General features: G+C 38.4%; 2 protein-coding genes across 2 annotated transcripts; both read left to right on the forward strand.

The window, feature by feature from the left end:
• Window positions 1-2,676: 2,676 nt before the first annotated feature.
• On the forward strand, window positions 2,677-14,875 carry ndufb9 (NADH:ubiquinone oxidoreductase subunit B9). The gene is made up of 4 exons (XM_048153607.1): window positions 2,677-2,834; window positions 4,080-4,272; window positions 8,113-8,226; window positions 14,662-14,875. The coding sequence occupies exons 1-4, from the start codon at window positions 2,746-2,748 to the stop codon at window positions 14,791-14,793; spliced, it is 528 nt and encodes a 175-aa protein (XP_048009564.1). The 5' UTR covers window positions 2,677-2,745; the 3' UTR covers window positions 14,794-14,875.
• A 3,809-nt stretch (window positions 14,876-18,684) lies between these two features.
• Window positions 18,685-27,358, forward strand: LOC125243594 (the record flags this gene model as incomplete). Its single annotated transcript, XM_048153365.1, has 8 exons — window positions 18,685-22,144; window positions 24,216-24,323; window positions 25,381-25,521; window positions 25,616-25,776; window positions 25,902-26,038; window positions 26,156-26,249; window positions 26,407-26,506; window positions 27,201-27,358. Coding segments are annotated over exons 2-8 (873 nt in total), but the record flags the coding sequence as incomplete, so codon positions are not given.
• Window positions 27,359-67,393: the final 40,035 nt, after the last annotated feature.

The raw sequence follows: 67,393 nt of genomic DNA on the forward strand, positions 1-67,393 counted from the left end.
TTATGGGGACCAAAAAAAAAGAAAAAAAAGAAAAGAAAAAAAGAATAAGAACAAACAAGGTCTAAAATAACTGGTATTACCATCCTTTTTGGGACATTTGGTTCATCACACAGTGTTTACCAGAAACACACACACACACACACACACACACTTTAAAAATTGTGGTTATCATCTAAGATAAACTGTTTATAATGTAAAAGGAATGCATTACATTTGGTTATCCATATCAGAAATTGCAAATATGTTCTATAGAATCAATATCTATGGAAATCTATAGGTGTACCAAATGATTTATTAATTAACCATTAAGTTCAGTTGGATTAAATTAATAGACAAATGTATTAAACTGAATGAGAAGAGATGCAAATGAAAAGTTTGATAGTGATAGTTTCATGAAAGGCAGTTAATGAAACATTTACAGGTTGTTTTTTTTATTATTATTATTGCTTTGGTGCAGTTTTCACAAGCAACTGGTAAATTTTCAAAACTCTTAGTACTAAAATCACAACAGATCATTAAAAGTGCACTTTTTTCAAACATTTCAGCATATTTTTCAAGTGTGTTAGTACAATACACAAAATCATCACAAAGTATCCTTTTCACTATGCAAATAAAGCTTAATTTGTGTGAAATGAATGAAAACTTACAATCTGTTTAGGACAGTTACAAAGTGTTCAGATCACTGTGTTAACTGTTTTGAGAACAGTGATCTGAGTTTGGAGAAACGCGTCAAATCGATTGAGAGAAACTGAATTTCAGCATCGGGGGTGATGTGAAACATGTATCTTGCATTGTTTGTTACTGAATGAACTGATTGATAAAAGTACTAAACTGAAAGAAGATCATACTGCTGTGTTTCAGTGATTAAACCAAATGTTCTCATTACATTTCTCAATGATCTTGTGTTCGAAACTGTGATTATGTAGAACGAAAATATGAAACTATGAAAGCATGAGATCAGGCTTTGAAAGAATGACTAGCTGTGTTACGAGTGTGATCAGTCTGGAGTTTTGAAAATACACACCTTACTTGTGAAAATAGTACCAAAGCAAATTAAAAAAACTGTATAAAGATGAAACACTTATTTTGTGTAGTGAAAAGGATACTTTGCGATTTTGTGTATTGTACTAACACAATTGAAAATATGCTGACATATTTGAAAAAAGTGCACTTTTGATGATCTGTTGTGATATTAGTAATATGAGTTTTGAAAATAATTGCTTGTGAAAACTGCACCAAAGCAATAAAAAAATTTAAAAAAAAAAAACTGTAAAAAGTATATATATATATATATATATATATATATATATATTATTATTATTATTATTTTATTTTATTTTATTTTTTTTTTTAGAAAAGACTCATATAAAGAATTATTCCTCGTCTGGGATCATGTAGAGCTCTTTGAAGCTGCACTGAAACTGACATTTGGACCTTCAACCCGTTGAACCCCAGCGAAGTCCACTATATGGAGAAAAATCCTGGAATGATTTTCATCAAAAACCTTCATTTCTTTTCCACTGAAGAAAGAAAGACATGAACATCTTGGATGACATGGAGGAGAGTAAATTATCAGGAAAATTTAATTTTTCAGTGTATATTTTCTATCAAGCAAAATAAAATCTAATCGACTGATTTTAAGAGAAAAACATGATTTAATTTCACCGAATCAACGATTTACACAAACAAAAATATTTTTTATGGGTTAAATCAAGACCGTTGGTGAAGACAGTCGGATGGACATTTTCACTCAGGGTTCACACAAGGTTGCACATTTATTCAGGTAAAAGCTGGACATCTGCTGAATTAATGTTCAATGTTTGTACAACACTATCATCTGAAACATTATTTGATGCGTATTGTATGCTATTTCACACACTATTCCTAAAACAGTAGTGTATACTGCAGTAAGTTAGTATGTCATTTCGAACACAGCCTCTGTCCCTATGAAGGTGACTTTAGTGGAGGAAGCGAGGCTTTTCGAAACTGCGAATCAGTTGAACCGATTACATTTCAAAATGATTCAGTGTTTCGAAACTCAGCACGCTGATGACATCTGCTGGTCAGAGACATGAATGACACCTGCTGCTGAAGCAGAGAACAGGGACAGGGTCCAAATGTGTAATGTCTCCTACATTACCAGTAAATAGATAAGTTATCTGTATAATATGCAGCCTTTTATTCATTTTTAGCACTTATTTTGTGTATCAAGTTTGAAACAACACAGTTTTAAATTATGCTCAACATTTATTTAGTTAAATTATGAAACTGGCTCAGTGTCAGTTACACTGAAAAATACTTTTGCCTAAATGTAAAATGTATATATCAGAATTGCATATAAAATTACCATCCATTTGCAGTACACACATTTAACATAAATAACATACATAAATAAAACTGTTTCACAGACAGGGCTTAGACTAAACCAGGATTATGCCTTAGTTCAATTAGAATATTTAAGTAGCTTTTATAAAAACACATTAATGGTGTGCATCTTGAGACAAAACAATCACTGACATATTTTAAGATGTTTCAAGTTACTTTCAGTTAAAACAGCTCAAACATGTATTTTAGTCTAGGACTAGCTTAACCCTTGCCTGTGAAACCAGAGATAAACGTTTTAAATTGACAATATAACGGGTTAAAGCAAAGATCCAGTCACTCGAAGCGCTGAATCGAAACAAAAGATTCGGATCTTTTGTCAGGTTGATTCGAGCGCGCGAGGCTCGAGCGGCTCAGAGGAAGATGGCGGCCGCTTATCTGACCCACCAGCAGAAGGTCCTGCGACTCTACAAGAAATCCCTGAGACACATCGAGTCCTGGTGTATTTTCAGGTGAGGTTCACTCTATCAGCTCTGTAGCTGCAGCTGAATGTGTTTGATATCAGAGTTTACAGGCCGATCTGAACACAAACACGACAGACGATCTCAGTCACCCTGAGACTCCAGTGCTCGGGTAAATATATGAACTACTGACACACGAACTACACATTTGCATCTATAGTAACTGCCTTTAAAAGACAGTGAAATACTGAGATGCGTTTATTTGATGGCGATCGCTTTGATCAGATATATTTAATCCAGTTCAGTTTCTCGTGTTCAGAACAGGCGCTCGTTTGCTTATTTCGTCGTTCAGCCTTCATGTTTTCTTGAGATGGACTTCCTCGCTGTTTAGGACATCAAATGGAGATTCCTCACGGTGCTGAACCCGGGTTGTCCTCTTTTAAAGCCTGCTTTAACCGGGTTGTCCTCTTTTAAAGCCTGCTTTAACCGGGTGTCGCGCTGAAGCGGGTGCAGTGCGCGGGGTGTCCTGTGGCGGCGCTGATGAGTCAGTGTGCGGTGATGCCGCTCGTGAATGATTCTTCTTCGTTCATCCAGATAGTTTCAAACTCTAATGTTTGCTGTTGCCACACACATGATTAAACAAAACAAGCTTTCTTTATAAGGTGTGTAGTGTGTGACTTGACCTGTGCGCTGCGGATTGTCAGAGTGATACTGGATCATTTCACTGGTTTGATTCAGCTGAAATAAAATGATGTTTAAATTGATTCAGATGAAATGTTTAAATGTTCTTCTCAATAGTTGTTCAAACATGGCCAGATACACAATCTGTGATCATACACCGAGTTAAACACTGACATGTAACCTAGTATTTGTGAACTTGAGCATGACTGCTTTCTTCATGTCTTTTGAATCATCAGTATTTGACACAGTTTCACATCTTCAGGCGGAAGAACATATTTAATTTAGTCATGTTCACAGAAATATTATTATTATTAGATTATCCATTTGTCCAGTGTTCCTTTATTAGACATTTGTTTTAATAGTTTTCATTCTGTATAAACAAATGAAATTTATATTAATCAGTGTTGTGAATGAATGACTTTACTTTGCTTTAGTTCATCACCACTAACAGCAGACGGAGATGCTTTTGTTTCAGTCACATTTTACATTTTGTTTTCAAAGACCGGTCCGAGAGCTGAAATCTCATCGTGTGACTGTCGATTTCTTGTCATCACGATCAGCCGATCCCGATCATTCAAGTGAGATATTTCATCTGAAGTTTCTCTTCTCTTTCAGGGATAAATATCGCTTCTATGCGTGTTTGCTGCGAGCGCGCTTCGATGAGAACAAGCATGAGAAGGACATGGTGAAGGCCACCATGATGCTGAAGGCGGGTGAGGAGGAGTTCTGGGCCAATCAGCACCCGCAGCCCTACCTGTTCCCAGACTCACCTGGAGGAACGTCCTATGAGAGATACGAGTGCTACAAAGTAGGTGAAGCGGTCAGATGTGTTTCTGCACAGGAATATGTGTTGGTCTAATCACCAATGTGAGAGAAATGTTTTGAAAGTGTACGCAAATAATTGCTTTTAGGAGGATCTGAAAGACAAAGAGTGAAGCAGAGAAATCTTGTTAAAGGGCCCCTAAGATGCTCATTCACATGGTTATATTTTGTTGATGGTAGATTTACATGATTTAATATTACAGTTATTTTTCTCTTTGTCTGAACACTGTCTTTAGCCCTATTCACACGGGATTATTGTTATCTGGGGACCTCATGTGATTGAGAAATTACCGCATTCACGCGGGATAAGCCAATCCTGTGATTTTACTCGAATTTACTGACTTATCACCCGGATATGATGTCATTCACATTTTACCAGGTTAATATGTAATGGCTGAAGCACATTAACCTCGAGTTACGAATGTGAACCCCTGGCTGGACTGTACACTATTGCTTGGAAAAGTCTCGTCGTCACAGGTCCAGCTGTATGACAGCGCTGCCGACAGCATCTTCATATCATGTTCCTCACGTGTCGTCATTCTTTCTGTTTTCGCTCTTCTGGTGGGTTTCAGCTTTCTCTTTCTACAGCTTGTATAGTTGTATGAGGTATAGCGATATGACCCAGCACCCAAAATACTACCAAAACACTCCAACGTGAACTCGGTATTCATGAAATATGAATCAAAAGACACACAGGAAACAAGAACCCGTGAAAAAAAAATGACATACGACGCACCAAATCACAGATGCCGATTCGCACGGGACTAATATAAGCGCAGGACCTCTGTGTTTGGCCATATATGGCAGGTCATTTACGGAGGGATTTTTACTTTACTAATTACAGACATGGCCGAGTCGCACGAGAGTAAGATCTCAGACAACCTCCTCGATTATTACAAATGACCAGAGATCCCTGTAATACTAATCCTGTGGGAGTAGGGCTTTTGCCCTGGTCCACACATTCATGGGTATTTTTATCAACAGAGTTTTTAGAGCATGCCAAACCAGCAGGTGGTGATGTAACCCTATGTTGTCCAATCAAAGCCCTGTTAGCACAGTTATTAGCAGCAGTATTTTGGCCATCGTTGCTCAGACTCGCTTCATGTAAACAAATGAGATAGCCGTGCACAATCTGACATCAAACAAAGAAGATAACAGCGCGCCAAAATCTCTGGTTTAACGGGCGACACTGCAACTGGAGTGTCTGAAAATATTCCCCTGGCAGGAGTTTTCAAACGGGTTCGGCTTCCGTCGAGGTAAGATCTCCGCGGGTGAAAACATCAACACACTGGATTTACAGTAGAAAATGAAGTTGTGCTTCTGATGAAATGAGGCACTGACACGGTTTTTCATTTTTTATACTGTAAAGCTGCTTGATTTTAAAGGAGTACTTCACCCCTGGAAAGATGAATGTGTATTTAAAATTGGTCATTTATGTAGTAGAAATGTGAAATTATTTTTGAATTTGGAGCTTTCTAGACTGAGAAAAGGCAGAAAATGTATTTTTGACTAATGTGGATGAAAGACAACAACTCCCAGAATGCACTTCTTTCGCTGCCCTTGCGAGGCCACGCCCAAACCACGCCTATCGGTCACAATCGTGAGTTAGTTCATACATTTACAGCGAAATTGTGCTAAATTGACACACGGCCTAAGGCTGAAACAAATTCCTGCAAAATCATTTACAAGTAAACAGTGCCATGGATATTCCGTATCATAGCAACAAAGCGTCTCAACGGAAAAAAAACGCTGCGCTGCAGAAGCGCTCTCACGGCTCACAGCGCGCTCACAGACGGACGTTTTAAGCAGGGCGCCTCTGGTGGACACACGGCCTAAGCGTATTCGCCTAGAGGTAAGACTCGCTGATACTAGACTCTTATTTCTGATAACACAGTAGCCTGTCCTATATGTAGTGTTGTAGGTAGCAGTGAAACTGCAAACTTAGCAAAGTAACGTTAGATAGACAATTACATATAAGTTGCAAGTTGACTGTTATCAAAGTAAAGCCACTGTTCTGTAAAACTGAGTTAGTCTATTTATCTGTTTATGCTAACTTACCACAAAAGCCTGTTGCTGTATTGGTTGAGATGATTGCAGAGACCGATGAATTTGCGAGATGAACCTCAAACGCGCATATGTTATGGGCGTGGCGAAAAAATGCCGAACTACCTGCTATTACTGGCTGTAGTTTTAAGCCTCTAGCCAAAAAAGCCTCCGATGACGCAAAATGACGATTTTTGCGTCATCGGAGGCTTTTTTTACAGAATAAAAATGCATAAATCTCTCATCTCGGGCTGATATGAAGGGGTAAAGCACGGTAATTCGAAAATACTAGTGGTATTCTACTAATACAAAGCTTAATGCTAAATCCTGAAGTAACCCTTTAAGCTGTCTATGAATAAAATGGCATAAAAGTGACATGACTTCACTGGACTGCTCATTTACAGAGCTTGTGCTAACACACCCATGGTATGATCGGATGCTTTTCTTATGCTTTCTTCTACAGTATAACAAATACTTACTGTTTTCTGATTTTTGTTTATTTTGTTGCTGAGAGGAGCGTGCAGCACATTTATTGACGCATTCATCTGACCGGCGCTCTCAGCAGTGTGGGTGGAGTCAGATGTTCAATAACTGTATATCGCTGCTCACATATTTACAAACACAGAACGAAAAATAACTTTGCGGTGAGTATATCAGGCCTTTACTCGCACTGGTGGTGTTCTGCTGCCATACACATTCTTTCTCTTTCAGACCACAAAAGGAGAAACTAAATTCAAATTCTGCATATGAAAACAATTAACTGAAATGTATTATTTAGCAAAATAATCCTGCCATTGGTCTGCTGTACACAAGTACACATTCATAAGAATAAACTTCACAACTCAAATTTCCATGTGAATTTATAAAAAATAAATAAATAATCATATTTAAGTCTTTCCCCACTAGTGTTTTTAAAGTTGCCAGAGAGCTCTGAACATTTTCACAAAACTCTGGAATATTTTGTTGTATGAATATCTGAACTTTCAATATATCAAAAGAAAGAACAGAGCCTCTGCTTTCAAACCGATAAAAAAGCAACATTTTGAACAAAACAAGGCTGAGAAAATCACATTTTGTCAAAGACTTCAGAGCGATGATGAAACACAGATGGAGATCATTGCTGTTGTTGTTTCTTTTTTTTTGTTGTTATCTGACTTCTCAAAGCTTCAGTCGTTTCCTCTGGGACCCGGTTTCAAAAAATAGCGGTTTCACCGTTCGAAAACGCCGGATCCGTGTGGACGGGGCCTCAGTCACATTAGACAGATTCTGTTCTCGAAACCTTGCGGCGTAAATGCATAAATATAAGAGGAATATTTCAAAGTCGTCCTGCTGCAGATGATGTCACTGATGACCTTGATCCACATCACATGATCCAAACATTCCATTGCCACGGCAACCCCGTTCGATATGTCACACATGTTTGCGATTTAATATCATGACATAATGTGGATGTCATTCGGTCACGCGTGCGACACACCTCCTGCTGCCGGTGTTGACTCACATGTCAGTCACAATCGTACAGCTCCAGTTCCATCTAAATCACTCAACACACAGCTGATACGAGACGCTTCCTGTTTCCCTTTTTCAGCACAAACCCATTGCCATGGCAACACTGTTTTTGGCATCTTCAGCGTTGTGGCATAATGTTGACCAAATCTGGTGCTGATGAATGTCCTCAAAGAACAGTTTCAGTGCTCTGGCCCTAAAAAGACCAGAGGGTTAGGGTTAGGGTTAGTACTTGCTGTTATTAATTTCCTGTTCGCTTCAATTTCTGCCTCTCCAGGTCCCTGAATGGTGTCTGGATCATTGGCATCCCTCGGAGAAAGCCATGTACCCCGACTACTTTGCTAATAGGGAACAGTGGAAGAAGCTGCGGGCCCAGAGCTGGGATAGAGAGGTACTTCCTGTGGCCTTTCACACATCAGACCGGGTGCTGTCAGGGTTTGTCCCGCAGAGTTCAGCTGAAGACACTGATCAGCTGATCAGGAGTGTTTGATCAGGGCTGGAGACCGAAGCCTCCCTGAGATGGAACGATATAAGAAAAAGTATTGTAGCGTTTGCTTTTTATATTTTTAGTAATAAGAATGAAAACATTACTTTCTCATTTACCGTCAGCATCCAGCAAATACACGTTTGTATAATTTAAACACATCTTTGAATATTTTAAGAAACCATTTCATTTCACAAACCTGGCAGAGGTTGTGGAGTCCAGCTCTAGCCTGTATGATGACGTTACGCTGTGTGACGGTCGGTCCGTGTGACCCGGATGTGGACAGGAGAGTTCAGCTTCACTGGAGACTTTAAACCCTTGATTTCAGACGGTTTCTCACAGTCATATTCACGTGTCACATTAGTGTTGCCTTGTCTTTATATGAATATGACTTCCCAGAGTGCACAAACGTACAGATCACTGAGAGCCCTGCTGGTGACAGAGTTATACTTAAAATATGAATATGAAGGAACTAAAGTCTGCTTATTTTACAGATTTATTTAATACATTTTTTAAATGATTTCCAATTTATTCGCCATCAAAAAAATCAATCAATTAAGCATCATGTAAATGCGTTAATCCGTTTTCTTTCATCATCGTAATGTCATAAAGAGCTTCACACATAAACCGATAGGATTTCACCCGGCATGTAAACGCCCTGACCTGCGTTCTGTGGCTTATCGAAGTGTGTGATACACGACAGATATCAGAGAAATGATCAAAATACAGTCAAAATACTGCATGAGAGAGATATACGAGTCTAAGTTTCCTGCTGACATTTTGGAGAACTCTGGGGTTTTAATGCTGTATTTAACGTCACATCTCATTAAATAAGATGCACAAATTCTCATTTTTTTTTAATATGTGACTACCAGGAAATAACCTGATTTCTTAAAGGTCACATATTATACACTTTTCTGGAGTTTTATTTTAGGTTTCGGTGTCCTTAAGAATATATATTTGCAGTATAAGTACCAAAAACCATCTAAATATATTTTTCCAGCTCCTTTCTCAGGAGCTCTGCTAAAAACAGGTTGATTTTGGCCCTGTCTAATTAATATTCATGAGCCTCTCTTCTGATTGGTCTGTTGTTAGGGTTAGGGTTAGGGTTAGTGACGCACGGCCAGGCCAACCACAGGTGACTGGGGTCATGTATGCTGTGGTCTGCTGTGGCTTTGTGATACTCAGAAGTAAGGTAAATATAAACACCTGTAACGATGGCCTTACATGTTTGAACCAAGAGTCGGTACAACTCTACAATCCTTGAGAAGAAACCTTTTAGCAAAGCCTTCCTTGCATTGCCTCTCGTTCATAAAGCAGTCAGGAGTGAAATTATTTGCGCAGACAAAAACACTTTTAGTTGTATTTTGAGGCGCTTTACCTTCAAAAATAAAAGGAATCCACTGGTGTCCTCAGTGGCTCAGATGCTGGAGAAGATGACACTCACACATCCACAAACACAGACAGTGTTTAACTATATAGTCACTGGAGCGCCAGAGAAAATGGTGGACGGTCTACAACTCACTGAGGGCGGAAACTAGGCCTGTCAGTCAGCGGCCGTGGGCGGGGCATGAGCAGTGTGACGTCACATTCAGAGAATCAGAATGGCTCGTCTGTGAGACTGCTGTGGTTTAGTGCGGATTAAAGAATGAGTGTGTGGATTTTTATCATTGTAAGGTGGTTGTGTTCACACACCGTCAGCACACATTTATATCCAAACACCTTGTGAAAGTGGATTTTGCATAATAGCATAATAATTGTAAAACACAGTTTACTTGCGTTGTGTTATTGGTCTGCATGTAGAGATCGATAATCTATGTTGCCTAATTTTTTTCTGATATGTAAGCATTTTTCCTTAATCAGATATTGTCTTTTTATTAAAGGGCTCCATCTGGTGGAGGGTTTCAAGAATTGCAAGAATCTAACTTTTCACAGACATTTGTGAATGATTATTTTTAGTAAACGCACTAAACAGAACACATGTAAGGATATTGTAATATACAACCTTTTTACATTATTATAACTTATTTTTATTATACAGTTCAAAGTAAAACGAACTAAATTATCCTTGCACTTTGACACACTAAAACAAGATTAAATGAGGTCAATAGTTAATCGCATGTATTTATGATTAATATGTGTGTGTTCTCCATGTGAAAACATTAGAGTGTCAGTTTATTTCACCATTTTTAGTGCTGAACATACTATGTTTTCTTGTCATATGAAAATGAAATTAAATAAGTAGGATTAAAACATTAACTAAATATTGGTTCTGTGTATTTGCTGCCAGACGTAAACAGAAATAAGATTATTGTGATTATTGGATAGCAGGTGCTAAAAATAACTTTTAGTTTTGTTCATACGTTCACAGACTTAAATATCTATTCTTGTTTATCAATTCATTAAAATGAGAATCGATCAAAACTGATATAATAATCCACTGCGTGACAAGGATCACGTGTGTTTTGTGTTTGTTCTCACTCCTTCAGTTCCTCTAATGCTCACAAAGCTGTATTTTTATAACCGTTAAAGCTCTTTTCATGCAGTCATGATATATTGTCATGTTTATCCAAATAAAACTGATAAAAAATGTAAACTTCAGTTTGGTATTTATATAGTGTAGGCTTATGTTGAACTTTATTCTTGTACAAACAGACTCTGAGCAGTACATAAAGAACTGAATGAAAACGTCTCTGAAACATCAGTGTATTTGACATCAATCAACTTAATGTAATGACAGATCTACTACATGGGTATGGATGAATGCGTTAACCCTCTGGAGTCTGAGGCTGATTTGGGGCCTGGAGAAGTTTTGACATGCCCTGACATTTGTGCTTTTTTCAGTTGTTCATAAACATATTAATGACACAAGTGTCATTACACTGTATTCAGCACAAACTAGGCTACCATAATATGTGAGGAACATGTGTGTACATGTTTGTGTTTTTGAAGGAATAATGTTTATGCGTGGTTACTGAAAAAACAAAAAACTAAGTCACTATATAAGGCCAATAAAAGTATATAAATCTGTGTTCACAAGACTTTGGGTATTGAAGGTTGTAGACTAGAGTTTTTGCTTCAAAATATGTAAAAATATGCTGATACTCTTTCATTTATAACAATATACTGATTTAGTTTTTGTAAGACACTTTTTGCCAGAAACACGGTATGCGAGGAGGCGTGAATCTCCATGATAATGGCTCATTCTCACCTGTGAAGACAAAAGAATTGAATAGTAATGAGCTGAAAAGACTTGCATATTAATGAGGCATTTCAGTCAGGTAGGCTGTGAAAAAAACTTCTGTGATGTCTCAAGCTCATCATGGTATATGAAACATAAGAAAATTTTATTACAATATAAAATAATGGTTTTATATTATACTTTAAAATATAATGTATTTCTGTGATGCAAAGAGTCTGAATATAGGCTTTTAGTTTAAAAGCATGCACATTTGGAGAAATATAGGATTCTCATATGTTTATGTCAATTTTCTATACAGAGGAGTTATTTTTTATTTAATATTCATTGTTATCTCTATGAGCACTGGTGTTTGCAATTCATCCTTGAAGTCGGAGGGCGCTCTCTGTGCATTTTTAGTCCACAAATTCACCTAAGAAGAAGACGATATTCCATGAATGGTGTTTACCAATTCATACTACAGCCGGAGGCGCTAAAGAAACAAAAACTCACTTAAAACTTATCAATAGAAGAAAACAAACAGGAATTTACTGAATGTCTTCCAGAGATCGCTAACCATGGCTTTTTCATCCAGATAAACAATTTTCAAGGCAATAAATACACGATTGAGATGATGAATGCATGTGTTGTCTCTGAATTTGCCTGTGAATAGCGCTGGCTCCGTGGGCGTGGCCGCATTAGTGGGTAATGAGCTGAATCACGGACTTCTGACATGGCTCTCTTTTCATACAGATTACATAAACACAGAATGTTTGTTTTCGATTTGACTTGCACGATTTAAAAACCTGACATTTCAATGTTTTGTTAGACATAAGTATGAATTTTTTGTGATTAGTATTCACTAAGTTACACTTCATTTTCTGAGAACTATCAGATTGGACTTCGTTCAGAGGGAGATGAGAGATCACGCATCATGTTAGTTTTCTTTATTTTACAAAAAGCACAACATTTTGTTTTTACTCTGAGTGTATACAAATAAAAGGAGATATTCTATAGTTTCAATTGATGTATTGCTTATGGCTCTATGACAAAAAATGACAGAGTATTTTAAGTCTGTTTTGCTGCAATGTGAAAAAAAACCTGCAAAACGCGCCGGCGCGTTTTTAGACCTCAGAGTGTTAAATCTATCTATCTATAATATATATATATATATTAAATAGAGAGAAAGAGAGAGAGAGATTGATTGATTAATTAATTAAAGACTTCCTTAAGATGGCAACTTTTTTGTAACAAATACAGAAATTGTTTGTTTGAATAAAAATTTTAATGTATTACTATTTGTTAAAATGTGTATTTGCTGAATGCTGACGGTAAATGAGAAGGTAGTGTTCGTTACTAATAATATAGAAACAAATGCTATATTACTTTATCGTATAGAGTTTACTTTAACAGCTCTATCTAGTGTTGTATTTGACAAAACGGTTAAACAGAGACAGTAAACTAATGAAGACGGAGAATGGGAGCGCTGGCGTTCTTCTAGCGCTGGGCGATACAGCTAAAACAATTAACACTATATAATCTTACATATTGATCAGTATTAATAATTATTGAAAAAAATTTAGTGGGAAAAAAATTTTTTGAATTCAACCAAATAGTGTAATTTACTAGAGGTCTATTTTAAAATTTTAAATATATTTGAATTTTTATTATTATTTATTTTTTAAATCTGTTTGGATGTATGATTCAATGATCCACTCAGATTCTCTCGTTTCATTGCTGGATGAATCAGTGTATTTGAAAGAATCTGATGAACGTTGATTGAACATCAAATACATTTTTTAACACTCACTTGTCGCCACCTGGTGGTGAAACAATGTAATCGATAAATGCGTCGTTTTCAGCGCCAAGTTTCTTTCAAAAGCTGATTTGCTCTATTTTTATCGATAACATAGACATTAGTATTTATATCTGAGCTATAAACTTTTATCTCAGTACTTTCTGTGATCATTTGAATAGTTGTAGCACAGAAATAAAGACACTGTGTGGTTGAAAACACAGTTTGTGCAGCTGTTAATACCGACATGACGACTGCTCTCTCTCAAGACGAACTCTGAAGTAGATCAACTGTAAGACGTAAGGAAACCATGAAAGCGCCACATCCTTTTTTAATTCACCATCTCCTCGTCGCCGGCAGGTACCGCACTCGTTTTCATGTGTTTGTGTTCTGATTTCACGTGGCGATTGCACAACTGAACTCCACAGCAGCTTGTTTGTGTCACTCGCAGCGTGTCTGTTTGTGATCCAGTGCGGCGCGAGCTTGAGAGTTGTTCATGCAACCAAACTTCATGTCTGTTTACATTTTAATCCATTTAAAGGATTAGTTCACTTTCAAATTAAATTTTCCTGATAATTTACTCACCTCCATGTCATCCAAGATGTTCATGTCTTTCTTTCTTCAGTGGAAAAGAAATGAAGGTTTTTGAGGAAATCATTCCAGGATTTTTCTCCATATAGTGGACTTCACTGGGGTTCAACGGGTTGAAGGTCCAAATGTCAGTTTCAGTGCAGCTTCAAAGAGCTTTAAAACGATCCCAGACGAGGAATAAGAGTCTTATCTAGAGAAACCATCACTCATTTTCTAAAAAAATTAAAAAATTATGTATGTTTTAACCATAAATGGTCATCTTGAACTAGCTCTCTTCTTCTTCTTCTCTATTAGAATTCCATCAGTGTAGACGCTGCTAAGTGTATTACTGCCCTCCACAGGTCAAAGTTTGAACTAATTGTTATATATTTGCACTAGCATATTGAATATGATAATTTAGTTCAAACTTGGACCTGTGGACCATCGATAAATATCGATACCGTTTTATCGCCCAGGCCTACCTTCTTCAGACACATCAGCCAAACAAACACTTATCGGCCAATGCTGATATATCGGTTGAATATTTTAATCAAATATTTAGAATATACCATCTTTATTTTGTTTCCACATTAATTTGAAGATTCAATGTGAAATTATATAATTTTATTTTAAAAATGTATCTGCTTATTGACATTTATATTTCAGTCATATCTGATTAAGCACAGGTCAAAGGAACAGAACATCTTCCTCAGAAACTGCTGTATTCACAGATTGTGGTTCATTCAGGCGGATTGGTTTGGTACTCCAGTAAATGATCAGATCCCCATTTCTTCCTCAGGTCCAGCAGCTGCAGGCTGAAACTCCTGCTGACGGCCCTAAATCTGAGGTTCTGCCTCCGGCCCGCAAGGAAGGAGACCTGCCGCCCCTGTGGTGGCAGTTCGTCACTCGTCCCAGAGAGCGTCCCATGTGAGGACGGGTGCAGAATACCCTCTGTCAAGCTATGTCTCTATGAGCTCAGTCCTTATAATTCAAATAAAGTATTGTGTGAATCAGTTCCCTTGTATTCATATCAGCTTTTTTCAGCTTTTATATATATATACACAGTGCCCTCCACAATTATTGGCACCCTTAGTAATTATGAGCAAAAGCAGCTGTGAAAATAAATCTGCATTGTTTATCCTTTTGATCTTTAATTCATAAAATTAGCAAAAATCTAACCTTTCATTAAAGGAAAATAATTGAAAGTGGGGGGAAAATCACATTATGAAATAAATGTTTTTTCTCCAAAACACGTTGGCCACAATTATTGGCACCCTTTTATTCAAAACTTTTTGCAACCTCCTTTTGCCAAGATAACAGCTCTGAGTCTTCTTCTATAACGCCTGATGAGTTTGGAGAACACCTGACCAGAGATCAGAGGCCATTCCTTCATGCAGAATCTCTCCAGATCCTTCAGATTTTCCAGATTGGTGCTCTCTTCAGTTCACTCCACATTTTCTTTAGGGTTCAGGTCAGGGGACTGGGATGGCCATGGCAGAAGCTTCATTTTGTGCTCAGAGACACATTTTTGTGTTGGTTTTGATGTTTGTTTTGGATCATTGTCCTGATGGAAGATCCAACCACGGCCCATTATTGGATTTCTAGCAGAAGTGTTCAGGTTTTGATTTTTTTATCTGTTGGTATTTGCTAGAATCCATGATGCCATGTATCTTAACAAGATGTCCAGGACCTCCAGCAGAAAAACAAGGCCCACAACATTAAAGATCCAGCAGTATATTTAACCGTGGGCATGAGGTTCTTTTTATCGATGTGTGCACCAAACCCATCTGGTGGGTTTGCTGCCAAAAAGCTCTTTTTTTAGTTTCATCTGACCATATGAAGCCGGTCCCGTTTGAAGTTCCAGTCGTGTCTGACAACTGAATATGCTGGAGATTGTTTCTGGATGAGAGCAGAGGATTTTTCTTGAAACCTTCCTGAACATCTTGTGGGGATGTAGGTGCTGTTTGATAATGTTTTAGGCTTTCTGAGACTCAAGACTCAACTAATCTCTGCAATTCTCCAGCTGTGACCCTTGGAGAGTCTTTGTCCACTCAAACTTTCCTCCTCACCGCGCATTAGGATGATTTAGACACTCGTCCTCTTCCAGGCAGATTTAATACATCTTTAGTTAATTGGAACTTCTTAATTATTGCCCTGATGGTGGAAATGGGGATTTTCAATTCTATTTTCTTACAGCCACTTTCTATATTGTAAAGCTCAACAATCTTTTGCTGCACATCAGAACTATATTCTTTGGTTTTACTCATTGTGATGTCGATTAAGGGAATTTGGCCTTTGTGTTTCCTCATGTTTATTCTCCTGTGGAACAGGAAGTCATGGCTGGACAATTTCATGTTCATGATCACCCTGGTGTGCTAAAAAATGTAAATATGAATGGGAATATACTTCAGAGATATTTTACTCGTAAGAATTACTAGGGGTGCCAATAATTGTGGCCAACATGTATTGGAGAAAAATATATATATATGTTCAGTCATGAAACTCTAGAGGGTGCAGGCTGATGGTCCTTCACATGCAATCTATCACATCTTTACCACATGGCACAAGCTGATTGGCCTCGGCTGATCCTGCAGCCAATGAGATGCTCAGCATTGTAATGGTCTGTTTCAGTGTTTACCATAGGCTAGTCCTGCAGCAGTTCCTCCGACATTCAACCTCCACTAACCGTTCTTCCGTTTATCAATTCATAAATACAAATATATTAGGGCTGTCAAAATAAACCTGTTAATTTTGCCATTACAGTTTTTCTCTATTGCTAACACACTATAACCAGTTCATTTGGGACAGTTTCACAAAGCATTCAGTCAGTTCTCAAAACAAAAGCACATTTCTCAAAATGCTTAATTTGTTTTACCTGTTCTCTCACACATTCCACTTTTCTCAATGATTTCTGACAAACTCTACACAAAAATACAGTCATGTGACATGGGTTTAACCATGATCTCATTCAAAACAACACAATCTTATTAAACTGAAGCATCACAATGTGAACTCAAGCGCACGTTTACCCAATCAGTAAATATGACACCTTGCTACTTACTCAAAGCACTAGATGGTTTAGCTCCCCAGTACCTGAGCGAGCTCTTAATGCATTATAGTCCTTCACGTTTATTGCGATCTGAGAAATCAGGCCAGCTGATAATACCTAGAATATCCAAAATCAACCGCAGGCGGCAGATCCTTCTCCTATTAGGCTTCAATTGCTGAGCCTGGGAGGGAATGTTGAGGACCTGGTCAAGTGCTTTCTTGCACTTGCACTCGTGCCTTCGCTTTGAAGTATGATAAACTTTATAACTTGGATTGGATTCAAAATACAACAAATCTCATAAATTACACTTGAAATGTTAAAATTGTAATTGTTATTGATTTACCTGTGAAAATGAAAAAAAAAAGAAGCAAAAAAATACATTTACAAGGCAGATATAAACAAAATCTTACAAATGTTGGGACAATTTTTAAATTTGAATAAAATAAAAACGAATAGACTTTCAAATCACATGAGCCAATATTTTATTCACAATAGAACATAACAAATGTTTAAACTGAGACATTTTACAATTTTATGCACAAAATGAGTGTCCTCCAGTTATAGAATTGTCTAGTGTGTTCTAGGCCCAAGTTCCCTAAACAAATCTCCAAAGGAACTTTTTCTAATTTTGTATGTTGGAAAGGTTTATCTCCCACTGTAGATTGAAGGTGCATCTCATGTTGGGCCTGTTAAAGCTCTTTCCACTTTTCACTGTATTCATCAGAAATCTCTTCTAATGTCTTTTTAATGTGTTATCTGCTCATGTGATTGTCAGTGGATGTCTTGAGAAGTGATCAGATGAAGTTGAAATCTTGTAATTATGGCCATTCTAGCACCTGAAGTGCTGAGTGTGTCTGTGAGGGAGAACTGTGAAAGGATGCGCGCCAGAAAAATACAACCCAATGTCTCTAGTAATTCGCCTATGTAATTAATTTTGTGTTGATATATTTTTTACATTTTGTGTGCGATCACAAAAAAACAAGTATCCTGGGGATGTTGGAGGGGCACAAGATAAATCTGGGGGGATAAATCCCCTCTGGGGATTGGTGACACTATTTTCTTTTAGAGCTCCTGTACAGCTGAAATGAACCGTTTGCACCACTGAATCATTTTCCTCTCATCAAGCTGTTTTGAAACAATCTGTATTGCATAAAGCACAGGTGACTTGATTTGACTAACTTATGTTTTCAGTTTAAATGTTAGTTTTATTATTCATACCACAATAGTAAATAAGTCTCTTTATTGAAATTTTATTATCTATATAAAGATAAAAGTGTCTATTCCTTTTAAATGGACAGCAATATGAAAAAACATCCTTGAAAAATGTTTTATTGGGGTCCACAAAAGTCTAACATTTGATAATCTATAAGCATTTCACAGATTCTATGTACCATAATCATATAAAACAACACTGTCAATACATGATACAAATAAGATAAATGCACTCATTTCCATTCAAAGTGATGGAAATGATCAACAGAAAAACATCAGGCTTGAAAGATTTCTTATCCTGTGGCTCCCTCTAGTGGACACAGCTTTTATCTCTTATTGCAATGCCTAACAGTTTAGGAATTTGCAGTTAGCATCATAAACTCATTCGAGATCCAATCCAAGACACTGTCCACACTGGGGAGAAAACAACGTTTTTCTTACTCACTATTTTAGTTTTGTTTCCAGTCCAAATATCTATAAATTCTTAAATCAAGATGCATTTACTAAATATGTAAAATGACACGAGATATTATGTCTTGTTTTCTGTGGTGGGAAAATCAAAATTAAGTGAGTTTTTGCTTAAAACAAGCAAACTTGGGGTAAGAAAAATAATCTTAATTCAAGCGGAAACAAGATTTTTTTTTTTTTTTACCACATTGGCAGATAATTCTGCTTGTTTTAAGAAAAAAACTCACTTTTGATGATCCCCCTTCCCCCCTAGAAATCTTTACTTGTCTAGTCATTGCGTCTAGCGCCTATAGGTGGCCGTTTAAAGTTTGGGCGACAAAGTCCAAGATGGAATCAAACTTCCACCCCTCCGAAGCTCTGGCCCAAGCCGCAGGAGCCGCACCCTTCCCAAGGCAGCAAAAGAAGCCATAAAAAACAATGACATTAATTTAATTGTTAATCTAAGTAAGAATGAAATCAAGAGTATTATTAAGAAAAGGTTGAAAGAAAGGTAGCAAAAACAATGGGATAAGGAGAAGAAAGGTCGATGGTTTTACAGAATTCAAAGGAAAGTGGGAGAGATGAGATGTGCAGGGAAAAACAGGAGAGAGGAGATAATTATATATCAAGGACATACAAGACTAAACAGTACACTTTATAAAATGGGTAAACATGATACAGGAAGGTGTGAATTTTGTGGGCAAGAAGAAAGAGGAACATGTTATGATATACTGTCAGAAATACGAGTCTGAAAGAAGGATTTTAATGCAAAATTTTGCAAAAAATAAAAATGCAATTTATACTAGGAGATATTTTACACAAAAAAAAAAAAAATCGGGAAATTAATGTTATTGTTTTATTTTTCAGTATCTTTAAATGACAAATTTGTGGGGGAGATTATAAAAAGGGAGGGATTAATGGTGCGTTCACACCGGACGCGAATGAAGCGGTAAGCGCGAGTGATTTACATGTTAAGTCAATGCAAAGACGCGAATTGACATCCTGCGGCGCGAATGAAGCGATTCGCGCAAATCGCGCAAGTTGAAAAATCTGAACTTTGGCGAATTTCCGCGCCGCGTTAACCAATCAGGAGCTTGCTCTAGTAGTGACGTGACGTAGCGAGCTGAGGCAGAAATTCAGATTGAGGGTCAACAACAAAAATGGTTTGTGATATAGCATGCAGATAGTAGAAAGATAAACAAATACTGTATGAATCAATGACATACCCAAACTCATATATACACAATATAAACAATACCTGGCTTTTTAAGGTGTAGTACAGAACATATTTGCGCATTAGTGTAAATGAAGATCATAGTGTTTTCACTCACCACAAACTTCCAGTATTTACAAAAGTGATTACACCATTGTAAGGTTGGAGTGCGAGGTTGGGTTTAGGGGTTCTGCTTTGAAATGGTTCCATTCATACCTTAAGGATAGAACATTCTCTGTTAATTTTGCAAATGTTTCCTCTTCTGTGGTTCCTTTAAAATACGGTCTCCCTCAGGGCTCCATTTTAAGTCCTATATTGTTTTCTTTGTATATGCGCCCCTTGGGATCCATCTGTCGTCGTTATGACATCCCGTACCATATGTACGCAGATGACACACAGATTTATTTTCCCCTTAAAGTTGGAGATGAACAGTCTTTGCAATCTTACTCTGTCTGAATGAAATTAAAATTTGGCTCTCTAATAATTTTCTTCAGCTTAATGAAAGAAAATCTGAAATCATAATATTTGGGCCATCAAATTTTAAAGAGCGTGTAGTCAGTATTCTTGCTCCTTTGGAGATGACTGTGAAGGACAATGTGAGAAATCTTGGGGTTATTATTGATTCATCGATTAGCTTTGATAAACAGATTAACTCAGGTGTAAGAAGTAGTTTTTATCATCTTAAAATTATCGCTAAGCTTAAACCTTTTCTTAGTTTTAATGATTTGGAGACTGTTGTTCATGCTTTTATTTCTTCGCGACTGCACTATTGTAACTCCCTCTGTAGGGATCAGCCACCAACAACTGTCACGTCTGCAGCTAGACTTTCACTCCGGTGCTGCGTTCTCTTCATTGGCTACCAGTCAAGTTTAGGATTGAGTTTAAGATTTTACTGGTTGTTTTTAAAGCTTTACATAATTTGTCTCCAAATTATATTTCCAATCTTATAGAGCCCTACATCTCAGCTAGGTCTTTAAGATCGTCAAATCAACTGTTATTAGTTACTCCTCAGTCCAAAAAGAAGTCAAAAGGTGATCGTGCTTTCTCAGTAGCAGGCCCTAAACTGTGGAACAATCTCCCTCTTTATATTCGACAAGCTCCATCAGTGGAGGTCTTTAGGTCCCAGCTGAAGACTTATCTGTTTAGCTTGGCTTTTTAAGTAGTTTCTGTTTAATTTTTGTACTTGTAAATTTGTATGTCTTCTGTGTTTTTATTTCACACTGTGAAGCACTTTGGGCAACGAAGTTGTGTATAAATGTGCTATACAAATAAATTGAAGTTGAAATTGTAATCCTCAAAGTTCACCTGTGTGGCAAAAATGACAAAGTTAATGACAATTCAAGCAATTGTGATGTTCAGTCAAAAACACTTCTGTAACTCTTTCACTCACTTTTCTCAACCCTTGTCGAGCCATCTGGGCTGGGTTTCCCGAAACCTTCTTAACTCTATGTCGTTCTTAAATTATACCTTAAGCTGTACATTAACGTTAATATGTGTTTCCCGAAACGCTCTTAGTTAAGTATACCTTGTAAGTCATACTTTCGTAAGGTTGGTCTGGACCACTCTTAGCTATACCTTATCACTATTGACAGTCAATACGAATATAATTCTGAAGCTGTAATACACCCAGTGTTCGATTAGGATAAATGGCAAGAATAAAATGCAGAGATTCACTGCTAAATTCAAATGTGCTTTAGCGCTGATCCAGAGACAGACATGCGCTTGTCATGTATCACAACTATTCTGTGTTTTTAACCTCATCGCACTTTATTTTAGGTTTCAGACATTTAAATACACATTTGAATTAAGAAGACTACTGCATAAAAAAGACATTTATAATTTGTTAAATTCAAATTACACTGATGTCTACGGAAGCTGCAACAATAACCCTTTCAATTATAATTTGACGAAGTGTTTTATTCATATCAGATACACATTGTTTATGAAACAATAAAGTTTACTCTATTCTTCTCCCTGTTCACCGGCCACATACTAAGGCTATATGTATTTCGGGGAAGATTTCGTATATCCGACAGCTCTATCTGCCGTGCAAACTCATCACGCAACAAAAACATTCACTTCCACATATTTTACAATCGGAATATATCATAAAATTCATGATATACACAGTAAAATCGGCAGTGTTAATTAGGCAGTGTTACTCTACATTTACTCTTAAGGAGTTAACTTAACAACAAATAGTGAAAGATACCCTCTAGTGTTGGTGAAAATTATCAGAGTTAATTCTGCCTCGTTAACTTTACTCTGTTAAGCTCCGCCCCTCAAGCTAACGTCAAGGATTTGAACAGAAGTTTCTGGTCGTCGTCGCAACCGCCATTTTCTTTCACCTCGCACCAAAAGGTAAGCTCTTTTAAGTAACGTATTAAAACATCACTTTTGAATAAATGTGCTAATATTACAGCATACATGTAGGTTGTAATTTGATGAACTTTGTCCAATTCGGTAGGGTCAAACTCCGAATAGAACTTGCAACTTCGCAGTATGGTGGAGAATTAACTTTTTGTCACAGTGTAATGATGAATCTTAAATTATGTCAATGATCGTATTTAATTTGTATTTCTGTTGTAGTTAGCTTTGTTATATCCTGCTAATTAAGTTGGCTTTGAAAAAGCCAACTTACTGATCTACTATTTAAGCTTATTATTATTATTCTTCTTCTTAGACTAAAATTTCTAATTGCTACTCCTCCTAGTCTGTTCAAGCTACAACCACCAAACTCGGCCCAGACCTTCAGACTGTTCTGACTTACGGTTTTCCTAAAAATGCTGATTAAAACTTGGAAAAATCCCATTGACTTTCATTGAACTGCCTTGGCTGATCTGAACATTCCGTCCAACTGTCAAAATTCAAATTAAAACACACAGACTCAATTAAACTGCCATTCCTATTTCCAAGCCATTTAAACTCATTCAAACTCATTCAATCTATCTATCTGACTATTTCTATCTATCTGACTATTTCTATCTATCTATTAAACTAAATCTATCTATCTTCTATCTATCTATCTATTAAACTAAATCTATCTATCTATTAAACTAAATCTATCTATCTATCTTCTATCTATGTATCTATCTATCAAACTAAATCTATCTGACTATTTCTATCTATCTATCTATCAAACTAAATCTATCTATCTATCTATCTATCTATTAAACTAAATCTATCTTCTATCTATCTATCTATCTATCTATCTATCTATCTATCTATCTATCTATCTATCTATCTATTAAACTAAATCTATCTACTATCTATCTATCTATCTATCTATCTGACTATTTCTATCTATCTATTAAACTAAATCTATCTATCTTCTATCTATCTATCTATTAAACTAAATCTATCTATCTTCTATCTATCTATCTATTAAACTAAATCTATCTATCTATCTTCTATCTATCTATCTATTAAACTAAATCTATCTATCTTCTATCTATCTATCTGACTATTTCTATCTATCTGACTATTTCTATCTATCTATCTATTAAACTAAATCTATCTATCTTCTATCTATCTATCTATTAAACTAAATCTATCTATCTTCTATCTATCTATCTGACTATTTCTATCTATCTGACTATTTCTATCTATCTATTAAACTAAATCTATCTATCTGACTATTTCTATCTATCTATCTATTAAACTAAATATATCTATCTATCTGACTATTTCTATCTATCTATCTATTAAACTAAATCTATCTATCTTCTATCTATCTATCTATCTAAGGTGCTGCTGATTAACACTTACGAGGAGTACAGTGTAAGTGCAGCTCCAGCCATGGACATCGGTGCTGAAAAGCTCCCTATCTCATGAAACTCAAAAGCATTATGTGTATATCTAAGTAATGATCAGTTGAGGGATGAAATTGATGAGCTTAGTGAGGTATGAGGGTTTCACGTAGTGATGGTAAGGCGTCGCAGTTGTTCAAAATTGGCTGTGAAATCCCTGATGTTAATACACTTTATTCTCATTGGTCAGATTCTGCGATGACAAGGATGACGTGTTATATGTTTTTCTTTGACAACTTCCTGTATTTATCTTGATAAAAATCTATCTATCTATCTATCTATCTATCTATCTATCTATTAAACTACTAAACTAAAACTTAAACTTCAAACTTCAAACTTTTAAAACTGTTTCAAACTTTCTGGCTAGGCTTTTTCAAGCCAACTTAAAGTTTGTCTCGACGAACTTTTTTATCTTTTGTATATTGTTAGTTGTAAACGTCAAATTATCCAACGTCACAGTGGAGCATTAACAGTTAAGGTTAGCCGCTAAGTTTTTCATTAACATTAGATAGTCGAAATTGCAGTGTTCATATTCAAAGACTTAGTTAAAAGTGATGACTATGCAAACTATTGCAACAATTTCGGTATCTAACCTTTTTCCACTGTCATGTGTGTAAAACTAGGTCACCTAAGGTTAGGCCTACAGAACATGCTGCTTAAGGTGAAACTTGGGGATGCTCAGAAATTTGTTAAAATAACCGAGCTGAACCTGAAGGAGTTTTTGTCTGCTGGTAAGAAAAAAATAATACTTTTTAACTTTTTAGTATTTTATTTTAGGTTTAAAAATCATATTTCAATTACTTGTTTGTTATTACAGTTGCATTTGTGACTGAAAATAGATGTGTGCGAACTGTAAAATTTATTTTGGAGCACCTGTACGAATAAAAAAAAATCCCTGCGATCAGTTTTCTTGAATGTAATATCATAAAATGTCTTCAATACCTTAAATGGCATAACAAACGTCTTAATAGTCATTTTAAGGCGACTTATATTTTGGGAATGGAAAGATAAGCCATAAATTGCGTTACTGCCTAATGTGAATATTAAACTTCTAAAGGCTATTTGATTGCATTAAATCAATGTGAGCACTTAACGTTTAAAAGCCTGAACGCGGCGCTGTTGTGCGTTCGACATGCTGGCTCAGCATGCTCAGAATTAGTTATCAATCAATGACGCACATTTATGCCAAGCGATTGCTTATGAACTAATGCTGATCAATTATAACAATGTTTACGTCACAGTGTTTATATTGTAATATATTGTATACGGTTGTAAGAATGCATACTTTATCTCCCTCTGAATTTGATTGAGCAACCTGCAGTAATAAAGCATAGACATTTCAAAATAAGAGTCCCAGTGTATTTCGTGCTTGTTTATAAACAAAAGTTTGGCAGTTTGTCCAGTTTCCACGCGGTTATGTGGAACGATATGAGGGTGAGTAAATAATGACACAATTTGTATTTTTGTCTGAAGTAACCCTTTACGTTTCACCAAACTAAAACTGAAACAAAAATGAACAAAAACTAATAAAAATGACTAAAACAACAACATTATTAAAACTTCTAACTAAAAATTAAAATGAAAGCTTCAAAGCAGAAATAGTTTTGCCCCTAAAGTTTCTAAATGCAACTGAGAAGCACAGGTGCTCCTTGGGGAAAAGTAAGTGTCAAGCCCTGTATATACTGTCACATGCTGGTAACTCTGAACATCAGAGCAAATGCAAAAAGTAACTGATCAACATTTTAATATGTAATGCCTTTTCTCATTTAGTTGCATATCTCTTTCCAGCTTTTTTAAAGTTCGGTGTCCCAACTGTACCCGAGAATGTGATGGTTGTTGATGAATCAGGGACGGAGGTGGATGATGATGTTTTTGAGGATGTAGTTAAAGATCCATCAGTTGGAGTTCTCACCATAAAACATGGTGCAGGTTTGTATTTATTACATTACTTGCTAGAAATTTTCTTAGTGCTTATTTTTTAGGATTGTGAAGATTTTCCCCTCCCCCCCATTTATGGAACTAGACTTGGAACCTGCCTCTCCACATGCCTCTCCACCAGCCTCTCCTGTGCAGTTAAATCGGTCCCTGTCTTCATCTATTGACTCCACTGATTCACAGGACACAGTGATTATTGAAGAAAGCTCTTCAAGTAAAAGAATGAGGCTAGATCAAGAAGCTAAAAAGGTGAGCATCAAAAAAAAAAAACATTAAAAAAAAAAAATTAAGTTAATGCTTTGTTCTTAAAATGCCATATTCATGCTTTGTTTTGTTTTGTTTATTTATTTATTTATTTTTTTATTATTATGAAGTTGGTAGAATCCATTCTTGTCCAGAAACCTGGTGGGGAGCATGTAATAAATGAATACAACCGAACTAAAACTTTGGGGGATGAAACGAGAAGGAAAATGGTGAACATCCTGGCAGCTGACATGACAGAAAAGAATGGGTAATCTGCATATCATTAACTGGTGTATATATGATCTCTCAGTGTAGTTCTATCACCTTTTGCTTTTTGAACCTGGGCTAAAGAGAAGTGGATTTTTTTTTTTTTTTAATTATACAGTACATCACCACCACGGCAGGTTAAAGAAAAATACGCCAGAGGAATTGTGGCTTTGTTCCCTTACCTCAGTGACCCCTTCTCCAAAAATGGCTATGTAAGTATCACACTGTTTTTGAATTTAATTTCTGTGTTGACATGTCTTAAATGCTGATCACACACCCATAATACAGGTGGTGAATTTTGCTATTTATTTAACTTTTTTTTTTTTTTTTTTTTTTTTTTTCCTCTTTCTGTATTTTTGTCTTTCTAAGGAGCATTACTATGATAGTGAGAGTGGCACTGGGTACTTGGCGTGGCGAATCAAGACTATACAGAGAGGCTTGGCTAAAGAACGACGAGCATCATTTGAAGGTACAGAATGAAATCGCCTGGTTTATTCGTTATTTTTCATAGCTCATTGTGCCATATTTCACAGCAGTTTTGTTGCTACTGAGTTGCCTTTAAGTTGTAGTTCACCCAAAAATGAAAATTTTATGTTTATTTGCTTAGTCCCAGAGCATCCAAGATGTAGGTGACTTTGTTTCTTCAGTAGAACACAAATGATGATTTTTAACTCCAACCGCTGCCGTCTGTCAGTCAAATAATGCATTGAAATGGTAACACAATCTATAAGAGTAAAAAAAACATGCACAGACAAATCCAAAGTAAACTCTGCGGCTCGTGATGACACACTGATGTCCTAAGACACGAAACGATCAGTTTGTGTGAGAAACTGAACGGTATTTATATCATTTTTTAACCTCTAAAACACCACTATGTCCACAAACCGATCGTTTCCCATTGACACACATTATACGACTGACAGACCGTAACGGTTGGAGTTAAAAATCATCATTTGTGTTCGACTGAAGAAACAAAGTCACCTACATCTTGGATGCCCTGGGGGTAAGCAGATAAACATCAAATTTTCATTTTTGGGTGAACTATCCCTTTAACTGAGGCATTTTTATTTATAAAAAGATGAGCTTCCCCTTTTGTTTAAGTATTAACCGCATATGGCATTCTCTAAGCAGTTTTGAAGCTAGTAAGATGCTTTATTCATCAGGACAAGGATCACCTTCTGAGGGGATGTCTGGTGGACCAACTGTAAGACGGGAGTCAGAGTTTACTCCAGAGATTGTCTTGAGTGAGGATGAATGCAAGGAAGCAATTGCGTTTATGAAACATTCTGCTGATGAGGACACAGTCAAGAAGAAGATGGAAATTGACATTTGACTATCGCCGCAAATTGGTTCTGGACCCTATGCAGTCAAGCGATATATTGACAGTCTTTCCACGTTTCAAAGACGTTAAAGGCTTGGTAAAGTGTTTATGATCATTTTTAAGGATTTAAATAATGCATTATTGTTGTCTAAAATAAGTTTGTTCAGTGCTTGCAGGGGTTTATATTTAATAATAATTCCTTTTCTTAGATTGAGCAAGACTTTGTTCTGATGTTTGGAGAAGAAGTGTCAGGCAAGCTACTGGAGAAGTGGACAACTGCATTCAAGAAAAAAGTGATTCAGCAGTCCAGAAAGCTTCCAACCACCAGTGATGTAGAAGAACTCCTGCTAGCAGCTCAATTTCCTGATGACTCAGAAGAGGGTGTTAATTTTGGTAAGATGTTTCAGATTAATTTAATATTACTAATTTTAATAATGTTTATGTAAGATTTTATGGAACATAAGGGGGAAATATTTAGTTCCCATTCATTTTTTCATATTTATTTAGTTTCAGTTTTCATTATTGACGTTTTACTAACATATACTGTCTAAACAGTTTGGGACTCTGACCTCTCTTCTATACTACTGCTGTTGCATCTGATCCCACCTTCTGCCCAAGGCCGAAAGAGACCAGGAAAGGTGTCTGCCTCTCAAGCAGAGAAACATCTTGTTGTCTTTAAGAAGGTTTGTTTTAGTTTTTTTTTTCGTTGTAATTTTCTATTGTTTAACATATCAGTGATGGTTTTGTACAATTTGCTTTGTCTTCTCAGAGTGGAACAAACATTGAGGAGCATCTTTGAAACATCACTGCTAGTGCTCAGCCTTATCTCCTGGCCGTGGGACCTCAGAAGAATGCAGTTCACCAGTTCTTCATCGTTCTCGATCAGCATGCCATTCCATGCAAGTCGACCTCTTCTCTTGGTGCCTTTGACGAACTGTTTAAGGCACACTTTGTGTTTGGCACATCTTACAATACTATGCTACACAACATGTACACTTTTATTCAGACCACTGTGTACAACATAGATGTTGGCAAAGTGAAAGAGAGTCCTCGTGTTGCTGAGGTCAGAGCAAGGTTGCTTAGCTAGGTCCCTTAAGATTTTCTGTCCTCATGAAGTGTTATGTTTGTCAGGCTGAGTTAAATGGTTCAAAAATACTTCTTAGGCACTTCAGATTAGTTCATGGTTTAGTTCCTGGAAAGAATCTTCACCTTAAGTGTATAGAGTCAGGTTGTGGTTCTGTGTTTGGTACTTTTTCAGGTTTTCGGAAACATGTGCACACAAAACATGCTGAGCAAAATGTCAGTGAGCAGAATTTTGACACCACTGATAGCCAGGAGACTGCCAAGGCAGATGGACAAAGTAATGCTGAAGTACTTGATCAGATTGGCAGTGCTGAAGAGGTGGCCACTACATCTGAACTGTTAAAGTCAAATAAGAGCACTTTCGATATGTGTGCATCTGCTGTTGCACAACTAAAAGTTGCTGGTTTAAGTCAGTCTGCTATAAGTGGTTTTGTTTCATCTATGGAAGAAATGTTTTTTGAGATTCATAGTCAGGTCCAGGATGCAGCTTTGCTCTGTTTGTCTTCACAGGACACTGCTACTAAAAGAAAGATAGAAAATTCATTTCAAAACTTGGAAAATCCATTTACTATGTTAAATTCTGAAGCCAAACGAAAGAGACTCTTTACGGAAAAATGGGGAATTGTTGAACCAAGCGAAATAGTGCTTGGCACAAGATTTGACAGCAGGAGAAATAAAACCACAGGTTTGTTCGATCAAGTTGTTGTAACTGATAAATTTGCTTATATTCCCATTTTAGAAACATTAAAGGCAATTTTACAAAATCCGCTACTTATTGATTTGTTTAAACCCAGGCATGTTCCAAAGGAAGGCATTTATGTTGACTTAAGTGATGCGGCTTATTTTAAAAGTAATCCCCTATTTTATACAGAAAATGATGCCTTACAAATTCAGTTATTTTATGACGATTTTGAGACCGCTAATCCTTTGGGATCCAAAAAAGGTATACACAAATTAGGTGCAATCTATTTTACATTAAGGAATTTCCCCCCAGTTTTTAACTCCTCATTGGTGAATATTCATCTGTGTGCCCTCTTTCATGCACAGGATATTAGGCGCTATGGTTTTAATTCTATACTTGAGCCTCTAGTAAATGATTTGAAAGTGCTTGAGATTGAAGGGGTTAAGAATCCAGTGTCTGGAAATTGTATTAGGGGTACATTTATTCAAGTCACTGGGGATAATCTTGGCTTGCATAGCTTGTTTGGGTTTCTTGAGTCATTTGGGGCTCGAATATAGCTGTCGTTTCTGTCTTCTTGAGAAACATCACTTTCAGTCAGTGTTCTGTGAAGACAACCCTGAGGTTGTACTAAGAACAGCTGAGATGCATGCTCTGCACTGTGAAACTTTAAAAACTGATTGTACACTACCTCATGTTTATGGTGTCAAACGTACGTGTTTGTTGAATTCACTCAAGTATTTCAACACAGCCAATAATTTCGCTGTGGATATAATGCACGACATTCTAGAAGGAGTTGCTCAGCTAGAGGTAAAACTTGTTCTGCAGTACATTCAGCATAATTTTCTGAGCACTGATGATCTTGCTGGTAGGGTACATGCTTTTGACTATGGTTACAATCAGCAGAGGAACCGTCCTCCAATGGTCAAATTGTTTGATGGAAGCAACGATTTGGGTTTAAATGCCATCCAATCTTGGTGCTTGTTGCGTAACATGCCCCTATTATTTGGTGATTTAGTGCAAAGAGATGATAAACACTGGCATCTTTTGATTTTACTTTTGCAAATTGTGAACATCGTATTTTCACCAGTCTTAACAGAAGGCATGACCATTTATCTTAAACATTTAATAATTGAACATCACCAGCTATTCAAAAAATTATTTCCTGAAAGAAGTCTTTTGCCAAAGCATCATATAATGATCCATTACCCACAGTGTATAAGAAAAATTGGACCAATTCTGCACATGTGGTGTATGCGTTATGAAGCTAAGCATAAATTTTTTAAAGCACAATTAAAAAGTTTCAAAAACATCACCAAAACACTAGCCAAAAAGCACCAATTTTGTACTGCGATGCACTGGGAGTCTTTTAGCCAGTACAGATTGTCTCTTGGCCCAGGGAAGATGGTAGAACTCAATGAACTAAAAGGTGGCCAAGAAATTGCTTCCAAACTAGGAGTGGTAATGTCAGATGTTGTCTATTCTGTAAAGTGGATCAAACACCATGGCACAGAGTTTCGCCCTGACTTTATTATCTGTATAGAAGTAGCATGTGAGATGCCAGTGTTTTGTAAGATCAAGACTATTGCTGTGAAAGATGAAAATGTGCTGTTGTGTGGAACACTGATGGAAACTGTATGTTTTGATGACCATTACTATGCTTTTACAGTCAGACTGCATCCAGACAGAGTTTTTAAGGTAGTGAATGTTAATGAGCTGTGTTATTTCAAACCATTTGATCTTCAGATGAAATATGGTACAACAGATTCTGCACTGCATGTAGTGCCATATTGCCATTTAATGCAGACGTGATGTATTTTTGTGTATTTGAATGTTTCCTGAGCCTGACTCTTGTTTTAATAAATGTTTTAAATGTGACATTGTTGAAGTTGTTTTCTTTGTTTTGAAAACATGTTTTAAGAATTCATTTGACATTGTAGAAGAGTAATTGTTTTACTGTACTTGGACCACAAAGAGAAATACTGACACTTATTAACCTGTTGCAACACCAAATGGGTTTTAAGAATTTTACTCTGAGAGAATTTTTCAATATTAAAGTTGTAAGTAAACTCTGTTAGTGAAATTTTAACACCTAATAAGAGTTAATTTCCCCTTAGTGTTAAACTGAGGTAACACAGTTCAGTGTCGACCAGTGTTAAATTTTTACTCAAAATAGAGTTAATTTTACTCTGAAAATTTAACACTGACAAGAGTAATTTAAATATTAACACCTAATAAGAGTTAATTTCCCCTTAGTGTTAAATCATAGTAACACCAAACAGAGTTAATTTCCCCTTAGTGTTAAACTGAGGTAACACAGTTCAGTGTCGACCAGTGTTAAATTTTTACTCAAAATAGAGTTAATTTTACTCTGAAAATTTAACACTATGACAAGAGTAAATTAATCACCAATTCTGAGTGGGACCAAATACACTCGGACCCAGTGTTAAATTTGACTCTTAAAGAGTTAATTTAACACTGCAAAATTTACTGTGTAGTTAACAAGTTTGTAAATATAAAAAAAATAAATAAATAAACAATATAAACGCGACACCTACATGTCTGTCAGCTGCATGACGCGTCTCCAAGGAATTAAAACTTTGTTCTAAATAAAGGTCGCCTTAAACTCACGCTGATGGAGCTCCGCGCCCCAGAATATAGATAAATTACAATATAGATTTAGTTTTCATTTTGGATTACTTTTATAACATCCCATGAGTCCTGATAAATGCAATTTCTACTTCCGAAGTACTTCTTTTTATGAAGAACACTGATTTCTCACATAACGCAGTGAAGCAGACCCTGTATAGAGAGAATTATCGATTCTCGAGCCATCGATATCAACCATTTCAGCACCGCCGCCATGGACAGCACCTGGTAACGTCGCACTTAAGAAGATATACCTTAAGCAACCTCCTAAGGTATAGTTCGGGGAACACGCCTGGAAACGGTACATCTTCAGTTAAGGTCTACCTTTAGAGTCTTCGTAGCGCGCTAAGAGACAACGTTATCGGGAAACCCAGCCCTGTTCTCTTTTGCCACGCAAAATGACACCAGTGGTGTAATGACTTAACTGAAAGATCTTACCAGTTGCATCACAAGAATTGAGAACAGTGCGGAAGTAGCTCTCAATTGCCTCAACGAGAGGATGAAAAGTTAAAAGCACATTATTTGTTTTATTTAAGTCTTAAATACTTCTCACACACAAACTCAAACCAAATGCCACATTTTGAACTGTGCATTTATTTATATATATATATATATATATATATATATATATATATATATATATCTCATGAGGACCAAAAATGTCCCACAAGGACAAGGATTTCGGATAGCCTATTGCCATCTTTATGGGGACATTTTATCCCCATAACGTAGGGTTTACCAAGACCACACACACACACACACACACACACACACACACACACAGTCATCGATCATCAGTTGCATTCTCATTCTCCCTTTTTAAAGCTGCTGTCTGTAACTTTTTTTTTGGTTAAAAATGATCCAAAATCAATTTGAGCAAGTACATAACCAACCAGTGTTCAAAAATATCTCCTTACCTCAGCCCGATTCACAACGGCAAGTTTGTAATAATGTTTTATAATTCTGGTGTATATGATATAATATAATAATGACAGAGTCTAAACTTTGCCAATATTTATCTTATATACAGGCATTTGACTAAAAACACATTCAGTCATCGCTCCCAAAATGAATTCAACGGGTCATCTTGTTAATGTTATAAATTATTTGTCATTACCGATTAAAGAGTATGGCGCCACCGCACGGTTAAATAAACACATTTGCCGAGTTTAGACCTCTGAATCTCGCGGGGACTCAGAGCACTATCTGGGGTTGCGAGGACTCTCTCAGCGGTGTCAGAGGAGCTCGTAATATAAAGCCGATCAGAGCTCTAGTCCATGTGCGTCAACAATGTCGCGTCCCAAAGATACACTGTTACTCCCGTCTTCTCATCCGAACGTGTTATGCGAGTGATGCTTAGTCCATTAAAACTCGCTTAAAATACTCAAAGTAGATAACAAACTATAAATAAAACATTGACAGAGTATATTCTTGCCGAAATAACTCCCTCTTTACGAACAAAATCACATTCAAACTGAAATCACACAGAGAAGCCCAAACTTGCGTCTCACTCTCTTCAATCATTTAACGGTTCTCCCCACTGAATCATAATCCACCAATCAGAATACACCTGCTATTAAAAAGGGGTGGGACCATAACTTTTACAAGCCAATCGAAACGAATGACTTGCTTAACCAAATTTGCATACAAAGATTATAAATACTGGTTAATACTCTTAAAAATAAACAGTAACGAACTCAACCTTCAATGTGTACATTTAAAAAGCACATGGATTTAACCCAGGGTTACATATAGGCTATATATATATATATATATATATATATATATATATATATATATATAGGGTTGTACTCAAGAGTTAAAGGTCCTGCAGTAAGGAGAAATTCTTCAATGTCCTGATTGTCTATGGCTGCATTTACACTGCAATTCTTAAAGCAGATGCGATCTTTTGACCATATCTGATTTTTTGGCCCGTTTACATTCACTTTAGATGTGACTGGTATCCGATATCTGTTTACATCAATTCCTGCCCAAAATGATTAGAGGGCGATATGATATAGCATAATGACTGTGGGCTATCCAGGCTGCTAACAATACTAGCTTAAAATTGGCAAAGTGAAGACTCAAGACAATGCAAGAAAGGATGACAGACAGAATCACAAATGATCCAAGTCTGTTAAATTATGGTTGAGGTATAAAGTGATTATCTGGGAATATCTGGGAATAGCTTGGGTCTATTCATATTAGACACAGCAGGACTATATATGAACTCTGATGCCATGATTCTTATTGTTGCCATTATTTTATTCTCTTTAAATTCAAGAGGGTCACAATCGCGACATTAACAGTTCTTTTGGTTTTAGACAAAGGTTGCATTTGACTATTACGTTCTTCTTGTCCTTATCTCTGTCCATCTCGCGAATGTTCAGTCTTCTGCCATCTTCACCCATTAGCCACTTTTCCACTGGCCAGCGTGAGCTAATAGCCTCAGACCTGGAGCACAGAGGCCGTAATCATGCCGTGTTTCCACTGTCGGGCCAGTAACCTTGCGGCACTCTTGTACAACCCACCCTAAACATGCCTTCACTGGACTACATCACACAATACAAAGATACACCAGCGAGAGGGAGAATTTTTATTGTCACATTGACCTAAAAATTCCAAAACAAACAACAAACCCACTTAATTCCAACTTAATTTTAATCAATATTTCATCAATCAATTGCTTGGATTTAAGCAGCAAATATAGCAGACAAAATAATCAGGAGGACATTGGAGGCGCCGGCGTGATCACTTGCGTTGCGAACTGAAGCGCGTCGCTTAAACAAACTGAAACTCTCACAGACATGAGTAATATATCAGGGTTCATGCAGGTTTCAGTTAGTCAAATTTAAGACCTTTTTAAGACATTTTAAGACCATAAAGATTGAAATTTAAGACCTACACGATGCATTACCAAAAAAATATTAAAATCAAAGAAATTCTGAAAAAAAAAAATCATTTTATTTCAATGAATTCAGTCATTGAAAAAGCATTAATTTAATTTACAGATAAAGCAATCACATTAGTAACCTTCCACACACTTCAATGTGCCAATGTCCAAAACCTTAGGCCCAAAATGAAAATAGGCTAAAACAAACTTGCCCTCAAATAGAATAGATTTCATCTCATATTTATTTACATTACAAAACAGCATATTAATAGCCTAATAGAGATTGAACAGGCTACTCCAACCCAGGTAATAACCAATGTAGCACACACACACACACCAGATAATCCATGTTAGATAGATACTTACCTCGGGATAATTAGAGTATCTATCTATCTATCTATCTATCTATCTATCTAACATGGATTATCTGATGTGTGTGTGTCCCGCACTGTCCCATGAACTGTGAGCCCAGGTACCTCGACTTAACAATTCCATTGTTCCAGAAACGAACGTGGACGTCAAGCTGCTGGGTCCTGGTGGTCTGATTTTGGCTTTCATTGAACATTACAGCATACGGCCCGGTAAGAGTACGAATCAATTCCCCCTTTATAAACTCCCCCAATCCAAATCTCGCCACATAAGTGATCTTGTTGGGCCCGCAGGAGAACGTCTTCGTGAATACTGAATCAGGGAACATCACTTGGAAGAGATCACTAATCTCGCTGTTGCTATTAAATGAGTGGCATTTAGTCACCGTGTGTAGTATCCAAAGCACCTCGGCTTTCGATGTGTCAGTCGATCCAAAAGTACCCCAAAGGTTGTTCGACGGAGCTGCGATGATATTTGCGCTGGAGACCGGAGGGACCAGGCATTGAGGAGGAGTTGATTTTTTTTTTTTTTTTTGGCAAAGTTTGCAGTGAGCCTCGTACCTGGAGCTGGGTACCGCTTGTAACCAACAGCAGAAATCGCTGTGATTAGCCATGTCTCATTGAAAGTAACTCTGAGGAGACGCAGACGTATTTTGCGGGCAGGTATTGCATTTATCATGGGATTTGTAGTTTTATCACCGCGTATACCAACACCAATATACCCCAGAAAGAACTACAACTCGCTACTTTTTTGCTACTTTGTAATAACTTTCAGCAGGTAGTGTTTCTGGAAATGGGTAAAAAAAAATTTAGACCTGACTAAATGAAATTTAAAGGTGATTTTTTCGTTGACTGAGAATCCAAAGACTGTTAGTGAGTTTTTGAAATGAGCGCATGCGTAAGAACAACCCCCCTCCTTCGAGGGAATGCCTCCCAAAACTCGTAAACACTCGTGTTGGAACATGAGTGTTTACCACCGGCATTCGCTGTGTCGTATTAGTGGATTCATTATGTCGGACTCACCGCAGGTAACTCATAATCTGCAGTTGTTACTCCTGTCTCCTGACAAAAACATTGCATGCGGCGCCTGTGGAGTGTGGAAAGTTACTGGAGCACGCAGCCGCGCTCGTCTCTCACAAGGAACGTCACGGCAGTGATTGACAAGCCAGAGGGCCAATCGTTTACGCGATGATCGCGTAAACGATTGGCTGATGTTTTTAAGGCCCTACCTCGTGCACAGATGATGATGTATATTAATATTATTCCTTTCAGTGCACCTAATAAATAGTCTTTTATCAGTTAGTAAAGACAGTTTCAAGGAAAATTGCAAAAATGTATAAAACAAAACATCCTCTTTAGCACCTTTAAGACCTCGGATGAAAATCTGGCCATTTTTAAGACTTTTTAAGGCCTTAAATTTAAAGTTCAGAATTGTAGACTTTTTAAGACCCCGCGGGAACATTTCTCTCTAGGTGTGTCCACTACTGCAGAGATGGCGAGTCAGTGTCGTCAGCTTCATCTTTTCAGCCGACACTGACAGAAAACACTAGTTTATAATAAACAAATAAAATGTCTCCTTGCTATTTTTTTTGACATTCATAATTATTGCTTTTGCTGGTTCTTTATGGTAAGCTTTATGTGTGCTTGAGTGCGCTCATTATGGTATAGTATTCTCTCCAGTATATATTTAAGTTATTAAATTAATATAAATGTGTGATTTGTCGACTAATGGCTAAAATGAACAACTACTAGTCGTCTAGAAAGAAAAAAAAACTTATTTCTCATATTTTTGAACCTGAGTCTACTAAATGCCCACTACTAATAAAAATAACATAATGAATAATAAAGCTCCAAAAATGTGTTTTTGAATCAATTACATTTTATTTGTGACAAATAATTAACCAACAAAGACGGGACTCAAACTCTGATCGCTGGTTGCAGTGTAGTCCACAAGGCCGTATCATCTGGGTATCACTACAAGTCTGTGTAAAGCCTAATTCATGTAGCATTTTTATACTGGCATGTTTTGTATTTTTATATAGAAATATTTTCATTATTAAAGAAAAGTATGCTGATCATAACAACCTACTGTATTTTATTCTTAATATCATAAGCAAAAACACAAATGCTGCTGAGTGTAACATAGCGCCGGTTAGCAAGTCCTGACAACCTTAATTTTACTATCATTTAGATTCATTTATTGAATCTAATGTTAATGTTTCACTTAATGATGACAAGGATCACGTGTGTTTTGTGTTTGTTCTCACTCCTTCAGTTCCTCTAATGCTCACAAAGCTGTATTTTTATAACCGTTAAAGCTCTTTTCATGCAGTCATGATATATTGTCATGTTTATCCAAATAAAACTGATAAAAAATGTAAACTTCAATTTGGTATTTATATAGTGTAGGCTTATGTTGAACTTTATTCTTGTACAAACAGACTCTGAGCAGTACGTAAAGAACTGAATGAAAACGTCTCTGAAACATCAGTGTATTTGACATCAATCAACTTAATGTAATGACAGATCTACTACATGGGTATGGATGAATGCGTTAACCCTCTGGAGTCTGAGGCTGATTTGGGGCCTGGAGAAGTTTTGACATGCCCTGACATTTGTGCTTTTTTCAGTTGTTCATAAACATATATACACAAGTGTCATACACTGTATTCAGCACAAACTAGGCTACCATATATGTGAGGAACATGTGTGTACATGTTTGTGTTTTTGAAGGAATAATGTTTATGCGTGGTTACTGAAAAAACAAAAAACTAAGTACTATATAAGGCCAATAAAAGTATATATCTGTGTTCACAAGACTATAAGGTAGACTAGAGTTTTTGCTATATAAAAATATATATATATTTATAAAATAGAGAGACACTTTTTGAGAGATTGATTGATTAATTAAAGACCTGTGAAGATGAATTCTAAAAACTTAAGATGGCAACTTTTTTGTAACAAATACAGAAATTGTTTGTTTGAATAAAAATCTGAATGTATTACTATTTGTTAAAATGTGTATTTGCTGAATGCTGACGGTAAATGAGAAAGTAGTGTTTGTTACTAATAATATAAAAACAAATGCTATATTACTTTATCGTATAGAGTTTACTTTAACAGCTCTATCTAGTGTTGTATTTGACAAAACGGTTAACAAACAGAGACAGTAAACTAATGAAGACGGAGAATGGGAGCACTGGCGTTCTTCTAGCGCTGGGCGATACAGCTAAAACAATTAACACTATATAATCTTACATATTGATCAGTATTAATAATTATTGAAAAAAATTTAGTGGGAAAAAAATTTTTTGAATTCAACCAAATAGTGTAATTTACTAGAGGTCTATTTTAAAATTTTAAATATATTTGAATTTTTATTATTATTTATTTTTTGTTTGGATGTATGATTCAATGATCCACTCAGATTCTCTCGTTTCATTGCTGGATGAATCAGTGTATTTGAAAGAATCTGATGAATGTTGATTGAACATCAATTACATTTTTTTTAACACTCACTTGTCGCCACCTGGTGGTGAAACAATGTAATCGATAAATGCGTCGTTTTCAGCGCCAAGTTTCTTTCAAAAGCTGATTTGCTCTATTTTTATCGATAACATAGACATTAGTATTTATATCTGAGCTATAAGCTTTTATCTCAGTACTTTCTGTGATCATTTGAATAGTTGTAGCACAGAAATAAAGACACTGTGTGGTTGAAAACACAGTTTGTGCAGCTGTTAATACCGACATGACGACTGCTCTCTCTCAAGACGAACTCTGAAGTAGATCAACTGTAAGACGTAAGGAAACCATGAAACCACCACATCCTTTTTTAATTCACCATCTCCTCGTCGCCGGCAGGTACCGCACTCGTCTTCGTTGTGTTCTGATTTCACGTGGCGACTTGCACAACTGAACTCCACAGCAGCTTGTTTGTGTCACTCGCAGCGTGTCTGTTTGTGATCCAGTGCGGCGCGAGCTTGAGAGATGTTCATGCAACCAAACTTCATGTCTGTTTACATTTTAATCCATTTAAAGGATTAGTTCACTTTCAAATTAAATTTTCCTGATAATTTACTCTCCTCCATGTCATCCAAGATGTTCATGTCTTTCTTTCTTCAGTGGAAAAGAAATGAAGGTTTTTGAGGAAAACATTCCAGGATTTTTCTCCATATAGTGGACTTCACTGGGGTTCAACGGGTTGAAGGTCCAAATGTCAGTTTCAGTGCAGCTTCAAAGAGCTTTACAAACGATCCCAGACGAGGAATAAGAGTCTTATCTAGAGAAACCATCGGACTCATTTTCTAAAAAAATTTAAAAAATTATGTATGTTTTAACCATAAATGGTCATCTTGAACTTAGCTCTCTTCTTCTTCTTCTCTATTTGAATTCCATCAGTGTAGACACTGCTAAGTGTATTACTGCCCTCCACAGGTCAAAGTTTGAACTAATTGTTATATATTTGCAATAGCATATTGAATATGATAATTTAGTTCAAACTTTGACCTGTGGACCGTCGATAAATATCGATACCGTTTTATCGCCCAGGCCTACCTTCTTCAGACACATCAGCCAAACAAACACTTATCGGCCAATGCTGATATATCGGTTGAATATTTTAATCAAATATTTAGAATATACCATCTTTATTTTGTTTCCACATTAATTTGAAGATTCAATGTGAAATTATATAATTTTATTTTAAAAATGTATCTGGTTATTGACATTTATATTTCAGTCATATCTGATAAAGCACAGGTCAAAGGAACAGAACATCTTCCTCAGAAACTGCTGTATTCACAGATTGTGGTTCATTCAGGCGGATTGGTTTGGTACTCCAGTAAATGATCAGATCCCCATTTCTTCCTCAGGTCCAGCAGCTGCAGGCTGAAACTCCTGCTGACGGCCCTAAATCTGAGGTTCTGCCTCCGGCCCGCAAGGAAGGAGACCTGCCGCCCCTGTGGTGGCAGTTCGTCACTCGTCCCAGAGAGCGTCCCATGTGAGGACGGGTGCAGAATAGGAGTCTGAAACACCCCTCTGTCAAGCTATGTCTCTATGAGCTCAGTCCTTATAGTTCAAATAAAGTATTGTGTGAATCAGTTCCCTTGTATTCATATCAGCTTTTTTCAGCTTTTTTATATATATATATATCAGTGCCCTCCACAATTATTGGCACCCTTAGTAATTATGAGCAAAAGCAGCTGTGAAAATAAATCTGCATTGTTTATCCTTTTGATCTTTAATTCATAAAATTAGCAAAAATCTAACCTTTCATTAAAGGAAAATAATTGAAAGTGGGGGGAAAATCACATTATGAAATAAATGTTTTTTCTCCAAAACACGTTGGCCACAATTATTGGCACCCTTTTATTCAAAACTTTTTGCAACCTCCTTTTGCCAAGATAACAGCTCTGAGTCTTCTTCTATAACGCCTGATGAGTTTGGAGAACACCTGACCAGAGATCAGAGGCCATTCCTTCATGCAGAATCTCTCCAGATCCTTCAGATTTTCCAGATTGGTGCTCTCTTCAGTTCACTCCACATTTTCTTTAGGGTTCATGTCAGGGGACTGGGATGGCCATGGCAGAAGCTTCATTTTGTGCTCAGAGACACATTTTTGTGTTGGTTTTGATGTTTGTTTTGGATCATTGTCCTGATGGAAGATCCAACCACGGCCCATTATTGGATTTCTAGCAGAAGTGTTCAGGTTTTGATTTTTTTATCTGTTGGTATTTGCTAGAATCCATGATGCCATGTATCTTAACAAGATGTCCAGGACCTCCAGCAGAAAAATAAGCCCACAACATTAAAGATCCAGCAGTATATTTAACCGTGGGCATGAGGTTCTTTTTATCGATGTGTGCACCAAACCCATCTGGTGGGTTTGCTGCCAAAAAGCTCTTTTTTTAGTTTAATCTGACCATATGAAGCCGGTCCCGTTTGAAGTTCCAGTCGTGTCTGACAACTGAATATGCTGGAGATTGTTTCTGGATGAGAGCAGAGGATTTTTTTGAAACCTTCCTGAACATCTTGTGGGGATGTGGTGCTGTTTGATAATGTTTTAGGGTTTCTGAGACTCAAGACTCAACTAATCTCTGCAATTCTCCAGCTGTGACCCTTGGAGAGTCTTTGTCCACTCAAACTTTCCTCCTCACCGCGCATTAGGATGATTTAGACACTCGTCCTCTTCCAGGCAGATTTAATACATCTTTAGTTAATTGGAACTTCTTAATTATTGCCCTGATGGTGGAAATGGGGATTTTCAATTCTATTTTCTTACAGTCCACTTTCTATATTGTGAAAGCTCAACAATCTTTTGCTGCACATCAGAACTATATTCTTTGGTTTTACTCATTGTGATGAATCGATTAAGGGAATTTGGCCTTTGTGTTTCCTCATGTTTATTCTCCTGTGGAACAGGAAGTCATGGCTGGACAATTTCATGTTCATGATCACCCTGGTGTGCTAAAAAATGTAAATATGAATGGGAATATACTTCAGAGATATTTTACTCGTAAGAATTACTAGGGGTGCCAATAATTGTGGCCAACATGTATTGGAGAAAAATATATATATATGTTCAGTCATGAAACTCTAGAGGGTGCAGGCTGATGGTCCTTCACATGCAATCTATCACATCTTTACCACATGGCACAAGCTGATTGGCCTCGGCTGATCCTGCAGCCAATGAGATGCTCAGCATTGTAATGGTCTGTTTCAGTGTTTACCATAGGCTAGGTCCTGCAGCAGTTCCTCCGACATTCAACCTCCACTAACCGTTCTTCCGTTTATCAATTCATAAATACAAATATATTAGGGCTGTCAAAATAAACCTGTTAATTTTGCCATTACAGTTTTTCTCTATTGCTAACACACTATAACCAGTTCATTTGGGACAGTTTCACAAAGCATTCAGTCAGTTCTCAAAACAAAAGCACATTTCTCAAAATGCTTAATTTGTTTTACCTGTTCTCTCACACATTCCACTTTTCTCAATGATTTCTGACAAACTCTACACAAAAATACAGTCATGTGACATGGGTTTAACCATGATCTCATTCAAAACAACACAATCTTATTAAACTGAAGCATCACAATGTGAACTCAAGCGCACGTTTACCCAATCAGTAAATATGACACCTTGCTACTTACTCAAAGCACTAGATGGTTTAGCTCCCCAGTACCTGAGCGAGCTCTTAATGCATTATAGTCCTTCACGTTTATTGCGATCTGAGAAATCAGGCCAGCTGATAATACCTAGAATACCAAAATCAACCACAGGTGGCAGATCCTTCTCCTATTAGGCTTCAATTGCTGAGCCTGGGAGGGAATGTTGAGGACCTGGTCAAGTGCTTTCTTGCACTTGCACTCGTGCCTTCGCTTTGAAGTATGATAAACTTTATAACTTGGATTGGATTCAAAATACAACAAATCTCATAAATTACACTTGAAATGTTAAAATTGTAATTGTTATTGATTTACCTGTGAAAATGAAAAAAAAAAGAAGCAAAAAAATACATTTACAAGGCAGATATAAACAAAATCTTACAAATGTTGGGACAATTTTTAAATTTGAATAAAATAAAAACGAATAGACTTTCAAATCACATGAGCCAATATTTTATTCACAATAGAACATAACAAATGTTTAAACTGAGACATTTTACAATTTTATGCACAAAATGAGTGTCCTCCAGTTATAAAATTGTCTAGTGTGTTCTAGGCCCAAGTTCCCTAAACAAATCTCCAAAGGAACTTTTTCTAATTTTGTATGTTGGAAAGGTTTATCTCCCACTGTAGATTGAAGGTGCATCTCATGTTGGGCCTGTTAAAGCTCTTTCCACTTTTCACTGTATTCATCAGAAATCTCTTCTAATGTCTTTTTAATGTGTTATCTGCTCATGTGATTGTCAGTGGATGTCTTGAGAAGTGATCAGATGAAGTTGAAATCTTGTAATTATGGCCATTCTAGCACCTGAAGTGCTGAGTGTGTCTGTGAGGGAGAACTGTGAAAGGATGCGCGCCAGAAAAATACAACCCAATGTCTCTAGTAATTCGCCTATGTAATTAATTTTGTGTTGATATATTTTTTACATTTTGTGTGCGATCACAAAAAAACAAGTATCCTGGGGATGTTGGAGGGGCACAAGATAAATCTGGGGGGATAAATCCCCTCTGGGGATTGGTGACACTATTTTCTTTTAGAGCTCCTGTACAGCTGAAATTAACTGTTTGCACCACTGAATCATTTTCCTCTCATCAAGCTGTTTTGAAACAATCTGTATTGCATAAAGCACAGGTGACTTGATTTGACTAACTTATGTTTTCAGTTTAAATGTTAGTTTTATTATTCATACCACAATAGTAAATAAGTCTCTTTATTGAAATTTTATTATCTATATAAAGATAAAAGTGTCTATTCCTTTTAAATGGACAGCAATATGAAAAAACATCCTTGAAAAATGTTTTATTGGGGTCCACAAAAGTCTAACATTTGATAATCTATAAGCATTTCACAGATTCTATGTACCATAATCATATAAAACAACACTGTCAATACATGATACAAATAAGATAAATGCACTCATTTCCATTCAAAGTGATGGAAATGATCAACAGAAAAACATCAGGCTTGAAAGATTTCTTATCCTGTGGCTCCCTCTAGTGGACACAGCTTTTATCTCTTATTGCAATGCCTAACAGTTTAGGATTTGCAGTTAGCATCATAAACTCATTCGAGATCCAATCCAAGACACTGTCCACACTGGGGAGAAAACAACGTTTTTCTTACTCACTATTTTAGTTTTGTTTCCAGTCCAAATATCTATAAATTCTTAAATCAAGATGCATTTACTAAATATGTAAAATGACACGAGATATTATGTCTTGTTTTCTGTGGTGGGAAAATCAAAATTAAGTGAGTTTTGCTTAAAACAAGCAAACTTGGGGTAAGAAAAATAATCTTAATTCAAGCGGAAACAAGATTTTTTTTTTTTTTACCACATTGGCAGATAATTCTGCTTGTTTTAAGAAAAAAACTCACTTTTGATGATCCCCCTTCCCCCCTAGAAATCTTTACTTGTCTAGTCATTGCGTCTAGCGCCTATAGGTGGCCGTTTAAAGTTTGGGCGACAAAGTCCAAGATGGAATCAAACTTCCACCCCTCCGAAGCTCTGGCCCAAGCCGCAGGAGCCGCACCCTTCCCAAGGCAGCAAAAGAAGCCATAAAAAACAATGACATTAATTTAATTGTTAATCTAAGTAAGAATGAAATCAAGAGTATTATTAAGAAAAGGTTGAAAGAAAGGTAGCAAAAACAATGGGATAAGGAGAAGAAAGGTCGATGGTTTTACAGAATTCAAAGGAAAGTGGGAGAGATGAGATGTGCAGGGAAAAACAGGAGAGAGGAGATAATTATATATCAAGGACATACAAGACTAAACAGTACACTTTATAAAATGGGTAAACATGATACAGGAAGGTGTGAATTTTGTGGGCAAGAAGAAAGAGGAACATGTTATGATATACTGTCAGAAATACGAGTCTGAAAGAAGGATTTTAATGCAAAATTTTGCAAAAAATAAAAATGCAATTTATACTAGGAGATATTTTACACAAAAAAAAAAAAAATCGGGAAATTAATGTTATTGTTTTATTTTTCAGTATCTTTAAATGACAAATTTGTGGGGGAGATTATAAAAAGGGAGGGATTAATGGTGCGTTCACACCGGACGCGAATGAAGCGGTAAGCGCGAGTGATTTACATGTTAAGTCAATGCAAAGACGCGAATTGACATCCTGCGGCGCGAATGAAGCGATTCGCGCAAATCGCGCAAGTTGAAAAATCTGAACTTTGGCGAATTTCCGCGCCGCGTTAACCAATCAGGAGCTTGCTCTAGTAGTGACGTGACGTAGCGAGCTGAGGCAGAAATTCAGATTGAGGGTCAACAACAAAAATGGTTTGTGATATAGCATGCAGATAGTAGAAAGATAAACAAATACTGTATGAATCAATGACATACCCAAACTCATATATACACAATATAAACAATACCTGGCTTTTTAAGGTGTAGTACAGAACATATTTGCGCATTAGTGTAAATGAAGATCATAGTGTTTTCACTCACCACAAACTTCCAGTATTTACAAAAGTGATTACACCATTGTAAGGTTGGAGTGCGAGGTTGGGTTTAGGGGTTCTGCTTTGAAATGGTTCCATTCATACCTTAAGGATAGAACATTCTCTGTTAATTTTGCAAATGTTTCCTCTTCTGTGGTTCCTTTAAAATACGGTCTCCCTCAGGGCTCCATTTTAAGTCCTATATTGTTTTCTTTGTATATGCGCCCCTTGGGATCCATCTGTCGTCGTTATGACATCCCGTACCATATGTACGCAGATGACACACAGATTTATTTTCCCCTTAAAGTTGGAGATGAACAGTCTTTGCAATCTTACTCTGTCTGAATGAAATTAAAATTTGGCTCTCTAATAATTTTCTTCAGCTTAATGAAAGAAAATCTGAAATCATAATATTTGGGCCATCAAATTTTAAAGAGCGTGTAGTCAGTATTCTTGCTCCTTTGGAGATGACTGTGAAGGACAATGTGAGAAATCTTGGGGTTATTATTGATTCATCGATTAGCTTTGATAAACAGATTAACTCAGGTGTAAGAAGTAGTTTTTATCATCTTAAAATTATCGCTAAGCTTAAACCTTTTCTTAGTTTTAATGATTTGGAGACTGTTGTTCATGCTTTTATTTCTTCGCGACTGCACTATTGTAACTCTCCTCTGTAGGGATCAGCCACCGAACAACTGTCACGTCTGCAGCTAGACTTTCACTCCGGTGCTGCGTTCTCTTCATTGGCTACCAGTCAAGTTTAGGATTGAGTTTAAGATTTTACTTGGTTGTTTTTAAAGCTTTACATAATTTGTCTCCAAATTATATTTCCAATCTTATAGAGCCCTACATCTCAGCTAGGTCTTTAAGATCGTCAAATCAACTGTTGTTAGTTACTCCTCAGTCCAAAAAGAAGTCAAAAGGTGATCGTGCTTTCTCAGTAGCAGGCCCTAAACTGTGGAACAATCTCCCTCTTTATATTCGACAAGCTCCATCAGTGGAGGTCTTTAGGTCCCAGCTGAAGACTTATCTGTTTAGCTTGGCTTTTTAAGTAGTTTCTGTTTAATTTTTGTACTTGTAAATTTGTATGTCTTCTGTGTTTTTATTTCACACTGTGAAGCACTTTGGGCAACGAAGTTGTGTATAAATGTGCTATACAAATAAATTGAAGTTGAAATTGTAATCCTCAAAGTTCACCTGTGTGGCAAAAATGACAAAGTTAATGACAATTCAAGCAATTGTGATGTTCAGTCAAAAACACTTCTGTAACTCTTTCACTCACTTTTCTCAACCCTTGTCGAGCCATCTGGGCTGGGTTTCCCGAAACCTTCTTAACTCTACGTCGTTCTTAAATTATACCTTAAGCTGTACATTAACGTTAATACGTGTTTCCCGAAACGTTCTTAGTTAAGTATACCTTGTAAGTCATACTTTCGTAAGGTTGGTCTGGACCACTCTTAGCTATACCTTATCACTGTTGACAGTCAATACGAATATAATTCTGAAGCTGTTATACACCCAGTGTTCGATTAGGATTATGGCAAGAATAAAATGCAAAAAAATCACTGCTAAATTCAAATGTGCTTTAGCGCTGATCCAGAGACAGACATGCGCTTGTCATGTATCACAACTATTCTGTGTTTTTAACCTCATCGCACTTTATTTTAGGTTTCAGACATTTAAATACACATTTGAATTAAGAAGGCTACTGCATAAAAAAGACATTTATAATTTGTTAAATTCAAATTACACTGATGTCTACGGAAGCTGCAACAATAACCCTTTCAATTATAATTTGACGAAGTGTTTTATTCATATCAGATACACATTGTTTATGAAACAATAAAGTTTACTCTATTCTTCTCCCTGTTCACCGGCCACATACTAAGGCTATATGTATTTCGGGGAAGATTTCGTATATACCGACAGCTCTATCTGCCGTGCAAACTCATCACGCAACAAAACACATTCACTTCCACATATTTTACAATCGGAATATATCATAAAATTCATGATATAGTTAACAAGTTTGTAAATATAAAAAAAAAAAAAATAAATAAACGATGTAAACGCGATACCTACATGTCTGTCAGCTGCATGACGCGTCTCCAAGGAATTAAAACTTTGTTCTAAATAAAGGTCGCCTTAAACTCACGCTGATGGAGCTCCGCGCCCCCAGAATATAGATAAATTACAATATAGATTTAGTTTTCATTTTGGATTACTTTTATAACATCCCATGAGTCCTGATAAATGCAATTTCTACTTCCGAAGTACTTCTTTTTATGAAGAACACTGATTTCTCACATAACGCAGTGAAGCAGACCCTGTATAGAGAGAATTATCGATTCTCGAGCCATCGATATCAACCATTTCAGCACCGCCGCCATGGACAGCACCTGGTAACGTCGCACTTAAGAAGATATACCTTAAGCAACCTCATAAGGTATAGTTCGGGGAACACGCCTGGAAACGGTACATCTTCAGTTAAGGTCTACCTTTAGAGTCTTCGTAGCGCGCTAAGAGACAACGTTATCGGGAAACCCAGCCCTGTTCTCTTTTGCCACGCAAAATGACACCAGTGGTGTAATGACTTAACTGAAAGATCTTACCAGTTGCATCACAAGAATTGAGAACAGTGCGGAAGTAGCTCTCAATTGCCTCAACGAGAGGATGAAAAGTTAAAAGCACATTATTTGTTTTATTTAAGTCTTAAATACTTCTCACACACAAACTCAAACCAAATGCCACATTTTGAACTGTGCATTTATTATATATATATATATATATATATATATATATATATATATATATATATATATCATGAGGACCAAAAATGTCCCACAAGGACAAGGATTTCGGATAGCCTTGCCATCTTTATGGGGACATTTTATCCCCATAACGTAGGGTTTACCAAGACCACACACACACACACACACACACACACACACACACACAGTCATCAGCTGCATTCTCATTCTCCCTTTTTAAAGCTGCTGTCTGTAACTTTTTTTTGGTTAAAAATGATCCAAAATCAATTTGAGCAAGTACATAACCAACCAGTGTTCAAAAATATCTCCTTACCTCAGCCCGATTCACAACGGCAAGTTTGTAATAATGTTTTATAATTCTGGTGTATATGATATAATATAATAATGACAGAGTCTAAACTTTGCCAATATTTATCTTATATACAGGCATTTGACTAAAAACACATTCAGTCATCGCTCCCAAAATGAATTCAACGGGTCATCTTGTTAATGTTATAAATTATTTGTCATTACCGATTAAAGAGTATGGCGCCACCGCACGGTTAAATAAACACATTTGCCGAGTTTAGACCTCTGAATCTCGCGGGGACTCAGAGCACTATCTGGGGTTGCGAGGACTCTCTCAGCGGTGTCAGAGGAGCTCGTAATATAAAGCCGATCAGAGCTCAGTCCATGTGCGTCAACAATGTCGCGTCCCAAAGATACACTGTTACTCCCGTCTTCTCATCCGAACGTGTTATGCGAGTGATGCTTAGTCCATTAAAACTCGCTTAAAATACTCAAAGTAGATAACAAACTATAAATAAAACATTGACAGAGTATATTCTTGCCGAAATAACTCCCTCTTTACGAACAAAATCACATTCAAACTGAAATCACACAGAGAAGCCCAAACTTGCGTCTCACTCTCTTCAATCATTTAACGGTTCTCCCCACTGAATCATAATCCACCAATCAGAATACACCTGCTAGAAAAAAGGGGTGGGACCATAACTTTTACAAGCCAATCGAAACGAATGACTTGCTTAACCAAATTTGCATACAAAGATTATAAATACTGGTTAATACTCTTAAAAATAAACAGTAACGAACTCAACCTTCAATGTGTACATTTAAAAAGCACATGGATTTAACCCAGGGTTACATATAGGCTATATATATATATATATATATATATATATATATATATATATATATAGGGTTGTACTCAAGAGTTAAAGGTCCTGCAGTAAGGAGAAATTCTTCAATGTCCTGATTGTCTATGGCTGCATTTACACTGCAATTCTTAAAGCAGATGCGATCTTTTGACCATATCTGATTTTTTGGCCCGTTTACATTCACTTTAGATGTGACTGGTATCCGATATCTGTGTTTACATCAATTCCTGCCCAAAATGATTAGAGGGCGATATGATATAGCATAATGACTGTGGGCTATCCAGGCTGCTAACAATACTAGCTTAAAATTGGCAAAGTAAAGACTCAAGACAATGCAAGAAAGGATGACAGACAGAATCACAAATGATCCAAGTCTGTTAAATTATGGTTGAGGTATAAAGTGATTATCTGGGAATATCTGGGAATAGCTTGGGTCTATTCATATTAGACACAGCAGGACTATATATGAACTCTGATGCCATGATTCTTATTGTTGCCATTATTTTATTCTCTTTAAATTCAAGAGGGTCACAATCGCGACATTAACAGTTCTTTTGGTTTTAGACAAAGGTTGCATTTGACTATTACGTTCTTCTTGTCCTTATCTCTGTCCATCTCGCGAATGTTCAGTCTTCTGCCATCTTCACCCATTAGCCACTTTTCCACTGGCCAGCGTGAGCTAATAGCCTCAGACCTGGAGCACAGAGGCCGTAATCATGCCGTGTTTCCACTGTCGGGCCAGTAACCTTGCGGCACTCTTGTACAACCCACCCTAAACATGCCTTCACTGGACTACATCACACAATACAAAGATACACCAGCGAGAGGGAGAATTTTTATTGTCACATTGACCTAAAAATTCCAAAACAAACAACAAACCCACTTAATTCCAACTTAATTTTAATCAATATTTCATCAATCAATTGCTTGGATTTAAGCAGCAAATATAGCAGACAAAATAATCAGGAGGACATTGGAGGCGCCGGCGTGATCACTTGCGTTGCGAACTGAAGCGCGTCGCATTAAACGAAACTGAAACTCTCACAGACATGAGTAATATATCAGGGTTCATGCAGGTTTCAGTTAGTCAAATTTAAGACCTTTTTAAGACATTTTAAGACCATAAAGATTGAAATTTAAGACCTACACGATGCATTACCAAAAAATATTAAAATCAAAGAAATTCTGAAAAAAAAAAAAATCATTTTATTTCAATGAATTCAGTCATTGAAAAAGCATTAATTTAATTTACAGATAAAGCAATCACATTAGTAACCTTCCACACACTGTGCCAATGTGCCAAAACCTTAGCCCAAAACCTGAAAATAGGCTAAAACAAACTTGCCCTCAAATAGAATAGATTTCATCTCATATTTATTTACATTACAAAACAGCATATTAATAGCCTAATAGAGATTGAACAGGCTACTCCAACCCAGGTAATAACCAATGTAGCACACACACACACACCAGATAATCCATGTTAGATAGATACTTACCTCGGGATAATTAGAGTATCTATCTATCTATCTATCTATCTATCTATCTAATCTAACATGGATTATCTGATGTGTGTGTCCCGCACTGTCCCATGAACTGTGAGCCCAGGTACCTCGACTTAACAATTCCATTGTTCCAGAAACGAACGTGGACGTCAAGCTGCTGGGTCCTGGTGGTCTGATTTTGGCTTTCATTGAACATTACAGCATACGGCCCGGTAAGAGTACGAATCAATTCCCCCTTTATAAACTCCCCCAATCCAAATCTCGCCACATAAGTGATCTTGTTGGGCCCGCAGGAGAACGTCTTCGTGAATACTGAATCAGGGAACATCACTTGGAAGAGATCACTAATCTCGCTGTTGCTATTAAATGAGTGGCATTTAGTCACCGTGTGTAGTATCCAAAGCACCTCGGCTTTTGATGTGTCAGTCGATCCAAAAGTACCCCAAAGGTTGTTCGACGGAGCTGCGATGATATTTGCGCTGGAGACCGGAGGGACCAGGCATTGAGGAGGAGTTGATTTTTTTTTTTTTTTTTGGCAAAGTTTGCAGTGAGCCTCGTACCTGGAGCTGGGTACCGCTTGTAACCAACAGCAGAAATCGCTGTGATTAGCCATGTCTCATTGAAAGTAACTCTGAGGAGACGCAGACATATTTTGCGGGCAGGTATTGCATTTATCATGGGATTTGTAGTTTTATCACCGCGTATACCAACACCAATATACCCCAGAAAGAACTACAACTCGCTACTTTTTTGCTACTTTGTAATAACTTTCAGCAGGTAGCGTTTCTGGAAATGGGCAAAAAAAAATTTAGACCTGACTAAATGAAATTTAAAGGTGATTTTTTCGTTGACTGAGAATCCAAAGACTGTTAGTGAGTTTTTGAAATGAGCGCATGCGTAAGAACAACCCCCTCCTTCGAAGGAACGCCTCCCAAAACTCGCGCACGAGTATTGGAACACGAGTGTTTACCACCGGCATTCGCTGTGTCGTGTTAGTGGATTCATTATGTCGGACTCACCGCAGGTAACTCATAATCTGCAGTTGTTACTCCTGTCTCCTGACAAAAACATTGCATGCGGCGCCTGTGGAGTGTGGAAAGTTACTGGAGCGCGCAGCCGCGCTCGTCTCTCACAAGGAACGTCACGGCAGTGATTGACAAGCCAGAGGGCCAATCGTTTACGTGATGATCGCGTAAACGATTGGCTGATGTTTTTAAGGCCCTACCTCGTGCACAGATGATGATGTATATTAATATTATTCCTTTCAGTGCACCTAATAAATAGTCTTTTATCAGTTAGTAAAGACAGTTTCAAGTAAAATTGCAAAAATTTATAAAACAAAACATCCTCTTTAGCACCTTTAAGACCTCGGATGAAAATCTGGCCGTTTTTAAGACTTTTTAAGGCCTTAAATTTAAAGTTCAGAATTGTAGACTTTTTAAGACCCCGCGGGAACATTTCTCTCTAGGTGTGTCCACTACTGCAGAGATGGCGAGTCAGTGTCGTCAGCTTCATCTTTTCAGCCGACACTGACAGAAAACACTAGTTTATAATAAACAAATAAAATGTCTCCTTGCTATTTTTTTGACATTCATAATTATTGCTTTTGCTGGTTCTTTATGGTAAGCTTTATGTGTGCTTGAGTGCGCTCATTATGGTATAGTATTCTCTCCAGTATATATTTAAGTTATTAAATTAATATAAATGTGTGATTTGTCGACTAATGGCTAAAATGAACAACTACTAGTCATCTAGAAAGAAAAAAAAACGTATTTCTCATATTTTTGAACCTGAGTCTACTAAATGCCCACTACTAATAAAAATAACATAATGAATAATAAAGCTCCAAAAATGTTTTTTGAATCAATTACATTTTATTTGTGACAAATAATTAACCAACAAAGACGGGACTCAAACTCTGATCGCTGGATGCAGTGTAGTCCACAAGGCCGTATCATCTGGGTATCACTACAAGTCTGTGTAAAGCCTAATTCATGTAGCATTTTTATACTGGCATGTTTTGTATTTTTATATTGAAATATTTTCATTATTAAAGAAAAGTATGCTGATCATAACAACCTACTGTATTTTATTCTTAATATCATAAGCAAAAACACAAATGCTGCTGAGTGTAACATAGCGCCGGTTAGCAAGTCCTGACAACCTTAATTTTACTATCATTTAGATTCATTTATTGAATCTAATGTTAATGTTTCACTTAATGAATCTACTACAAATTAAAAGAAAAAGTATAAGAGATAACCTATTGACTTGCATTTCTACTTATAGGCCTACATAAAAAACTGAGCTCACGGTGTTAACATTCGCTTAAATTCGATGCAAATAATAAACGCCATTTATTTTCAGTTCTACATTTGTACTGTCATTTCAGCATTGTAATTATGAATTTGTTTAACTACAATGTTTCAATTTAATTCATCTGCTACCAAAGCTCTCAACAGAGCCGCGGCAGATTAATACTTGAACTAACACTTTTACTTTTTAATTTTTAAAAGTCTGTGAATATAGCGATAAAAGGCAGCAAATGCACGTCCTCAATTTTGAAGAAAGTATTATTCTGGTTGACTACATACTGTATACATTTTTTTCATAGTTTTTTTGCAGAGATTAAATGAAAGCAGACTTTAAAAACTGAATCCAGAGGTGAGGGACTCAATAGGTCTGTGGAAGCATGTGCCACATCACTGACGGAAACAATCTGCTGACACTAAAGCCAAAAAGGTATGTATATTCTGTTTATGAAATGTAACACTTTTCAAATGCAGTACTAAAAATCTGTTAATTCATGTGCTTGATGTCATTATGTTTTCTATTTATTTATTCCTTTTAAATTGATATTAACACAAACTTATCCTCTGCCTCAGTGTGTTGGCCCTTTTCAAAATCAACATCACCTACAAATGGACAGATTAAGACACAGAAACCTTGGTCCATGCTGGCATGAGAAGAACCCCACTGAAAAACTGCCTCCATGTCGACTGTAGAGCACAGCAAGCCCCCAAAGGCAGTGCCATTACTTCAGTTCTGCTCCCCAACATTGGCTCAGCAGTGATGAGATCGATTTAGCGTCTCACCGTCTTCACAATGACATTGATGGGTTTCAGTCATCTCTTTTATTTAGTGTTTCAGAAAGAGGAGGGATTGTCGTTTGGCCATTTGTTCACGTTTTACACAAAGGGGGAAACCACTGGGCGACGGCAAGAAACCTCTTTGCTGCAAATAATGAGGTTTGCATTTAATGAGACCGTCTCTCAACAATGAGAGCAATACTGAACAGGCCTCATCATGGATGTTAAGGCCAAGAAAGACCAAATCTAATCCATTTTTGGATGACTGGCATTGTCAAAATTGTAATGAAGCATCACTACTCAACCAGGAATGATTATGTGGACTGAAAGATTGCCAATGATGAACATGAAATGTAGAACAAATTTAAGAAAATGTACATAGACGAGCAGCAATGTTATGTTTCTGGGTCTCTGTGACCTCTGTTTATAGTTTTGTCTTGTTCGTATTTCCTCTACTGGATTTCCTCTGTGTGTGTGTGTTATCTAATCAGCCCATTTTTGTTGAATCCCTTCAGTTTTCTCTCTTCATTGTCTAGTTTTGTTACTTGTGTACTGTGGATTTTTTCTAAATCCTCTACATGCTTTGTGTTATAATTTTTTTTTATTAAACTTTATTTAAATCCTACAATGGATGTACAAGTACAGTCAGAACAGCATGTTTTATCACTGTACACGTTTTGTAGTACCCCAGAGTAAAATGTTTTATGTGATTGTGTGGTATGGTATACTTATTAGAAAAAAATGGGCTACTTAAAGGGAACCCTACATGTTACACCAATGTTAAGACATGTATGGTGTAATATAACGTAAATGATGTGTCTTACTGAAATTTAGTAAAAAAACATCAAATATTTATGTTATTTAAAAAAAATCCATGACATGAGACTTCTGGTGTGCCTCGTGGTGAATAGAGGAATATCGGAAGTATGATTTCCAAGATTTCCAAGGACAGCGTTAAATATTCCACACTCCTCTGGCAGTGATGGACTTTGTCAGTTCTGTCATTTAGACTGCAGTGAGCAAGGTGTGATGGACATGATGTAAATTTAGAAAGCGTTGGAGTCTGCCATCCTTAAGCTTAGTAAGCGTTTTTAAGCTTGTGTTATGAAAAGTAGCTCACATATAAGGTTGGTCACTTTAGAAGTTCACCTTCTACTTAAGTCAATACACAGTTGGGGTTGTTCACACCAGATGTGACTTGCGCAAATAAATTGCGCTATTCACGCATAGTTGATCGCATGAACATTTTGAGTTTACTCGCTTCATTGTTGTGAAATTCACTTCACAACAGACGCAAATTTGCGTCATGAGAGGGGCTCTCCCGCTCCTTTATGTGTCCTAGACTCTTCCACTTCTTTCTGAACACTTCCTCTGAATAAACACAACTCGTCAGTGGGAAAGTAGTTGTAAATTATAGCGAATAAGACCAATTTGCCGGCTTTAGCTAGCTTGTAGTCTCAATATATTGTATCGTAGTTGTATCGTACAGTGACAATGATTCTGCCTCCACTCGCTAAGTCACGTCACTACAAGAGCAAGCTCCTGATTGGTTAACGCGGCGCAATTTTCGCCAAAGTTCAGATTTTTCAACTTACGCGATTCGCCAAATGCCCGAAATGAATCTGTTTAATTTTTTTTATTCTTCTTTGTATCAGTCAAATTCCCTCAAAGATTCTAATCTTATTGATATTTCTTTTGAAAATTTTGATGTCCCTCAAATCAGTAACAAGTCAAAAACTAAATTAGATGATCCCATTAGTCTCACCGAAAATCTGCAAGTTATTACACAGATGCAGAGTGGAAAATCCCCGGGCCCAGATGGAAAAGATATCATCCATCCAGACCAAACGGGCTTCATAAAAAAATAGACAAGGCTTTTTTAACCTGAGAAGGCTGATGAACATAATTTACACCTCATCGGACTCCTCTACGTCAGAGGCCATAGTTTCTCCCGACGCAGAGAAGGCTTTCGACCATGTTGAGTGGGACTATTTTTTTTTTTACACATTAAAAAAATTTTGTGTTACGGTATGAGTTGTTTTGTTCTGTTTAGTTCATGTCTAGAGTTTGTTTTTCTTTCATCACATGTTCTCGGTTACTGATCGAGTTAGTTATGCTCAGGTGTGTCTACCTAGTTTCTCCCTTTGTTCGACTCGGGCTACGTTTTCATAAACGGACATTTCAACCTCTCCGGTTTCAAAAATAACATCGTGCACACATGCCAGTTTTCAGAAGAGTGTTCATTTACACGTACCCGTGTATATATGCCGTCAAGAGCATGCCAAACCTGTAGGTGGCGGTGTAACAAGAAGCTCAAGCCCACGTAAGCCAATCAGAATCCCGAAAATAGCAACGAATCACTTCACAAAATTGCTGACCTCCGAGCACTCATTCGTCTCTGCTCCTCGACATACTGGAGCAGCTGTATTTGCAAATGCAAGAGTTTGCACCAACATAAATGCGACTGCTACTCTGAACGCTTCCATGATCACATGTAAACATATGTCGCACTTTTGACGTAGGTGCGAGCTCTGGCGCATACTGTGACGTTGGCTGCCTAAACACCCGTTTGTCTCAGTTTACACACAAACGTGCAAACGAAGATTTTCAAAATCTCCACTCTGGCCGGAGTTTTTAGAAAGACTCGTTTTTAGAGGCGAATTCTCTCTAGACCAATGATGGTATTTTCAACAATCTCAGACTTGTTCATCATATTCTGTCCTTTAGTGGAGGCCCTCCTGTCACGTACCAACGCCCTTTACAATAAAGCATAACAAGATATGAATAAAATCTCTTCAACGATTCCCCCCTTTTTATCATTAACTAATAACTAAGTAATAATAAAGCAAATGTAAGTCATTTCATCACATTTATATTCTTCATTCCTTACTTTCATATAAATGATCACTCTCTTAAATTTGAGAAGGAAGAAATTCGTAGGCTGTTTTTGTTGCGTTTTTCCCTTCAGTGTAAGCAATCGATAAGACACATTGTTGTCTTTTCATGTCTTGTCCAGATATTTTTCTGGGCTAATTTGGTTTTATCATAAACCTAATTAATTACAAACATATTCTCTTGAAGCCACAGTTAATCAAGCAAACACTGTTCCTGCATTCCTGGCATGGGCCAGACCCCCAGTAGGGATGGGCAGATCGATTTGAAGTATCGACTTGCGTCGAGTATTGAAAATACCGATACTCCAAATTAAAATATTGATACTAAAGTGTCTTTTTTTTTTACCAGTGATTTTGTTTATTTAACAATAAATTGAATGCATACAATATGCATTTAATTGGACAAATAACCTATGTTAGCGAATAATTGTGTTGTAGAAGTATTTTCCTGCTCATCTGAACACGCAAATGCTGTAAGTCAGAACCAATCAATCACAGAGAGCGTTCGCTCACTGACGACACAACATTCAAACAGGGCTGTGTTTAGTACCGTAAGAAACCATTGATGCTTTTGGGAAACACCGCCCAGAACAATGCTTAACAAACATTCAAACAATGCTTAAATTGAAGGTTAAAAGTTCATATTGATGTTCTGTCAGAATACAAATGTGTGCATCAGCCTGTCACTGGCAGTCCCTTCTGAAAATGAACCATTACTACAGTGACCATAGTTCAGCTATAGGCCTATAGTAGACTTATTTGTAGATTCCTATGGTTTACCAAGTAAAGTTTTTAACCATGTGTGAACAAAAATATAATCTAATAAACTGCAATTAAGGCATGTTGAATGTTAAAATGCCTTTCAAATATAATGTTAAGTGGGTATCATAACCTATTTTACTCTTAGTAATTCAGAGCATTTTTAATCCCACCCCAATATAGGCAGTTAAAACATGGTATAATAAAAAATCTGTGGGGTATTTTGAGCTGAAACTTCACAGGCACATTCTGGGGACACCTTAGACTTATATTACATCTTTTGAAATTAGGTTCTAGGGCACCTTTAAGTATTTTTATTAGTGACTGACAACATGTATTAACTCATCTGCTTGTCTGGACGGTCGTCCTATTTGGTGTGACCTGTGGAAATGTCATGTGGGCTGAGGGCTGTCCTGGCTCTCTTTGATCACTCATATTTTCATTGCCATCAATAAAATGAGCAGCGCTTGAACCCATGCCTTTTTCAGTCAAGCACAATTTTGGGTTTCATCATCTGATTTGCATTATCGCTATTTTACCTTGCTGATGATATGCATAAAAATGTCAAATTTAATCACACTGCTGCTTTCCTCTTCCTTCCTTTTTCAGCTTTTTCTAAAATTAAGAAAAATTAATAGCAAATAAATTGTTGTCTTTTTCAGGATCCTTTGAGTCTCTTTATAAAGTGGGAAAGAAGATTGGATCTGGAGCCTACGGTCGTGTCCATAAAGGGATTAGAAAATGGGATGGCAAACAAGCATGCTGCATAAACCAAACTTTTTATTGTTCAAATTAACAACATTCACAAATGTAAAAAACAAAACAAAACAAAAATCTCTTTAGGTGGCCATCAAATGTGTTGATGATCCCATGTCTGAGGACCCCATTAAAGTTCATTGCTTTAGTTATTATTAGTCTGGAATCAACTAACCTTTTGTCAGTCTCTTTCTTTAGCCTGGGTATTTGAAACCTATGAATGAAGAGGCACATATGATGTTGAAGCTGCGAAACCCTCCAACTTACGAGCATGTAGGACAGGTCAGACGACTGGTTTATGGAGAAAAATCTAATCTCTTTAGTTTTGGAATATGATCAGTCCTTCATGGACTTGTGTAAGTTCACCCAAGGAACGAGAGATTGCCTGACTGAAGAAACAGTGAGAAGCATTATGAGGAAACTCATTGATGCACTACATGACTGCATTGAGTGTGATGTTCATCATGATGACACACACTGGGAAAACATTCTCATCAACCCAGACACCATGCAGATAAAGCTAATAGTCTTTGGCATGGCAAAGCACACCAAGAGCTTTGTGTTTCTGAACACATTTGACTGATGGCTTACTACAGTTCACTGATGATGTTTATCTAACAGTGGAGATGTGCTGTTTACAGGAACAGAGATGCTTTAACCTCCTACGACCTGGTGTCCACATATGTGGACAATGGGACTTAGCTTAGTTGAAAATGTAAAAATATTAGCAAAAAAATGTAACTGTGAAAATGTAGTTTGGGAAGAATTTGTTAGAAAACATAAATTTACAGTAGTTTACAACAGTATAAATTTACATTGCATGTGTGATAAATAACTTTACATTGATTTTTATTTTATTTTTTTCATGATATCATTTCCAGAACGTCTTCCTCTGTCAAAGGCACTTGAATTAGTTCAGGAGTAAATTGGTGGGGACAATTCAGAGGTCGAGGACTTTGAGACTCAGAGGTCTGATTTTGATGACCCCATAGAGGATGTTGATTACCATCCTCCTCAACAGGAGCCAAGCAGCAGTGAGGAGGAGTGTAGTGGGGATGAAGATCCCACTCCACAGTCCACTGAGGCCAGCTGGGGACATAAACATCTCCATGGTGAAACTTATAAGTTATTGTTCAGACGGAAGCATTGCCATAGCAGCAGTCCCAGATGTCGGACTCAGCAGGTTGAGTCTGATGGCTCAAACGATGACCCTGAAGAGCCAACACCAGGACCAAGCTTTCAAGGACGGACCAAGCAAGGGCGAGGAGTGCGCTGGAGGGCTGTTCAATAGACCCCAAACCTAACCCAGTTTGAGCCTGAGGAGCAAACTGAGCAGGACAGAGAGGGCTGGACCACACTGGACTATGTAAACCAGTATATTGATAAAGATTTAATAAATCCATTGCATACTGCTCCAATGCTACAGCACTAGCTAGGAGTGGGTACCCACTCAGCACATCAGTTGACGAGATGTATCATTTCTTTGGTGCCTTAATTTTGATGTCCTTTGTCCCATACCCACAAATAAGGATGTACTGGTCCACCGTGTTAAGATTCCCAGCCATCACAGAAAGATTCACACACAATAGATTTAACAAACCGAGGCAATCAATAAAGGTGGCCATTGATGATGACATTCCAGAAGACCTGGGTGAATGTGACAAATTCTGGAAAGTGAGGCCATTTCTTGACCACATTCTGAAAGGCTGCAGGTCTCAGGCAAGACCCAAGAGCGTTTCCATTGATGAGCAAATGATACCATTTATCATTTGGTACCATTTACAGGAGCCTGTCCTTGTCGACAATATCTGCCAATGAAGCCCAATCCAGTTGGCATGAAAAACTTTGTTTGTGCTTGACTTTGAATTGTAAATGCAACAGTAACAATGAAAAATGTTCAGGCACAGTGCTCAGGCTGTAAATAAACGAGATTTGCACTTTGTTACACAATGGTGCCTTGATTGTTTTTTTGTGTATACGGACCGAGTGTCCACATATGTGGACATAATTTTTTTCAAAAAGACCTTCATGTTCAAAGATAATATCTGGTTATTATATTTATTGGTTCCTCCTAACCCCAAATAGCTAGAAGAAATCTAAAATGCAAGTCTAACCAAGTCTTGGGTCTTAGGAGGTTAAAGTGTTTCCACATGAACGCTGTGTTAGAGGTGATACAGTTATTATTAGTGATCCATCCTCCTCCTCGCCTCCTTCTCCCTCTGGCACTTCCAGATCTGCGATCTGCTCGATGGTGCTTGCCGGGCCAGTACACAGATCCTCCCGTCTCTCTTTCTCGTAGACAGGTTCCTGAAGGCATATGAGTTGTGGCCCTCAGCCTGGATGACGAAGCTGTCCCACAGCGTCACACTGATCTCGTCGCAGATCAGCACTTCTTAGAGCTCACAGTCCGAGCCATTGACTGTCACCATTCTGCTCAAGGAACCGTGAAGTCGAAGCTTTCCACGGACCTCTTCCACCTACAGAAACCAATCACAAACACAACATTATTTCCTATCCAGTCCGGTCACCTACAGAACAGAAGGGTTGGGCGCTGAAACGTCAACTTGCAATTCGCACCTTCTGCTTCGGACCGAGAGCCTTTACCTCCACTACACTCGATGACGTATAACGCAGAAACGACAGCCTGGTCACCTCCACGCTGGTCCCACAGGAGCATACACCATCATAGAGGCTGGATCAGAGAAGCCTGTAAAAACAGGCACAAGTCCTCAATTAAAGCTGAGCGCAGCGGCGATTCAGCACAACACACTCCATCAGCGAGGCCAATCTGTGAAAACAGTTAGGCTGCTCACTTATGCTGCGCTTGATGCTCTGCAGCCTGACTGCGGTGCCGATCTTTTCCACCTGACTGAAGGTGGCTCGCTTCTCCATCGCGAAAACGACTGACCTGTGGTATTCCTGCCTGGCGCTTTGTTTTCCACCACCGTTCTGCAGAGTTTTTCCCAGACTGCTTTCAATGGCATTCCCAAGGGTTCAAAAAATGACTTTTCTGCTATTTATTCCATTCAATTTAAGGTGCAGGCGAGGTAGGGCTGGGCGATATATCGCATGAGATTGTCACGCGCATTTCGTCAGTAAAGCCGGTTCCCTGATTACCGCTAAATCGCCATCACCTGCTTTCAAATGGAGCGGCATTTAATAGACAGAGCCGTAGATCACTGATAAGCCACGCAATATCGCGTTCATATCGCAGATGAATCGCCTTCGATAATGAACGCGATATTGCGTGGCTTATCAGTGAACTACGGCTCTGTCTATTAAATGCCGCTCCATTTGAAAGCAGGTGATGGCGATTTAGCGGTAATCAGGGAACCGGCTTTACTGACGAAATGCGCGTGACAATCGCATGCAATATATCGCCCAGCCCTAAGGCGAGGTGTAGACGTGACGTAGACGCCACATAAATCACGTGTGGCAGTGAAGCGTCGCCTCAGACATTACGCGTCATTCATGTGTAGCAGTGAAGTTATTCATTTTTCTAGCAACACGTATTATAATTAGGACACGCTACGGTGCAGTGTGTTATGAGCGTTGATTCGTGCTAATTTATTATAAACCAAAAATATCTAGTCATTTCAAATTAAACACTGCATTTTAATATGCATGAGCAGTTTTTTATTTGAATTAGATTTAATTTCAAGATAAAGCAAAAACAAAATGGCCAGACTTTATTTTTGTGAAATTATATGATAGTAAATAATAAACTTTTTGAAGAATACGAAAGTGTGGTTTTGACGGAAGCACTTGGAAGGCGATCATTTGTTTATATAAAGCATATACATTTACATTTTTTTTTTAGAAAATGAGTGATGGTTTCTCTAGAGCTCTTTGAAGCTGCACTGAAACTGACATTTGGACCTTCAACCCGTTGAACCCCAGTGAAGTCCACTATAAGGAGAATAATACTGGAATGTTTTCCTTCATTTCTTTTCCACTGAAGAAAGAAAGACATGAACATCTTGGATGACATGGAGGTGAGTAAATTATAAGCAAAATTTAATTTGAAAGTGGACTAATCCTTTAAGAATGAAACTATGCATGTTTGCTCGATTGCAATGCAAAGTTTCACATTAAGTGTTTTCCCATTGAAACCTGTTATAAAAATGTGCCTTAGTGCACTAAAACAGTAATATCAAAATACAGTATACAATTTATTAAAGAAATAATATACTATACTGTGTACAGGCAAGCAGATGAACCCAGAATATGCAGCGTGTAAAGTGGGTTAACCCATTAAAACTGGGTTGTTGTTGTGGGATATAAGGCATGTAAGGAGGTGTAAAAATGTATAAACAAAACGTTTATTCAAATCCAACAGCCTAGTATTTGGTGAATTGCCCCGTATAAGATGGGCAGCGGAGTGAGTTTAATGTTTTACTGTGCAAGTTATCACATAGAAACAAACTGCTTAAATGAACACATATTAGTGATTTTATGACTGAGCACTGTTTTTAATTCACTTAGCCAGCAACATCACCTATAAAAACTCAATAATTAATAGCCTAATGTGTTCAGTGACGTTTTACCAAATATATTCACAGTAACCGCAGTTAGATACTGTTTGCCGATGTTTCGGTGTGGACGAGAAACCTTTGGAAAACTGCTCGGAGAGCGTTTGGAGAGGGAAACGTTGTCGCCTGATGGAGTGTCGTGACTGACCTCTCAAAAGTCGTGTGTGTGTTGACCTCTAGGATGACGCTCCACGAGCGGCGCTTGTTCCTCACTGCGGCAGGACCGTGACGGAGCCGTCTGTACAGAAAAACAAGCGATTAGTTCACCTCTCCAGTCTCACAGTGGTTCAATTATTGTATTTATTAATAATGTTTAATTTATTTAGTGCCTTTCCCAAGCTCAAGGACGCTTCACAATAACAGTAAGAAACAGATTATCAGTGAAATGGACAGTAGACATTTGCCCAGTCCATATCGCAATACTAGTGCAAAGAGTCGAATACAAAGAGTGACCGTAACAGAGGACAGAAAAACAGCTCTGTGTTTACAGACAGCAGAAAGGTGTGCCGTTGAAGCTGAAGTCATAAGCTTGAGACTGATTCTGTATCAATATCAGCTACATATTAGTTTTTAATTTAATGAAAAAAACTAATTTATTGCTGTAAACATTAGTGGAATCAGCTGCTGACTGTAATTAATTAAAGTTTAAAATTAATGACTCAAATTAATGTTTTTATTGTAATAATGTTATAATAGTTTTAATGAGTATAAAAATCTAATAAATATGTAATACAGTGCACAGATTCAGCACAATACTTGTCTCTGTGTGGTTAACTAACATGTTATGGTCATTAAATGTCTTTCCTGAGTTAAATGTGTCCTTGTCCTCCAGCTATGGACCAAACAGCGATTGATCGATAATATGAGACATGATTCATTTCAGTAAGCTGAACTGTGTCTTTCCACACACCTTCTACTGTTCATTCCTGTTTATATAATAATAATAATACATTTTATTTATAATGCGCTATTTACTGTTAAATAGCAGTAAAGAGGGAGAGATTCGACGTGTCATGTGACATTTAAGAGCGCCAAACGGCATTTACTGTTTTAACTTCGTAATAAAGCTGACAATAATTGAAAACTGAGACTGTATTTCACATATATATCTAAATAAATGACTGTATTTCGTAAATAAATAAATAAAACCTGCTCTGTCTTGCCTGTTGTCAGTGTCATCTTTGCTCTGCGATGATTTTTCGCTGCATGTGAGAGCGTGAGAGCGTCAATTGCGCATTCCCTTTCGATATTTCACTCGTACTGTGTATGGGGGAAAAGTCTCCCTTTTTCCCCGCTACTGAAGCCTTTTCAATAACGCAGTGTAACTGCACCGTCATTGGTTCACTCATAGACAAATTGTTGAACCAATGGCGGCGCGGCTCAGCTGCGCGGCCTATGAGAAGAGAGCGCGCGAACATTCCCTCCAAAAGGGGCAGAGTAATGTGCTATATAAGCGAGCGTTTCGCCATAGGCCATCAGTCCTTTCTCCTTCAGCGACGACTGAAACTTCTCTTCGCTGATCCTCGCAGAAGCCTGCTCGCCGAGAAAGAAGCTCGCCGCCTTTGAAGAAGCTCTGCCGCCGTCGAAGAGGCCCCGCAGCGGACCCAGCTGACTCGCCGGCTCCTCGCAGCGCCCGCGCCCTCGCCGACTGCCGCCTTCGCGCCGTCGTCGAGCCGCCGGCTCCCGCTCCCGCGAACCGGCCGCTTCCAAGCGTGTCTCCTGCCGCCATCAAGCGCGCCCTGAGAGCGTCTTCCCGCGGTTACTTTACCGCGCCTCAGAGCAACTTTCCTGTGGTTTTCACCGCTACGAGCCCGGCCCTCGCCGTTAAAGAGCCTCCCAATCGCCGTTTTCACGGCGCTACCCGCATTTTTCAATGCCTCACCACTGTGCTACGTGCAGAGCCCCGCTGCACGAAGATGACGGACACGGGGAGTGCGTTGGATGTCTGGGCGTTGCCCACGCGGATGACGCGCTTGCCGGCGGCTCATGCCCACACTGTGAGTGCATGAGTTTAGCGTCTCTGCGCTCGCGGGCCGCCTTCTTCTCCGAGAGCGACCCCCCTGTTCATGCCCTCCCGTCTCCCGCGCCTGCCAGGAAAAGACCGCGGGGCAGAACAGTTCAGCGCATGGAGACGGGCGAGCACACGTCGGGCCAACGCCCGCGTGCCTCGCCCTCTCCCCGCAGAGAGCAGACCCCCGTCTCATTCTCCCGCCCAGACCAGCGTCCCTCGGTAGATGCGAGCGACCTCGTCTCCTACGGTGGATCGGATGAGGAGCCGCTCTTCGACTCCTTATCCATGGCAGCCTCTGAACATGAAGCGTGGGCTGGCGAGCCGGACGACCCCGCCCCCCTGCCTTCATTGGAGCCTATTGATCACGCCACTGGCATGGACGCCGAGTTATTCCGCATCCTGTCTAAGGCCGTAGAGGAACTGGACCTCGACTGGGCTCCGCCAGAGGAGCCATCGCGGAGCCGCTTGGACGAGTGGTTTCTTCCAGGCCGCCGCCAGGCCCCTCGCCAGCGCTCCGCCCCGTTCTTCCCCGAAGTCCACGAGGAGCTGACAAAGTCGTGGCGCGCCCCTTACTCTGCCCGCCTACACACGACCCACCGGTCGGCCCTCACCGCCATGGACGGCGCGGAGGAAAAAGGGTACGAACATCTGCCGCCCCTGGACGAAGCAGTGGCCGCTCATCTCTGCCCTCCCGCGGCCGTGGGATGGAAAGCCAAGAGAGCCTTCCCGTCCAAACCCTGCAGGACCACCTCCACCCTAGCAGGAAGAGCCTACGCCTCAGCGGGCCAGGCCGCCTCAGCACTTCACTCTATGGCCATCTTTCAGGTTTTTCAAGCCAAACTCCTCCGCTCTCTGGACGAGTCCGGTATTGATGCGCCTGCCTTTAAGGACCTCCGCAGCGCTACTGCAGGCCACGAAGGCCATGGCCCAGGCCATTGGCAGGTCAATGGCCAGCCTTGTTGTGCTGGAGCGCCAACTATGGCTGAATCTGACGGAGATCAAGGAGCAGGACAAGACGGCCTTCTTGGATGCCCCCGTGTCCCCGTCAGGACTCTTTGGACCCGCGGTGGAGGGTTTCACAGAACGCTTTACTGCGGCGCAGAAGTCCTCTCAGGCTATGAGACACTTTTTGCCGAAACGTTCTAGCTCCGCATCTGCCTCTAGCCGCCCCAGGCCTGCGCCGGCTCAGCAGACCAAGCCCGCCCCTTCTGCTTCCCAAGCAGCACCGCCCAAGGAGCAACGCCAGCGCTCGCGCTCTTCTAAGCGCTCCTCCTTCCCCAGGCGCCAGGGACCCCGGCCCAGGATTGTGCTGGACCCTGTGACTCCTAAGTCATCCTAGTCTGAGAAGAAAGAGGATTGGGGCAGGTCCCACCGCGGCCGGACCCCCCCAAAAACGCTCCCGTGCAAACTCCCCTCCGCCTCATTTATATCTGGGCGCGGGAGAAACACAACCTGCTGTAATAGGGCCCACATGTGCTGCGCCCTCACCAACCGCCGTTTTCACGGCGACCCATTTTTTAAATATTTCACAAAAGAGCAAATTTCCTCTTCCACCCAATACGGTGCTCGACCCCCTTCTAAGCGGGCCGTCATCCGATATTATTCTCCCTCTCGCCACCCGGGCCGAGGCTTGGAAAGCCATCCCCGGCATGTCAGAGTGGATTCTGAAGGTCATAAGCCAGGGCTACTCGCTCCAATTTGCCAGAAGACCTCCACGGTTTGGCGGGGTCATTCAGACTTCGGTACAAGCGGACGGCGCACATGTCCTCCGAACCGAGGTTTTAACGCTGTTGAGAAAGGGGGCTATAGAAATAGTTTCCTTCCCAGAGAGCGAGTCGGGCTTCTACAGCCGCTACTTCTTGGTGCCGAAGAAAGACGGCGGTCTCAGACCCATTCTGGACCTCAGGTTACTGAACCTTTCCCTCATGAAGCGAAAGTTCAAAGTCCTGACGCTGAAGCAGATCCTCGCGCAGATTTGCCACGAGGACTGGTTCTGTTCACTGGATCTGAAGGATGCTTACTTTCACATCCAGATAGCCCCCCATCACAGGCGATTCTTGAGATTCGCGTTCGAGGGTGTGGCTTACCAATACACGGTCCTCCCCTTCGGGCTCTCCCTGGCTCCTCGCACTTTCACGAAGTGCATGAACGCGGCCCTTTCCCCTCTGAGACAGATGGGAATATGTGTTTTAAACTACCTCGACGACTGGCTCATTTTAGCCAGCTCGCGCACAGAACTAGAGCACCACAGATCCGTGCTTCTCAGCCACTTACAGTGCCTGGGTCTCAGGGTCAACCCAGCCAAGAGCTCGCTGCTTCCCACTCATCGTATCCCGTTCCTGGGCGCAGTTTTCGACTCTGTCCGTATGACGGCAGTAGTCTCGCCAGAGCGCGCTCTGGCCATTCAGCAGCTCGCGGAAAGCCACCTACATATCAACTGTCTCGAAAATGCTGGCAGTGGCACGAGCTCTCCATGCCTTTCGGGCTCATCTGACGGATCGCCACGTCTTAGTCCAGTCGGACAGTATGACAGTGGTCTCCTATATAAATCGCCAGGGAGGTCTTTCGTCCAGCCGCTTATGCGCTCTGGTGGAAAGCCTTCTGGAATGGGCATCCCCAAGGGTTCGGTCGCTCAGAGCGACTCATATACCCGGAAAGAACAATCTGGGAGCAGATATGCTGTCTCGGAACAACGTTCCCTCAGATGGGTGGATGCTCCACCCCCAGACGGTTCTCACTATATGGGAGCTCTTCGGGAGAGCGGAGG

Source organism: Megalobrama amblycephala, linkage group LG13, assembly GCF_018812025.1.
Source record: "Megalobrama amblycephala isolate DHTTF-2021 linkage group LG13, ASM1881202v1, whole genome shotgun sequence".
Lineage (NCBI taxonomy): Eukaryota > Metazoa > Chordata > Actinopteri > Cypriniformes > Xenocyprididae > Megalobrama > Megalobrama amblycephala.

Bases quoted from the DNA above. Each gene is read 5' to 3' on its own strand.
- ndufb9 (XM_048153607.1), top strand. From the start codon at position 2,746: ATGGCGGCCGCTTATCTGACCCACCAGCAGAAGGTCCTGCGACTCTAC. The intron at 4,273-8,112 runs GTAGGTGAAGCG...CTGCCTCTCCAG, and splicing joins AGAGATACGAGTGCTACAAA to GTCCCTGAATGGTGTCTGGA. The intron at 8,227-14,661 runs GTACTTCCTGTG...TTTCTTCCTCAG, and splicing joins CCCAGAGCTGGGATAGAGAG to GTCCAGCAGCTGCAGGCTGA.